The 60,948-nt window shown below is 38.7% G+C and overlaps 1 protein-coding gene across 2 annotated transcripts; it reads left to right on the plus strand.

The window, feature by feature from the left end:
* The first annotated feature begins 29,269 nt into the window (after positions 1-29,269).
* LOC125155553 (complement factor H-related protein 5-like) lies at positions 29,270-60,338 on the plus strand. 2 transcript variants are annotated; one of them, XM_047840987.1, is made up of 10 exons: positions 29,270-29,327; positions 32,612-32,806; positions 33,958-34,134; positions 42,452-42,628; positions 43,716-43,898; positions 44,020-44,199; positions 48,627-48,803; positions 55,947-56,129; positions 58,639-58,821; positions 60,142-60,338. In XM_047840987.1, exons 1-10 carry the CDS (start codon positions 29,270-29,272, stop codon positions 60,336-60,338), a joined length of 1,710 nt encoding a protein of 569 aa, XP_047696943.1. The 2 variants fall into 2 exon arrangements, with proteins under 2 accessions (XP_047696943.1, XP_047696944.1); XM_047840988.1 differs by lacking the exons at positions 42,452-42,628; positions 43,716-43,898; positions 44,020-44,199; positions 48,627-48,803; positions 55,947-56,129.
* Positions 60,339-60,948: the final 610 nt, after the last annotated feature.

The following is a 60,948-nucleotide window of genomic DNA, read 5'->3' on the forward strand; positions in this document are numbered from 1 at the left end:
CGCCTCACTTATATCAATGGACACATCATCTAGACTGAAAATCAACAAGGGAATAGTGGCTTTGAGTTACATATTGGACAAGATAGATCTAACATATATTCAGAATATCCAATACTAGAAGAGCAGCATACACATTCTTTTCAAGTGTACATGGAACATTCTCTAGAACAGATCACATAATAGGGCACAAAACAATTCTCAACAAATTCAAAAATATCGAAGTCATACCATGCATCTTTTCTGACCACAACACTATGAAATTAGAAATCAATCACAAGTGGGATGCCTGGGTGGCTCAGTCAGTTAAGCATCAGATTTCAGCTCAGATCTTGAGGTTCATGAGTTCAAGCTCTGTGCCAACACCTCAGAACCTGGAGACTGATTTGGATTCTGTGTCTCACTCTGTCTCTGCTCCTGCCCCCGCCTCTCTTTCTCAAAAATAAACAAACATTAGAAAAAACAAAAAGAAATCAACCACAAGAAAAAAATCTGGAAAGAATGAAAATACCTGGAGATTAAATAACATGCTACTAAACAATGAATATATCAACCAAGAAATCCAAGTGGAGATCAAAAAATACATGGATACAAATGAAAATTAAAACACAGTGGTCCAAAATTTGGGGATGCAGCAAAAGCAGTTCTAAGAGGGAAGTTTATAGCAATAACAGGCCTGCATCAAATCAAGAAAAATCTCAAATAAAAAACCAAACTTTATACCGAAAGGAGCTAGAAAAAGAACAACAACAACAATAAGAATCCTAAAATCAGCAGGAGAAAGGAAATAATAAAGATCAGAGCAGAAATAAAATAGAAACTAAAAAACCAGAAAAGGTTAATGAAACCAGGAGTTGGTTTCAAACTCAAATTTTGTTGAAAACACCAACAAAATGGATAAATCTATAGCCAAGACTCAAAAGAAAAAAAAAAGGACTTGAATAAACAAAATCACCAATGAAAGAGGAGAAATAACAACCAACATCACAGAAATACAATTGTCAAAAAATATTATGAAAAAGTATATGCCAACAAATTAGACGTCCTAGAAGAAATGGATAAATTCCTAGAAACATGAATTACAAAAATTGAAGTAGGAAAATATAAAACATTTGGATAGACTGATTATCAGCAAGGAGATTGAATCAGTAATCAAAAAACTTCCAACAAACAAAAGTCCAGGACCAGATGGTTTCACAGGTGAATCCTACAAAACATATAAGGAAGACTTAATACCTGTTCTACTCAAACTATTCCCCAAAACAGAAGGAAACTTCAAAATTCATTCTGAGGTCAGCATTACCCTGATACCAAAACCAGATCAAGACACCACAAAAAAGGAAAACTATAGGCCAAGATCTCTGATGAACTTAGATGCAAAAATCCTAACAAAATACTAGCAAACAGGGGCACCTGGGTGGCTCAGTTGGTTAAGTGTCTGACCAGCTCAGATCATGATCTCATGGTTCTTGTGTTCAAGCTCCGCATCAGGCTCTGCACTGATAGTTCAGAGCCTGCTTTGGATTCTCTCTCTCTCTCTCTCTCTCTCTCTGCCTCCCCCCTGCACATATTCTCATTCTCTCTCTTTCTCTCTTCTCTCTCTCTCTCTCTCTCTTTTCTCTCTCTCTCATAAATAAACAAACATTAAAAAAATACTAGCAAACAGAATCCAACAATACATTTAAAAAATCATTCACAATGATAAAGTGGGATTTATTCCCGGACGCAGGGATGGTTTAATATTTGCAAGACAGTAGGGGTGCCTGGTTGGCTCAGTCAGTTGAGCATCTGACTCTTGGTTTTAGCTCAGTTTATGATCTCACAGTTTATGATTTGGAACCCTGCATCAGGCTCCACACTGACAACTCAGAGCCTGCTTGAGACCCTCTCTCTCTGCCCTCCCCTGCTCTTTCTCTCTCAAAATAAACAAACAAACCTAAAAAATTGAAAAAAAAATATTTGCAAATCAACATGATACATCACATCAATAAGAGAAAGAATAAAAACCCATATGGTCATCTCAATATGCAGAAAAATCATTCGACAAAGTACACCATCCATTCATTATAAAAGCCCTTGACAAAGTGGGTTTAGAGGGGACATACCTCAACATAATAACGGTCATCTATGAAAAACCCACAGTGAACATACTTAATGGGGAAAAATTGAGAGCTTTCCTCTGAAGGTCAGGAATAAGACAAGGATGGTCTCACCATTTTTATTCAACATACTACTGGAAATCCTAGTTACAGCAATTAAACAAGAAATAAAAGTCATCTAAATTGGTAAGGAAGAAGTAAAACTTTCACTATTTGCAGATGACAAGATACTGTATATAGAAAAGCCAAAAGATTTTATCAAAAAACTACTAGAATAAATGAACCCCATAAAGTTATAGAATACAAAAATCAATGTGCAGAAATCTGTTGTGTTTCTATACACTACTAATGAAGCAGCATAAGGAGAAATTAAGAAAAAAAAATCTCATTTACAATTGTACCAAAAATAATCTGGTACCTAGGAATAAACCTAACCAAAAATAAAAAGACCTGTGCTCCTAACTATAAAACAGTGATGAAATTAAGATGACACAAAGAAATGTAAAAATATTCCATTTTCATGGATTGGAAGAATAAATATTGTTAAAATGTCTATACTCCCCAAAGCAATCTACACATTCAATACAATCCTTATCAAAATACCAACAGCATTTTTCACAGAACCAGAGTAAACAATCCTAAAATTTTTATGGAACCAAAAAAGACCCTGCATAGCCAAATTAATTTTGAAAAAGAAAAGCAAAGCTGGAGATATCATAATTCCAGACTTCATGTTATATTACAAGGCTATAGTAATCAACCAGTATGGTACTGGCATAAAAATAGAAACACAGATCAATGGAACAGGATAGAAAATCCATAAATAAATATACAAATATATATTAATCTTTGACAAAGGAGGCAAGAATATGCAATAGGAAAAAGTCTCTTCAACAAATGGTGTTGGAAAAACTGGACATCTACAAGCAGAAGAATGAAACTGAACCACTTTCTTACACCATACACAAAGATAATCTTAAAATGGGTTAAGGACCTAAATGTGAGACCTGAAACCATAAAAATCCTAGAAGAAAGCACAGGCAGTAATTTCTCTGACACTGGTCAAAACGACATATTTCTAGATATGTCCCCTGAGGCAAAGGAAACAAAAGCAAAAATAAACCACTGGCACTACATCAAAATAAAAAAGCTTTTAGAGAGCAAAGGAAACAATCAACAAAACTAAAAGATAACTTACTGAATGGGACAAGATATTTACAAATGACATATCTATAAAGGGTTAATATTCCAAATATATAAAGAAGTCATGGACATGGACAGAAGACATGAATGGACATTTCTCCAAAGAAGACATCCAGATGGCTCACAGACACATGCAAAGATGCTCAACATCACTCATCATCAGGGAAATGCCGATCAAAACTACAATGAGATATCACTTCACACCTGCCAGAATGGCTATGATAAAAAACACAGGGAACAACAAGTGTTGGCAAGGATGTGGAGAAAAAAGAACATTTGTGCCCTGTTGGTGGGAATGCAAACTGGTACAGTCACTGGGGAAAACAGTGTTTAGTTTCCTCAAAAAGTTAAAAATAGAACTATCATATGACCCAGTAATTGCACTTCTGGGTATTTACCCAAATAATACAAAACACCAATTTAAAAAGATACATGCACCCCTATTTTATTGCAGCATTATTTACAATAGCCCAATTCTGGAAGCAGCCCAAGTGTCCAACAATAGATACATGGATAAAGAAAAGGTGTACATACACACACACACACACACACACACACACACACACTCTGGAATATTATTCAGCCATAAAAAAGGATGAAAGTTTGCCATTTGCAATAACATGGATGGATCTAGAGATTATAATATTAGGTTAAATAAATCAGTCAGAGAAAGACAAATACCATATGATTTCACTCATTTGTGGAATTTAAGAAACAAAACAAAGAATATACTTATCATGATGAGCACAGACTGATGTATGGTATTTTTGAATCATTATATTGTACACCTGAAACTAATATTGTACTGTATATTAACTGTATTGGAATTAAAATTAAAAAAAAAAACAACTCAGGAAGAAAAAAGACTAAATTGACAAAATTTGTACAGACCCTCCAAATCTTTTGCCTAAAAGCACTGATGTTGGTTTTTCTAACTCAAATCTACTCCCTTTGATTTTTATCCTTTGAGATAATCACAGGGCATCCAATGCATTTGGCCTCTGCCACCTTTGACCCACAGCTGATAAAAGGAAATATACTTCAATATTGTAAAGGCCTAGTTGCTTCTATTAAAAACAATTATGCTTTGGTAGGACAATCTTTTCACCATGCACTCCAGGAAGATGAAGATCTTAAGCATCATACCTTGCAACCTGGAGATTTTGTCTATTGGAAAAGACACTTCTAGAAAAACTCTCTTCAGCCTCAGTGGAAGGGCCCTTATCAGGTACTACTAAACAACCTTTATATTGCCAAAGTCCAGGGAATATACTCGTTTATTCATGTGACTCATCTAAAGAAAGCACCAAACCCTGGCTGGACCTGCAAAACCATCTGGTGACTAAGATTTCCTGGAATTGAAGCAGATGACATTTGATGAGACAGCTTTCTTGAGATGCCTGGACCAGGTCTGTATACATTTTTTTTTCCTTTTCCTGCTGTTGCTTCTTACATCACTTTGTGGAAAGAAAATGCCCTTATCTGCATTTATCAATCTTTTATAAAAGGGGGAAAATCTCTTTTGATTATGGCCTTTTTGAGAACAGCCTCATTATCATCTCATTATTAACTTTTCTGAAGGGTTAGAAGGTTCAGAATTCCTAAAAGTCTTTCTTTCATGTAAACTATTATGTTGTATTCTAATCCAAATTCATGGTTTCCAAATTTATAACTTTACAGACTGTATTACTGGATAATATTTGTTTTCACAACGGCTCTTTTGAGGGGCTCCTGGGTGGCTCAGTTGGTTAAGTGTCTGACTTCAGCTCAGGTCATGATCTCAAGGTTTGTGAGTTTGAGCCCTGCATCAGGGTCTGTGCTGACAGCTCAGAGCCTGGAGCCTGCTTCAAATGCTGTGTCTCCCTCTCTCTCTGTTCTTTCCCTGCTCACACGGGGTCGGGATGGGGGTCTCAGTCTCTCTCTCTCTCTCTCTCTCTCTCAAAAATAAAGATCACACTATCTCTCTCTCATCATCAAAAATAAAGTTAAAAAAACCCACAGTTCTTGGAGAGGACAATATTTTTAATACATCTGAAGCTTTGCTGACTGTTCTTGCAAAAAGTTAATTAACTATTGCTTTGTTTATACCTGCAATGCATCTTCCCAAATGTACCTGGTTATTTCTTTCACTCTTTTGCTTCATAGCCACTTTTAAAAGGGACTTCTAGGAGACATATATGACTCTAGGTTTGTGTCTGTGGGAAGAATTTTTCTTTCCTAAGTTGGAATAAGTGCCAATAAATATTTTTAGTTGGTTGCTATTAGACCTACGGTCTTGGTTTAGAACCAACATACAGTTTGGAATTGTCCTGATACTTTTGATTCTGTCGTTGTTGTTTATCAATTTTTAAGATGTATCCACTAAGGTGATGCTGGCTTAGTGCTTCAAGATGATCTCCAATTCAATTGCTGGGTCACAGGATAGTTCCATTTTTAACTTTTTTTTTTTTAATTTTTTTTTCAACGTTTTATTTATTTTTGGGACAGAGAGAGACAGAGCATGAACGGGGGAGGGGCAGAGAGAGAGGGAGACACAGAATCGGAAACAGGCTCCAGGCTCTGAGCCATCAGCTCAGAGCCCGACGCGGGGCTCGAACTCACGGACCACGAGATCGTGACCTGGCTGAAGTCGGACGCTTAACCGACTGCGCCACCTAGGCGCCCCCATTTTTAACTTTTTGAGGAACCTCCATACTGTTTTCCAAAGTGGCTGCACCAGTCTGCATTTCCTCCAACAGTACAAAAGGGTTCCCCTTTCTCCACATCCTTGCCAACATCTGTTGTTTCCTGAATCACTAAATTCTACTCCTGAAATCAATACTACACCATACATCTAAGTGTATTTTAATCTAAATTAAAAAAAAAAGAAAAATAAAAAAAATATGATCTCCAAAGCTTACAACCTTGAGAAGATATAGACTTCAGATGGGAAGTGCCTGAGAGATTCCCCTAACCCTCCTTGTTACTCAAATGTGGCCTTCAGTGGTTTCCAACAGCTATGCCCTTCTTCTCCAATGTCATGACAACCAGGAAAGGTCCTTCCTGACACTGAAGGACAAAACCACTATCTATGAAGAACCTGACTCTTCATCAGTGAGACTTTGGAAGAAAGATCTTGGTTAGAAGGGGGAAATGTAAAAATTAGTAAAGGGAAGCCTTACTAAAATGGAGCTAGGAGGAGCTCTCATGCCTATCGCTCCTTGTCAATTGCAAATCCAATGAGAAGAGATGGACCTTGCACATGGATATATTTTACTACCCTGGGAAGAGGAAGAAAGAATTTCCTCCTCCTCTGGCGACAGCCCAGCCGATAAGAGTTAGTCATAATTCAGCCAATGAGAAGACACTAGGCTTCAAACTTCCAGTTTACTATAATGGAATTTTGCTTCTAACAGCCTTCTCAGCTTTTCCTTTCTTCTATAAAGGGTACACTTCTCCCTTGTTCACCAGACTTATCTATGGTTTTGCAGTAGCTTGCTTGTCCTGGATTGCAATTCTCTGCTATTCCCAAATAAACCCATCTTTTGCTGGTAAAATAACTGTTAGTTTTGTTTTTATTTTTTTATTTTTATTTTTTAAGGCATTATTTTTATTTTTACGTATTTATTTTTTAATACGAAATTTATTGTCAAATTGGTTTCCATACAACACCCAGTGCTCATCCCAACGGGTGCCCTCCTCAATACTCATCACCCACCCTCCTCTCCCTCCCATCCCCCATCAACCCTCAGATTTTTCTCAGTTTTTGAGAGTCTCTTATGGTTTGGCTCCCTCCCTCTCGAACTTTTTTTTTCCTTCCCCTCCCCCATGGCCTTCTGTTAAGTTTCTCAGGATCCACGTAAGAGTGAAAACTTGTTTTTAAAGTTACCATTATTGAATATTTTCCCAGATCACATGAGCCTGAAATTCATTTGGATTAGTGTTTATGTTATTTTTGAGAATTTTAGAAACAAATTTACATAAACGCTTAATTCTGTTTAGCCAATTAAATAGAGCTCTTTTCAAATTAATTTTGGCAATACCATCTGAAGGTCAAAAAAACCTTATCTGTAATATACATAATACACATACATATAGATGAACATAGAGATCTGTTCAGCTGTTTTCTCTGTGAAGGGCGTTTTGTGAATGGCCACTAATCTTTCTAATTCCTTTCTGAATTTGGTCTGATGTTCTGAAAGTGGAGATAAAAGGACTTTTTAACTGAAAAAACATATGTTTCTGATAAGAGGATATAAATTTCTTTTTGGTGAAGGGTCAAGGATACATCTACAAAGGACATTGCGTAAGAATGCCTGAAGCTGGTAGGGCTCGATTACAAAGTCCTATAAAGTAGGAGTAAAGTGAGGCTTACTGCTAGCTTTGGGAGCTTGTGTTAAATTCATTTCCTAGCTTTCAGCATTTACATGAGTAACCTGTATACTTTGAACCAAGAGACTAGGCCAGAGTGCTTTCTGTAAGTCATGTAGGGAAAGGAAAGTTAAAACAGGCCTATGTGGCCAGATTTTGATAAGGGGAATTAGCTGGATGTGGCCATGAACCTTTGTCTTAAGTCTACTTTCTGTTCTTTCATCTTCTCAAAGGGTGTTCCTAAAGCTAGCTGTTACACTAAGACAATTGAGACAATTGAGACAAATAAGACAATTGAGAACTCCCTACAAAGAATTTGTTTCCTTTCAATCATAACCAACTTAAAGGATTCATTTTCTGGCCACTGATGATTAGGATCATCTTAATAGTGACTCAAACCAAAAAGCCTTTTTATGGAAAAACTGAAGCAAATTCATGTCTATACATTAATAATAAAACAGCAGAAAAAGAAATTAAGAAAAAAGTCCCATTTACAATTGTACCAAAAATAATGAAATACATAGGAATAAACTTAACCAAGGAGGTGAAAGACCTATACTCAAAACTATAAAGCACTGATGAAGGAAATTGAAGATGACACAAAGAAATGGAACAATATTCCATGCTTATGGATTTGAAGGACAAGTATTGTTAAAATGTCTATACTACCTAGGGGCGCCTGGGTGGCGCAGTCAGTTAAGCGTCCGACTTCAGCCAGGTCACGATCTTGCGGTCCGTGAGTTCGAGCCCTGCGTCAGGCTCTGGGCTGTTGGCTTGGAGCCTGGAGCCTGTTTCCGATTCTGTGTCTCCCTCTCTCTCTGCCCCTCCCCCGTTCATGCTCTGTCTCTCTCTGTCCCAAAAATAAATAAACGTTGAAAAAAAAAATTAAAAAAAAAATGTCTATACTACCTAAGGCAATATACACATTCAGTGTAATTCCTATCAAACTACCAACAGCATTTTTCACAGAGTTAGGAGCAAACAATTCTAAAATTGATATAGAACCACAAAAGACTCAAATAGCTGAAGCAATCTTGATCCAGATTTCAAGTTGTATTGTAAAATTGTAGTAGTCAAAACAGTACGCTATTGGCACAAAAATACACATAGGTCAATAGAACAGAATAGAAAGCCCTGAAATAAATTCACAATTGTATGGTCAAGTAATCTTTGTCAAAAGAGGCAAAAATATGCAATAGGAAAAATTATCTTCAAAAATGGTGTTAGTAAAGCTGGGCAACTACAAGCAAAAGAATGAAACTGGACCACTAACACCACACACAAACTCAAAATGGAGTAAGGACCTAAATGTGAGACCTGAAACCATAAAAATTCTAGATAAAAATCCTAGGCAGTGATTTCTCTGACATTGGTCATAGCAACAGGTTTCTAGATATGTCCCTTGAGGCAAGGGGCATAAAAGGAAAAATAAACTACCGGGAGTACATAAAAATAAAAAGTCTTCTGGACAATAAAGGAGACAATCAACAAAACTAAAAGACAGCATACTGAATGTAACAAGATGCTTGCTAATGACATATCTAATAAAGGGTATCCAAAATATGTAAAGAACTAATACAACTCAACACCAAAAAAAAAAAAAAAATAAGAATCCAATTAATAATGGGCAGAAAACATGTACAGATATATCTCCAAAGAAGACATCCAGATGGCCAACAGACATGTGAGAAGATGCTCAACATCAGTCATCATCAGGGAAATGCAAATCCAAACTACAATGAGATATCACCTCATACCTGTCAGAATGGCTAAAATTACAAACACAAGAAACAACAAATGTTGGCAAGGATGCAGAGAAAAAGAAACCCTCGTGTACTGTTGGTGGGAATGCAAACTGGTGTAGCTGCTGTGGAAGAGTATGGAAGTTCCTTTAAAAGTTAAAAATAGAACTGCCCTAAGATCCAGTAATCTCACTGCTGAGTATTTACCCAAAGATTATGAAAATACTAATTTGAAGGGACATATGCATCCCTATTTTACTGCAGCATTCTTTACAGTAGCCAAGATATGGAAGGAGCCCAAGTATCCATCAATAGATGAATGGATAAAGAAGCTGTGGTACACACACACAGTGGATTATTATTCAGCCATAAACATGATGAAATCTTGCTATTTGCAACATGGATGGGTCTAGGTAGTAAAATGCTATGCGAAATAAGTCAGAGGAAGACTGATATCATATGATTTCACTCATATGTGGAATTTAAGAAACAAAACAAATGAGCAAAGAAAGAGAGAGAGAAACCAAAAACAGACTCTTAACTATTGAGAACTGATGGTTACCAGAAGGGAAGTGGGTGGGTGAAATGGGCGAAAAAGGTGAAGCAGGTTAAGAGTACACACATCTCTTGATGGGCACTGAGTAATATATGGAATTGTTAAATCACTATATTATACACCTAAAACTAATATAACATTGTATACCTACACTGGAATTAAAATTTTAACTAATTAATTAAAAAAGACCGGGACCACTCTCCAGGTTTAGACCATGGACACAAGAAACGTCCCCAGAGAGGGCACAGATAATACAGCACCCATGATCCAAAAGTTTACGCCCAGAAATAGGCTAAGAAAGCAAAGATCTTCATTCCACAGGCAGTGAGACCAAAACATTGAATTAACAAGTGCTTGACTGTTATTCTCTAAGGAAACTCTAGTTAGCCTTATTGATTTATGAGCTTGTTTTGCAGAAGTTGACTGACCACCAGCAAGACTAGCTGAGACTGGAGCAAACCAGGAAGAATTCTTGCAGTTGCACAACATGGACCAAGAGTGAGTGAAAATAACCTCAGATCTCCCCCATCATTACCCTTACCCCACCATTTAATGAACATGTGTCCCATGAAAGTATAGGATTCCTGAATTTCCATAGTCAGAAAGGAGGACACCTCCCTTCCCTTTTTCCCTATATCTGATCAGCACATTCCATCCACACAATATACCTTGTGATATCCTGACCCCTTATCCTGAAATACATCCAATTGCAATCCTTTGGGGAGGCAGATCTGAGAAAATTTCTCCCATCTCCTTGCTTGGTGCCCTGCAATAAAACCCTTTTTCTCTACCACAAAACCAACATCAGTGTTTGACTTGCTGAGCACTGGGTAATGGGCTCTTGTCTGGTAACAAAATTGGTGATCATGAAGGGACTCTCAGTCCTCTCCAGACACCTGCCTGTGGTTTGCCACCTCTTGCTTGTCTGGGATTCTGTGAAGGGGCCTAGTCGCTGCTTAGATATCTAGGGATTCCCCCAGAGTGGGATGATGCCAGCCTTCAGCACTTTAGTTTCATTTTTGAGGTGGAAAAACAGGACTTGATTTGGAAAAAGTCTGTTGTTGAATACTTTATGTGTGACAGCACAAGTTTTTCCTCTCTTCTCCTTGATCCTTATTTAGGGGCCTTGATAGACTTCCACAAGGAAGCTTTGACTTCTGAAAGGAAGCCTTGGTTGGGGGAAATCCTGACACTCAAGGAAAAGTTAAGGATCCCACCCAAAGAAGTTCTTGTTTCCTTGTTTCTTGAATGCTTGATCATGCGTATCTAGCTTTGCTATCATTGTATGGGCAATATCTTGGTTAGGATAAAGGAAGTAAATTAAAACCCAAGCAGGGGTGATAGTAATTTGATCCCTTCATGCAGTCCTTTAGCATGCATACTTAAAAACTGGGCAGGGGCACCTGGGTGGCTCAGTCGGTTAAGCATCCGACTTTGGCTCAGGTTGTGATCAGGTCATGATCCCACGGTTCATGGGTTTGAGCCCTGCATTGGACCCTGTGCTGACAGCTCAGGGCCTGGAGCCTGCTAAGGATTCTGTGTCTCCTTCTCTCTTTGCCATTCCCCCACTCATGCTGTGTCTCTCTCAGTATCAAACATAAATAAATATTAAAAAAAATATTTTAGAAACTGGGCAACTTGTAGTTATCCCATGAAAAAGGTGGTGATATTTTTCTGTAATACTGCTTGGCCACAAGGCTCCCTGGACTCAGGAGAAAGGTGGCCTAGAAATGGGTTTTTGAATTATAAAACTATACTCCAGTTAGAATCGTTATGTAAGAGAGAGGATAAGTGAGATGGATGAAATTCTGTATGTACAATCTTTCATGCTGTTGTATGAGAACAAGCTGGTACAGAAGAAATACAAGATTATGGAACAACCAACCCCCAAAGGGCATTGTTTTATCAGAGTCTAATGATCAAGAGGATCACCTCTCAACTAATACAGCTGAATTCACCAAAGGCTCCAGTTCCACCTCCATATGGAGGTACAGCAGGGGCTCCAGCTACACAAGCCTCAGAGCCATGGGCTCTTAGGGTCCCAGGCTCATGAGGAGTCAGAACAAAAAGGAATAGTCTCTCCTTCTCATACCCAGCAGGGCAGGGAGCAAAATTTGGCCAGGGAACCATTCAAATTTAGGCAGGGCAATTCCCTTTAAGGCAAGTGTCCACTGGGGAAATAAATAATGGTGACCAACTTGGTGAAATGATTTGGGCACATTCCCTTTTTCTAATTTCAACTTGTTTAATTGGAAAAATAATATGCCAACACATAAAGATGACCCAAAAAGAATGAAAAACTTGTTCTCCCAATTTTGCCACCCATAACCTCATCTGTGCAAATGTACATAGTTTACTGATCATTCTCCTTATGCCAGAAGAGTGGAGAATGATGTTAAAAGAAGCTGATAAGCTTCATGCTGAGGCTCTAGCCAATCCGATAAGGGCTGCAGTTACCATGGTGGTGCTGGCTGCTGACCCCAACTGAGATGCAAATGATAGGGGGAATTATGCCAGTGTCATAGGTATTCAAAAGAAACTAAGAGGTTGGAAGGGGCCATAGAAATGTCTATGTCACAATTGGTTGAAATTGCCTTTATGGTCTTTAACAGCAAAGATCAAGAACAGGAGAAAAAGTAACAGTGCAAGATGGAACAAGTGAACTTGCTTGCTACTGCCCTCACGCAGGATAGACAAAGAAAAGGTAACGAAGCCAAGGTAAGAATTCCTGACAATCAGAATCAGAAAGGACGCTTCACAGTAGAGCCTTGGAAGTGTGCCTATTGTAAACAAGAAAACCATTGGAAAAGAATTGCCCCTACATTAAATAAACTACTGGGGGATCTCATTACTCTTGAAATATCCCAGCTTACTAAGACTGATCAAGAGTGACAAAGCTCACACTCTATTACAATCCACAGGCTCCATTAACCTTTCTCACAAGGATCCCTGGACACAAATGAAAGTGAAAAAATGGATGATTAACACAGACACCACCTATTCTGTATTAAATACTCACTTAATAAAATTATGCTTTATGAAAGTAATGGGAGTCAGGAGAGGCTTTGTAAAGACTCTTCTTTCAACCCCTAGTTTGTCAGATTGAAAAAACTTATTTGAAATATAGTTTTTTGTATGTGCCTGAGTGTCCCTCTCCACTATTCAGAAGGGACTTGCTGAATAAGCTCAATGCTCAAGTCACTTTTTTGTCTGGGTGAATAGATATTAAAGTACCAGCAGAGCAGCTTGCGAATTCCAGGCAATATTACAATGAGGAGAGTAACAGCCTATGGATATGTCAGAAGAGATTCTACAAGAGGTAAACCCCAACATTTGGGCAGATGGGAGGACCGGATGGGCAAAAATCTTTTTTTTTTTTTTTTACATTTATTTATTTTTGAGAGAGAGAGAGACAGAGTGTGAGCAGGGGAGGGGCAGAGAGAGAGGAAGACGCAGAATCCAAAGCAGACTCCAGGCTCCAAGCTGTCAGCACAGAGCCCAACGTGGGGCTCGAACCCACAAACTGTGAGATCATGACCTGAGCCAAAGTTGGGTGCTTAACCTACTGAGCCACCCAGAGGCCCCTGGGCAAAAATCTTAACACCTATCCAGGTGAGGCTTTGCCCTAAGGCAAAGATTCCAAACCTAAAACAGTGTTCCCTAAGGGAACGTTCTAAATGAGGTTTTTAGCCTCTGGTGATTGCCTTTGGAATAAGACTAATTCAGCCCTGTCACTCACCTCCTAACACTCCAATCTTGCTGGTTCAGAAGACTGCACAAAAGAATATCGCTCTGAGGTTCAAGACCTCAGAGCAACTAGACAAATAATGGAATATAGCCACTTGGTGGTACCTAATCCTTAAACCTTGCTTATCACCTTGTCTGAAGATTTTCACTGGTTCACCATGCTCAAGGATGGGTTTTTCTATGTGCCTCTAAGTCCAGAATCTCGAGATCTATTTGCCTTTGAATGGGAAGATTTGGACACTAAGATTAAGGAGCAATGTTCCTGGATGGTACTCCCCCAAGGATTTAAGAAGGTCCCCACCATTATTGGTAAGGTTCTAGCTAAAGATCTGTGAGAACTTCAGCCCACAGAGGGTGCCTTGCTTTAATATGTGGAAGACATTTTGATAGCTGGTAAGACCAGAGACTAAAGACTATTTCAACTCAGAACTTTCTGGCTGACTGAGGATAAGATGTCCAAGAAAGAGGACGAGTTTCTCAACAAGTAAAATATTTTCTGCTTGAATGGCTTCAGGGGCACAGAAGTTTGCTCCCTGATAGGGAAGAGGCATTAATCAGGGTTGCCATGCTGACTACCTGGAGGCAACTGTGGAGATTTTTAGGTATGGCAGAATTCTGCCGTATCTAGATTCCCAACTTTGGATTCAGAGCTAAGCCTTTCAATGAAGCCCTCAACTGAGGAGACGATGAACTCCATAATTGGACAGGAGAATGTCACCAGCCATTCCAAGTCATTAAAAAAGTTGTTCATGGCACCAGCACTGGGACTTCCAGATATAAGAAAGCCTTTAGACTTGTCCATTCATGAAAGATAGAGGGTGAGTCTTGGAGTGTTAACACAGACTCTGGGTAACATGAGAAGACCAGTTGCCTATTTTTCAAAAAAATTGGATATAGTGACAGTGGGGCTGGCATATGTATGAGCCATGGCAGCAACTTGTGATCTTTTCCAGGAAGCAGAAAAATTTACCCTGAGACAACCTACCACAGTACATACTTCCCACTGTGTTCTTCCTTTGCTGGAACAAAAAGGATATTGGCTCATGTCTGGTAGATTGGGAAAATATCAAGCAATATTATTGGACAATCCTAATGTTATTCTAAAATCTGTCTCAACTTTAAATCCAGCCATGTTACTTCCAACCAGTAATGATGAACACATACACACCTGTATTCAAGTAATTGAGCAAGTTTATTCTAGCCCCCCTGATTTGACAGATATACCTCTTAAGGATCCAAACTTGGAAACATTGATCATTTCCAGGATTAACTTTATGGACCACAGTAAGCAGAAGGCTAGCCCATCAACAAACCTTGGAAGCCAAAGCCTTTTTTCCAGGTACCTTCATGCAAAAGGATTTAATATCCTCATCCAAGCTTTATATCTAGGAAAAAAGAACATATTGATTGTACATAGTGATTCTAAATATGCCTTTTCCACAGTACATGCTCATGGGAATATTTGGAAGGAAAGGGGACTTTTCACCTTGGGGAGGGGCAGGGACATCCTAAGGAAATTTTGGATTTACTTGAGGCAGTAATGAACCCAAAGAAGTAGTTATATAGTCCCTTGTCCAAGATGCCAAAAATCAGAGTGCTTGATTGCACAAGGAAATAATCAGGCAGATCAGGCTGCCAACTTAGCAGTGAGAATTAAAATTCCAATGTCTCAAATAACCTTCATTCTGGACATGGATGCAACACACAGTTATCTCAAATATTCCCCCTGAAGTTCTTGACAGAGCTAATGAATAGGGATCTAATTGGGGATCTGCATTTTTTTTTCAGGGTATTGACTACAAATACACCAAAGAAGACTGGATTTACAACAAACAAGGAATTGTGCTGAGCCCCAAACACCTTATAGAATAAATAATTTATTTTTTTAACATATATTTATGTATAAAAGAGTGTGAGTCGGTCAGGGGCAGATAGAGGGAGACACAGAATCCAAAGCAGGTTCCAGGCTCTGAGCTGTCAGCACAGAGCCCAACGTGGGGCTTGAACTCATGAACCGCAAGATCATGACCTGAGCCAAAGTCAGATGCTTTACCAACTGAGTCACCCAGGTGACCCTTTATTGAAGACATTATTAGCCACATTCTTTAGGGTACCCATTATGGAAGCGATGCTAACTTCCATTGGATAGAAAGGTACACTCTAGGATGCAATATACAAAGGATTATTCAGAAAGTAATACAAAAATAAAGGATTTATGCAAAACAAACAAACAAACAAAACAAAGACTAGCCCCCATCTGGACTTAGGGAGTTCAAACTCAAGGGAACAGGGCTGGAGAAACTGGCAAATAGACTTTAAGGTGATAACCAAAGACTACCAGTAACTTTAAATACTTAGTATTTATAGATACTTTTTTTTAATATATGAAATTTATTGTCAAACTGGTTTCCATACAACACCCAGTGCTCATCCCAACAGGTGCCCTCCTCAGTACCCATCACCCACCCTCCCCTATTTATAGATACTTTTACTGGATGAGTAAAAGCTTTTCCTTGCCATCAAAAAAAGTCTCAGAAGTAGTTAAAGCCTTATAAAAAGAAATTATTCTAAGGTTTGAGTTGCCTTTTTCCTTCCAGATTGATAACAGAGGAGCCTTTGTGGCCAAAGTTACTCAAGAAGTCTCTGGGCCTCCAGGTATTCACTGGAGATCACGTGCTTCTTTGAGATCACAACTGAAAGACTAAAAACAATAAACCATACCTTTGGAAGAAAAAAAAACATTAGCAAAAATCTCTCAGGAAACTAACCTGACTTGGGACAAAGCCTTATTGGTGGCTCTGCTTAGGATAAGGGTGGCTCCTAGAAGCAGGTTCCCATTGAGCCCTTATGGAATAATGTATATGAGACCTAGACCTTTCCTCTGTTCTGAATATCATTTAGGAGATCTGGAGGGAACTGGGGTAAGAGAACTTGACACTGTAGAATATGTGCAATCTCTCGGTGCAAATTTCACACCATTTCATGTTTGCTTCCAGGGAAGGATGTATCCTACAGATGTGCCATTGTACCATTTGAGTCCTGGTGACTGGTTGCTGTTCAAATCCTAGAAAAACAAACACCCTGAAGAATAGCTTAAGCCATGGTGGGTGGGACCATATGAGGTCTTATTGGTTACTCACTCTTCTATCAAGTTAAAAGGTGTCAAGCTATGGATTCATCATTCCTGTGTGAAGCTGGTACCAAAACAGCTGATCCAATCACTGTGACTTACTTATCAGAACAAGACTGGAGACAGGAATTTTTCAAGTCAAAAGCATAAAAGCCAGGATGGCCCTAACCTTGGATGGTGGCACATCCCAAGCACAGACTTCACTCAGTCACTTTCAGAACGGGAATTTGCCAACTATTCTTGGGAGCCTTGACAGATTATAAGTTGTTATTCAGCAGACAATCAGACTAACAGAGGAATATGACTACTGCCAATTGTTGGTTTTTCTCTGTAGTTGTCATCTCTTGCTTGGAAAGATAATTCCATGGTTAGAATTTTGCAGACTTAAGCTTCTCCTGGTAACTTGTCTGATTGCTGGATATGTCACCTGAAGCCCTTCTCCATAAATGATCATGCTGACCCCATAGTTATGCTTATAACCAATTTCTGAAATATGCCTAACTTCATGGCATTCTATGGAGAGAACCCTATGGACTTAACCTCTTGGGTCAGAATAGTTAACAGAGGGTCATATGTCCCCTGTTTCTTTTTAACTCCTCCTAGAGATCCTCCTATAATGACCTTTAGTAGCTCATGCAATGGCACTGGAACCCATGGTCATAAAAATCAGACATTTGCTAACAGACAGGTGGTAACTAATGGTCTATTTAACACAAATTTACATTTTTCGGGCCCAGTATCTCTCTCTTTAGTTCAGCAGAGGTGTACTAATTATATTCTTCTTTTCTCCTATGTGCAAATTAAAAGTTATAAAATAATGCATATCTTAACAGAATCCCTTACCCTTTATAGGCATATAGTATAAATTTCATGATTCCAGTGATGCTCAGCATTGTAACAATTCTTTAAAAAACATTTTCCAGAACTAGAACTAGAGGGTAGGTCCATATTAGACAGTGACTCACTCAATTTGCGGAAAAGTGCAAGGTTACCTATCAGAGTATCAGGAAGATGGAACAGGCTATTTCTTTGGAAGAACTTTACTATCATGGGGAAGTGGCAACCCGTGAACATATGACTAGAAACCCATCTATAATTTGGAAATGTTAGCCAATAAAACTGCTTTAGTTATAGCAGCTCAACAGAAGTATCTGGAATCTTTAGCAGAAGTAGTCTTGGACAAAAGGATAGCTTTAGATTATATTTTGGCTGAGCAAGAGGGAATCTGTATGGTGGCAAACATGTCTCTGTGTCTATACTAATACTCCCTATAAAGTAGAGGCTCACCTAAACAAAATTAGACAACAGGCTGCCTGGCTTCAAGAGATTTCAGAAGATATTCTGGGATCAGACTGGTTTTCAGGTTTATTTTCATGGATCCTCCAAGGCATTGGTTAATAGTATAAGGACTAATAAAAATGGACATGTTCATATTCATCATACTAATTACTAGATTTGGAATGACAAAATGTGTGCACAGTGTTACTCTAAGATGGTCAAAGAAGGAACTCATATCCTGGTCATGCAAAATGTACATACAAAGCTGGAAACAAGAAAATACTTCCAACTAGGTACAAAAGAATTTCATTCCTCAAACCCCAAACTGTGCCTCTAAAATCAGCAGGAAGTAGCCAGAGTGATCATCATCTCTGTCATCCCTCAAGACTGTGGAATGATCAAATGATAGAGAAGACTAAAACCAATATGCTGAGTTAAAAAATGCTTGGCTCTTCCACTCTAAGGACACACTGGTTAACCTGATTGATTTATGAGCTTGTTTTGCAGAAGCTGACTGACTACCAGCAAGACTAGCTGAGACTGGAGCAAACCAGGAGGAATTCTTGCAGTTACACAGAAGAGACCAAGAGTAAATTAAAGTAACCTCTTTGATGACACACTCTGAGATCTCTCTCACTTGTCATGCTTATCCTGCCATTTAAGGAACATACGTCCCATGAAAAGACATGATTCCTGAATTTCCATCTCAGAAAGGAAGACATCTCCCATTTCCCCTATAACCAATCAGCATATTCCATTCAACCTACATACCCTGTGACATCCTGACCCCTTATCCTTAAATACATTCAACTGTAACCCTTCAGGGAGGCATATTTGAGAATTTTTTTTCCCTATTTCCTTGCTTGGAATCCTGCAATGAAACCCTTTTTCTCTACCACAAAACCAGCATCAGTATTTGGCTTGTGCATTGGATAATGGATCCTTGTCCAATAATAGCAATGATGGTGTGGTGAAGACAGTGTCTCTGGTCTCCCACGAAAATGTAAGAGGTCTCCAGTCTCAGACCCCCTCATCTATGTCACCAGGCAGGTACTACTGGAATGGAACTTTTCCAGGGATAAGAAGCAACAAAGGGTAGGATGATGAAGGTCCCTTATGGGCTGTAACATTCTATGACAAACTCCCCTGAAAGCTGGCTTTGCCAGACAGAGAGTCCTGCTTATAACCTTGTGTTCCAGAGCCCCAGTCCATTAGACTGACCACCAAGGTACATCCAAGTAAATGCACCCTCGGGAAGGTAGAGACAAAGAGAATATTCTTGTGGGTCATGAAGCTGAGTTTTTAGGACATAGCACAGGATGAAAGGCAAAACTTCATCTGGTTGTTACAAAGAAAACCCACAGCAAAGTTTGTCCAAACAGACATGAGTCCGAGGAGAAGACTATTCTATCAAAATTACTAGAGTTACCAAGTCCAAGCAACCAGTTCCACAAATATTTTCTAGAGTTAATCTAAATGTAGAAAGAGAGAGAAAAAGGCCTCTAACTTGTTTCAAATACATTAGCCCCCCCCCCCCCCCCCCCCAAGCAGAGAGCCAGAGGCCGATGTGGCAAAAATTCCTACCTACTTCCAGTGTTTGTTGGGTGTCTCAGGATCTCTCAGCTGCAGTTGTGTTCAGCCAGGGAAGTTTATCCTGCCGATTTCACCAAGTGTTGTGGAGGCAAAATATTCCTGTACTCTTCAAGATTCTTCTAGTTGGCTTAAGAGTTAAACTGACATGAGATAGATTAATAGGAGAGAAAAAGCAAAGTTTAATTTCATGTGCACAGAGGCCCAATATTAAAATTGAGACTCAAATGACTAAGGCAGGCAGCTGTTATATTTTTTAGAAAAAGAAGCGATAAATCTGTGAGGAATTGACAGGACAAAGAAAACTTGTTTGAGAGCTTCAGTTAGTAAGGGATTTTATTTTATTTTTTTTAATTTTTTTTTATGTTTATTTATTTCTGAGACAGAGAGAGTCAGAGCATGAGTGGAGGAGGGGCAGAGAGAGAGGGAGACACAGAATCAGAAGCAGGGTCCAGGCTCTGAGCTGTCAGCACAGAGCTCAACGTGGGGCTCTAACTCACAAACTGTGAGATCATGACCTGAGCTGAAGTCGGTGTCTCAACCGACTGAGCCACCCAGGCGCCCCAGTTAGTAAGGGATTTTAAACAGAATTTGGGCAGTGGTAGTAAATTGGTAAAAGTAAAATGCTTGTTTATACAGCCTTCTTGACTCTGAGTTCCTGAACTCTGGTGATCGGATGCCTCTTTACCTCCTGGTACAAGATGTCTCCTCTTTATTTACGAGATATTTTCCCTGCCTTCAGGAGACAAAGGAGGGGGGAAGTCTAAGTGCTTTCCTTGTACTGTTGCTTATATAACTTTAATTCAAAATTGTTAATATGCCTAAGTGGCCCATTTTGGGTGGCATGCCTTGGCTCCCATATGTGCATTTGGGTTGGTTAGGGCTTGGAATAAAAAAAGATGCCATGGAAGGCCAAGAGACTGCTCTTGAGACTTGGATTCTCCATACATTGCAGATTCTAGGTTTCTGGCTTTCCAAATCTACATGGCCAAGAAATGCGCAGTATGTACCCCAATATCTGACTTTTGGCAGCCAAGGACCTTCAGGCATGTGAAATTGGGCTGATACACATCTACTGGCAGAGCCTCCAGGGTAAATGGAGCCCAGTCCTGAAATCTTTTTAGGTGTCACCTTTAAACTTGAAATGGTACCCATTTGACCACCTGCCTGGTGGGTCCTGGACTTCTGTAGCCACTAAGACTGCCAAGTCTCTCTTATTAAAGGATAGTCCTGCCAGCCTGCCCAGCAACACCCTGGCAAGGCAGTCCAGCTTCCTCCTGATCTGCCTTCAGGGGAAATGAGTGCATTTGTATAGGTTAAGGCTTGAAATAAGGCAGAGGACTTGTAACTCCAAGAGCCTGATTCTGTAACAGATCTTTGGCTACCCTGGCCTATGCATACTGCGCATGCACAGAACATACCTTTAAGCTGGCCTTGGGCAGACCTGGCCCTCCAAGCCTGTGGAACTCTAGCCAGGCCAACAACCACCTGCATAGCCTCTGGCATGGAGAGAGCCCACCTTTTGAAAAATGTTCTGAAGTTGGCAAATGGGCACCAGTCAGTCCCCATGTGGACTTGTTGCCTGATGGGGCCCAGGTCTGCTTTAGGAATCAAGACTCCCAGGTGTCTCCTAATGGAAGATACCTTGTCCTGTACACCCTGCCCCTCCATGGCAATGCAGTTGAGAAACTTCCAGTTCTGTCTTGAGGGGGAATATAATGGATAGGTATTGCCATGGCAGTCCAGTGGCCTTGAGCCTGCTCGCCCCTTGGGTGAGACAGGTATTGCAAGTACTCATGCATCTTGTCCCTAAGAACCACTCTTCTATTCCAGCCTCCCAAGACCAGTGCCCTGTTCTAGGTCCCTGGCTACCCCGAACTGTGCCACCTGTGCAGTTCATCCCCCTGAGACAGCTGGGAACCTCGAAGGAGTGGTCGTGGTGTCAGACACCAGTACCTACATAGGCTAGGATGTGGGGCGTGTCCACCACCAAATATCACTGGCGGGGGGGGGGGGGGGGGGGGGAGGGGCGGGGGCTGCAGCTGCAAATTGGCCATTATCAGTATCCATTTAGACATTTTGCCTGAAGGGGTTGTGGGCTTCTTCACAACCAGGATTCCCATGTGCCTTTTATTAAATACCCCAGTGAGAAAGCCTAGCCCTGCCCAGTCAAGGCAGACCAGTTGCCTTCAAAGGAAATGCGTATTTGCATAGGTTACAGTTTGAACTGAGGCAGATGCCTTTTGTCCACACCATCTTATTCCTTGACATGGTCTACCTGGATCTATACCCTCTTCCAAGTTCCTGGTTACCTTGAACCTCTTTGACCATGCACGGGTGGTTTATGTCCCTTCAGCTGGCCTGAGGCAGCAGGGGGGGGAAGGGGGGGGTTCCAGGCTGGTGGAGAGGGCTCAGCCCCAACATCACATGGAGGCAGAAGCTGCAAATTGGCCACTATCAGTCTTGACGTAAACTTGCTGCCTGTAGGGATCCCAGGGTTTGCCATCAACCAGGACTCCCAGGTGTCTCTTATTAGAGGATAGATACCCAAGCTGGTCTGCTCAGCCTGCCCTAACAAAGGAGGGCAGTATCCTTCAGATTTATCTTCAGGGGGAATATGCACATTTGTGTAAGGTAGGGCTTGGAATTAGGCAGGTGATAGGGACACCCAAGAGCTCACTCTTGAAACCAGGCCTCTTGAGCACTTGCCCTGTTGCAGGTCCCTGGCTTCCCTGATTTGTGTGACTTGAGCATGTGCAGTATGCACTCAGTTTGGAGGCACCACACGCCCTCTGAGCCTCTGAAGCTGGGACCAGTATCCAACCATCTGCATAGCCTCCAGGACAAAGGAGCATACCCCTGAAAATCTGTCTAAAGCAACAGTTTTTAGATTGGTCATGGCCCCCATTTGGACTGGCTGCCTGATGGGGTATCTGGCTTCTCCAACAATCAAGGCTCTTAAATGTCTCTTGTTGGAGGGTATACTGGCCATCAGGCCCAGTCCAGTCAAGGCCAACCAGATTTCTCCAGTTCTGTCTTCCAGGGGAATGTGCACATTTGTGTAGGTTAAAATCTTGGAAACAGGAACACACCAGCTACTTCCAATAGACTGCTTTGGTGCCTCAACAGTGGGTGGGGGGGGGACTAATCCCACCTCCTGAAAATTGCCCTGAGACAGCTGTAGAAATGGGCAACAGTCATTTCACAGGTTGACTTACTGTGTGCTGAAGTCCTGAGCTTCTGCGTCAATCAAGGTTCCCAGGTGTCTCTTACTGCAGGATACTGCTGTCATCCCATTGATCTAGTCCTGGCAAGGGGAGTCCGGACCACTTAAAGTCTGCCTTCACAGGGAATATGCACCTTTGTATATCAATCACAATTATGTAGGCTGGGGCTTGGACTTAGCCAGATTATTTTTAGCCCCAAGAGTCTTTTCCTGTGAACCCTACCTCTCATGAAGCTTGGTCTGTTTCAGGTCTCTGGTTACCTTGATGTGCACAGCTCATACATGCTCGGTACACAATCTTTAAGCTGGCCTCTGGTACACTTGATACTCCAAGCCTGTGAAATCCAGCCAGACCCCAACAATTTCTGTAGCCTCTGGTGTGGAGGGAGCCCAGCTTTCAAACACTGCACTGAGCTAATAGCTACAAAAGGCTGACAGACGTCCCCGTGTGGACTTGCTGCCGGAGGTGGTCCCAGGCTTCACCCACGATTGTTCCCAGCCAGGTGTCTCTTACTGGAGGGTACCTGGCCATCCTGCTTGGCCCCTCCCTGGCAAGGCCATCCAGATTTCTCCAGCTCTGCCTTCAGGGGGAGTATGCACATTTGTGTGGGTTAAAGTATGGGAAGAGTCAGATGCCAGGTACTTCCAATAGCCTGCTCTTGTGACCCAGCCCCACAAGGCACTTGCACTGTTCCAGATCCCTGACTACCCTGACCTGTGCATGCACAATACGTACTCTATCACTGCCGTTTGACTACGGCAATGAGCAACAATCAATCCCCATGAAGACTTACTGTCTCCTCAGGTCTGGGCCTCTGGATCAATCACAGTTCCCAGGTGTCTGTTATTGGGGGATACTCCAGATTACTCAAGGACTTTCTTCAGTGAGAATATGCACAATTATGTAGGTTAGGGCGTGGAAGTAGGCAGATACTTTGTAACTCCAAGAGCCTGCATCTCCATTTGCTTGCCCTCTTCCAGATACCCTGGCTCCCCAGACCTACACCACCCATGCAGGTACATACATTCCCTGTAAGCCAGTCTTGGGCAGACCGAGCCCTCAGAGCCTGTGAAACACTGACTAGACCCCAACCACCTTCATAGCTGCCAGCGAGAGGGGGCCCACCTTATAAAAATTGCTCCTATTTGACAGCTTCTACTAGGAGAGTCTCCATGTGGACTTACTTCTTGATGGGGTCTTGAGCTTCTTTAGGAACCAGGACCCCTCAGTGTCTCCACATGTCAGATACCCTCTCCTGTGGGCCTGACCCTTGGCTAGCAAGGCAGTTGAAAAACCTCCAAGTCCGCCCTATTCCAGATCCCAGGCCAATTTAACCTGGGAGACCCACGCATGCGCTGTCTGCACACGACCAGCTGGTCCTGGGCTGCAGGGGGCACTCCAGGCTTGCGGAACTCCAGCCTGACCCCAACCACCTGAATGACATCAGCGGGGAGTAAGCTCCACCCCCTGAAAAATCTTTCTGAGGCAGTAGCTTAAAACTGAAGACAATCTGTCCCCATTTGCATTGACTTCTTGATGGGATATCAGGCTTCTCTAGTCATCAGGGCTGTCAGGTGTCTCTTGCTGGAGGGAACTCCAGCCATCTAGCCCAGCCCTGCCCGGTCAAGCCCAACTTTACTTTTGCAGCTCTGTCTTCAGGGGGAATATATGCATCTGTGGAGGTTAAGCCTTGGAATTAGGCAGGTGCCATGTACCCTAATAGCCTCCTTCTGACCATCTTGACCTGCATGGCCTGTACATGTATGGTCCATACCTTGTCAGCTGGCCCTTGGCCTTTGGGGCCCTCCAGGCCTGTGAAGCTCAAGCCTGTCCTCAAACACCTTCTAGCTTGTAGGGTAGAGAGAGCCTGAAGCCTCCTTCTGAGGCTTCAGCTTAAACTACTGACTGTCAGCCCCCATTTGGAGTGGCTACCCAATGGGATTTCAGGCTTCTCCAGCAATCAAGGATCCCAAGTGTTGCTTATTACAGGGTTTCTCAGCCATCTCTTTTTGCCTCACTGAGGCAAGGCAGTCCAGATTCTTCTAGCTCTGCCTTTAGCAGGAATATGTGTCTTTTTGCATGCTAAGCCTTGGAATTAGGCAGATGGCAGGTATCCCAAATGCCCCCTTTTGTGACCCAACCTTAGCCAACATTGTCCAGTTCCAGGTCCCTGGTTACTGTAGCTACTTTGACTAATAGGGCCTATGCTTGACTTGTCCATACTCTGTCAACTGGTTCCTGGCTGTTGGACACTCTATGCCTGTGAAAGTCAAGCTGGTCCCCAAATACCTGCTGACCTGTAGGGTGGAGAGAGCCCACCCCCACTAAAATCATTCTGAGGCTCCAGCTTAAACTAGAGGCATTCCCCATTTGGACTGGTACCTGATAGGGTTATTGGTTTCTCCAGCAATCAGTGATTCCATGAATCTGTTACTGGAGGAAGCATGGCATCTATATGATCCATTCAGGGCAAGGCAATCCAGATTACTTTAGCTAAGACCTCCGAGGGAATATTTACATTTATGTAGGTTGGAGGCTTAGAATTAGGCAGATTCCTTATACCCCAAGAGCATGCTTCTGGGACCTGATATCTCTGGATGCTTGACCTCTTTTCTAGGTCCCTGGCTACCCCTTACCTGGGAGACCTGCATATGGGCAGTATGTGCCCCAAAGTCTGGCTTTGGGCAGACCCTGCTCTCCAGGCCTGTGAAATACAGACCAGGCCTCAAACATCAGCATAGCCTCTGGTGTGGAAGGAGCCCACCTTTTGAAAATTGCTCTGAGCCAATAGGTGCAAAAGGGTGACAGTCAGTTACCACGTAGATTTGCCGCCTGCTGGGCTCCAGGGCTTCTCTAGGAATCAGGACTCCCTGTGCCTCCATATGGCAGATACCCTGTCCTGCCAGGCAGGTCACTTCCTAGTAAGGTAGTCGATAAACCTCCAGTTCTGTTTTTGGGGGGAGGGGGAGGAATATTCCATAATGTGCAGGTAGGCTTTGCTCATTAGGCTGATACCTTGTACACCTAATAGCCCTCTCCTGTGATGAGCCTCCCCCAACATTGCCCTGTTTCAGGTTTCTGGCTAGCCTGAACTGCCACGCCTGCTCATGTGTTCTCTGTATCCTGTCACCTGGCCTTGGGCTGCAGGGGCACTCCAGGCCTGTGGAGCTCTGGGTGACCCCAGCTACCTGAATGTCCCCTGAGTAGAAGGAGCCCGCTCCTAGAAAGTCTTTCTGAGGCAACAGCTTTAATCTGGCAACAGTGCCCTCATTTGGACTGGCTGCCCGACGGAGCCCTGATGTTCGTCAGTAATCAGGGGGCCCCCAGGTGTCTCTTATTGGAGGTACCATGGTCAGCACTCCTAGCCCCACTCTGCCAATGCAACCCAGATTCCTCCGGTTCTGCCCCTAATGGGAATATGCATATTTGTGTAGATTAAGCCTTGGAATTAGGTAGATGCTTTGTAACCCCAGTAGCTTCATCTATGGACGGATTATGCCGTCACTGCCTGTCCCAGGTCTCTGGCTTCCCTGGTCTATATAGCTCCTATAGGTGCAGTACATACCCTGAATTCTGCCCCTGGGTGACTGAGGCTCTCCAGGCCTGTGGAGCTAGGGTTTATCCCCAACAACCTCAAAAGAGGAGCAATCAAGTCTCTCAGTTATCTCTTATTGGAGGACACCCTGGCCATCCCACCAGGCCTTGTCCTGGCAAGGCAGTCCAGATTCTTCCAGTTCTGTCTTCTGGAGGAGTATGCGCATTTGTATAGGTTAAAGCTTTGGAATTATACAGATGCCAGGTTCCCCCCATAGGCTGTTCTGTGACCCAGACTCTCCCAATATTTGGCTTATTCCAGGTCCTGGCTACATTGACCTGCAAGGCTTAAGTATGGGCAGTATGTACTTCAAAACCCACCCTTGGGCAGCTGTCCTTGGTCCCCCCAGCCCCAAGCCTGTGTGGCTAAGGTCCATCCCTGACCACCTGCGTAACCTCAAGGGTGGAAAACCCCACCCCTTGAAAATTGTCCTGAGGGGTCTGTTAAAATGGATGATAGTCCCCACGTATATTTATTATCTGCTGTTGTCCCTGGCTTTAGCAGGTATCGCACTTCCTAGATGTCTCTTATTAGAAGATAACCCAGCCAGCCCGCCAGACCCATCCCTGGAAAGGTGGTCCAGATTCCTCCAGCTCTGCCTTCAGTGAAAATATAGTACATTTGTGTAGGTTAGGGCATGGAATTGGGCAATGCCTTGTAACCCCAAGAGTTTCCATGACCTGACCTCTCCTGATGTTTCCAGGTCTCTGGCTACCTTGACCTAAGAGGCCTGCATATTTTTCATTCAATAAGTCATTGTCATAATACTTGTGTTTAATTTCTTAGACATGGTTCCTTTTGTTCTTTGAACATGTTGATAATGGCTGTTTGACATCTTCATCTGCTTATTCCAAAATCTAGACCCACTCAAAGAAAGTTTCTATTGCCCTTTTCCCTCTTGTGTTCAGGATACACTTCCCTATCTCCTTCCATGTCTCTTCATATTGTTGTTGTTAAAAACTGGATATTTTAGATAACATATTGTAGAATTCTGAATCCTCTCCAACCAAGGACTGTTGCTATTGCTAACTTGTTTATTTGTTAAGTAGCCCAGACTAATTCTGTGGAGCTTGATCGTTGCAGCGTACAGATTTTGATGTCATTGCTCAGGTTTTATTTCTTCTTATTTTTTAGTCTGACTTCCTAGGAGTCATTTCTGAGTCAGCATAACTTAATTAAATCAACTTCTCATTGGTCAGAAGTTATGCTTAAACACACTGGCCCACTACACATCCTACCTTTTGTCTCTGAAACTGTGTGTGGTTTGGGAAATGTTTTCAAAGTTCAGGGAGTATAAAAGTCGGCTCCACATTTAACCAGTGACTAGTAGCTCGCAGGGCTCTCTCTGGTTTGTCTGATTGGGCACAGTCTTTATATGTCCAGTGATTTCTGGACCACCAGCAATAAGTGTCATCTTAGTGTAGCCCTTTTTGGCTGTCTTTTGCTTCCAAAGCAAAATTTCTGTTAAATTTCTGGCTGGCCTGCCATTTTGTTTCTTGCCCCAACAGTATCTGTTACTGTTGTAACAGACACAACAGTATCATGGGGAGATACCAGCCTTCCTAGATTGTTTCCCACTGTAATCTCTATTGTATTCAACAGTGTCATTGCATGTGGATTTTTTTCCAAGATCTGCCATAAAGTCATTCCGCCCTAACAGGGCAGCATAGCAGCCAGTTCACAATGCCTGCCTTGCCCATCCCAGGTCATACTTCTGAGCCACAGAATTGGGCAGGAATCAGAGAAGGATGGGAGCAGCCACTCTATTTTAGTGAGATTTACAGAGATTTTCTTTAATCAATATTTCTCAACAGTATGCTCTTTAGCCAATTTACAGAAACTCTGCATGGTTATTTTTGGTACATAATTTTGCCCAGTTTTATTTCTGCCTTTTGGAGATGGAGTCTACCAAACTTGTGTCATAGCCATTCTTTTTTTTTTTTTTTATTTTTTTTAAAAATTTTTTTTTCCAACGTTTTTATTTATTTTTGGGACAGAGAGAGACAGAGCATGAACGGGGGAGGGGCAGAGAGAGAGGGAGACACAGAATCGGAAACAGGCTCCAGGCTCCGAGCCATCAGCCCAGAGCCTGACGCGGGGCTCGAACTCACAGACCGCGAGATCGTGACCTGGCTGAAGTCGGACGCTTAACCGACTGCGCCACCCAGGCGCCCCGTGTCATAGCCATTCTTGAAGTCCCACCTAAATGAGTTTGAAATATACTGTGTCCAAAAATCTCAGGAAGCATTATTTGGCAAAATTATTCTTGACTACCCTGAAAAAATACTAAGAGGGAACCTAATTCTTAATGCCAGTGTGAAGAAGAATTCATAATCACTGAAGATTGACATGATATTAAAATGAGGACAGATGACCTACACTTGGTCGCTTTCTGAAACAGCTGACCTCCTGGCCAGAAAGAAGATAAGAAAGGGCTTTACTTTTCCTCCTCAGTGGTCCATGTCTGAATGCTTCAAACTTAGAAAATTAGGAACCGCAAGAAGGAAGTTGCACAGCTATTATTGTGCTCAGATAAATATCAAGTGTTGACTTTAAAGTATTAATGTGAAAACATTAGTTATCTCACACCACCCTCTGCGAACTTTGATATTTACTGAAAGTATTTCACTGCCCTGGCTTCCCGGCAGTGCACTGAAATTCGAAGTTTGCCTATAACCACAAATGAAAGCAGGATTTGGAGTGATACCACCATTGCAGGACCGTTTCTAAATATATGCGATTGGGCTAACCTAGCATGCTGCTTTTAATTAATGCCATTCTAATCTTATGGATTTCTACTGTTGAGGGGCAAGGTAAGTTGAAAACATGAAAACAGATCTAAATATTTTGTTCTTGTCTCAAATGTGTGTGTTGTATGTGTGTGCGTGTGCGTGTGTGTGTGTGTGTGTGTGTGTATGTTTTAAAATGAATAATTATGTAAGAACATTTTAAATAAAGGATCATATTTGAATCTATTTCATCAATATTTTCTAATACGAAATTAAGAAAAAAAATCAAATGAAATGAATCTTCTCTGTTCTCGAAGCTCCAAAGTGTGAATAGCTACCAAATACAACATTTGGGGAAGAATTCTATGATGAGAAAGCTTCAGGTAATGAAGTTGAAAAGGTCACGTATCAGTGTAATTCTCCATAAACTCTGCAATGCCACTGACTAGAGAAAGCATCCCCAGAAAAATTGGACACCTTCAAAATGTTTGCATTTTCACAGATTTGTTAATTTAAGATTTAAATATCATTAAATCAGGAACTTCCTTTTTCAATCTAATTATCATCAATAAAGAAAAATCTTTTTTAGTAAAACAGTACAGTATATCCTAATTTTTGTGTGTAATAAACTGGTGAAATGTCCATGAGTTCTTTGCTTTTTCTGAGCTCTTTAGCAAATTTGAAAGTGAAAGGAAATTGTGCATCGTTTTTTATTAAAACTATAAGCCACGTCTTAAAATATGTTGAAAGCTGTCTCATCTTATTTCACGCTGAAATAAAAACCATCATATCCGAATAACTGCAAACGAAACCTCTAACAATGCCCAGGACAGCTGATTAGACCATGTGTGGAAGTGGAGTTTCAATCCTGTGTCTTGTTTGATTTCCAGCAGGGCTTTCTTTTGCTATTTTGTTGCTTGCTAAATTTTGCATACAATGGAAGTTCTTTGGGGAAGTTTCTCTTTAGTCCTCACATAAGAGAAAAATAGGAACAGTAAAAATGCTTTACTTTGAAGATGCACCTTCATGGGGTGCCTGGGTGACTCAGTTGGGTAAGCATCCATCGTTTGATCTTGGCTCAGGTCATGATCTCACAGTTCATGGGATCAAGCCCTGGGTCCAGCTCTGCCCTGACAGCATGGCGTCTACTTGGGATTCTCTAGGTCCTGTCTCCCTGTCTCTCTGCTCTTCCCCCATGTGCGCGCTCTTTCTCTCTTTCAAAAATAAATAAACACAAAAAAAGAGATCCACCTTCATAAAAGTTATAAAACCCTATTTCTATGGATTTGAAACTTTAATTTGTTACTACATTTAGCATTGAGATGTACTCACAGGAGAACAGTTAGCTGATGGGGGTAAAAGTACTTTTTCTCCAATAGCAGTCTTAGTTGCTTAGTCTCAACTAAAAATACCAAATTCCCTGTGCACCTTGGTGGCTCGGTTGTCTGACTTAGGCTTAGGTCATCATCTCCCGGTTCATGGGTTCTAGGCCAACATCGGGCTTTCTGATGTCAGCATGGAGTCCACTTGGGATCCTCTGTCCCCCTTTTCTCTCCCCCCTCTCCTGCTTATGCTCTCTCAAAAATAAACATTACAAATAATAACAAAAAATTTTAAAAATACAAATTCTCTGTTTAGACTATGCAGCAGCCTCTGCATATATATATATATATATATATACATGTACATATATATGTATATGTGTATACATGTATATGTGTATGTGTGTATACATGTATATGTACATATATATGTACATGAGTATATATATATACAGTTTATATATATATATAAAACGGTGTGTCTGGTATATATTGTTTTAAAAATCTGTTAGATATGACAGGGATTTCTAAATGGGGAAAAAGCAGAGGAAAATAAGTATAAAATGTGAGACTAATATGTAGAATTTTTACAACCCCTAACCCAGAAGAAGATCTTCATCTTCAGTCTAGTCTTCCAGAGAACCTTCAGGGAAGCTCTATCCCAAAGCTGTGTAGATGTTAAATGACCTGTCAGTTTGTATTGCATTTACGTTTAGGTGCCTGTTGAGAAACTGGCCCCAAAGCAAAGGCACCATATCAAGGTAACACTTTTATAAAAACTCTGCATGCTTTCAATAGTGAAATATTTACCGAGCAATATATTATGCTGCAGGCTGCGGTAAAGCTCCAAAGAAAATGAACGCTCCGTGCCTGTCTACACCTTCCAGTGTGCTCAGAGGAAAGCAAAACACACAAATAAGTAAACAGAGAGCAAAACTATGTGTGTGTGTGTGTGTGTGTGTATGCAATATATATATATATGTGATATGTGTATGTATATATATAAGGGAGTGTATTTCATAGGAAACATCATAAGCTTTTATCCGAAAGCTTAGACAAGAGATATTATCTCCTACTTTTGGTGACTGGATAAGGGAGGCCTGCCAGGAGAAGTTAACTTTCGGAGCTAGCACATCGCTGTGCGCACAAAGAGTATTTTCTTAATGTAGAATGAGCATTGAAGGGTAGGTAGAATAGGGACAATTGGAAGATGAGAGTGAAGTCCCTCTGGATGGCAAAGTATATGTAGGTAGAAATGCATGGAAAGCAAATGCTGTAATTTGAGGGGAGGGCAAAGCAGATCTGAAAAAGAATTCTGGAAGGTGCGGATGTCAGTGTTATGGGGCAGGGTGGGGGTGTCTCTTCCTCCATATCTTTTCCCAAACTACCAGAGGATGACAAATGTCCAATTGTAAACCGTCAGATAAGAAACTCCAGGTTTTGCAGGCTAAAGGCCACAGGCATCCCCCGTGTCAAATATCGTGTGACAGGGAAAGTCACCCCTAGATAAATGCCAAAAAGGAATTTTCCCAATTAACTGGTTTGGGAGCAGAATTTCTGGAAGTTGTTTCCTTTTTTTGCATAAGGGGAAAACAAAACTGCTTCATCCTCAAGCACCAGGGAAAACCAGAGGACACAGAGACTTCAGGCAGAGATTCCCCCGGGTATCATCAGCGTAGAGAAAGGAATGGACGGCTGAGCCCCCAGACCACTAGCACCTTGTGGGGACAGGTCACAACTGCTGCTGACCCCCCCTCTGCCGTGTTCCTAAACCGTGGGGGATTTGCTTCTAGAAGTTACTGCAAAAGAGATTTTATTCCCCCTGACTCCAAAACATAAACTGCATTGACAATGGCCTTTTCAAATACTCTTGTACTCTTAATTAGGGATCATTTTTTGTTCTCAACTAATTAGTACACTGGAAGGCACATAAGATAAAGGAATTTGAGCTAGAAGAAAGAAAAAAAAATCAATGAGATGATTAAAATATGACTTAATGATTCACTGATGTAGGTTAATTCCTCAGTTTTGTTTTATTTTTCCCAGTGGGACATTGTGATTTTCCAAGAATCAACCATGGAATTCTTTATGATGACAAGAAAGATCCGCCCTTTTCCTCAGTTCCTATTGGGAAAACTTTTTATTATTCTTGTGAATATAGTTTTGTGTCTCCTTCAAAATCCTTTTGGAATCGCATAACATGCAGGGAGGAAGGATGGTCGCCAACACCCAGGTGCCTCAGTGAGTACATGCCCTGATCAGTAGATGTGAATGTGTCATTCAGTCAATAGAGAAGATATTCCCGAAGGGATGTTGGGCTCTTGGGGCTCTTGGTGGACAATCACGGGGATCAGGACTAGAGAAGCCAGCGAAGATAAGAAATGTAGCCCTTTCTTGAAAAGCCTTTTATGAAAACGAAATGAAGAATAAATGTGTGAACTTCCTTATATTACCTAGAAGTGCTTTACACATTTTAATTTTAAAAACTGATGATTTATATGTTTAACTACTAACGTGCAGTTCCTAATATTTGGTATCAGCCTGGTCATACTTTTCCTTTAAAACAAGTCTTTCTAGGGGCGCCTGGGTGGCTCAGTTGTTTGTCCGACTTCAGCTTAGGTCATGATCCCACGGTTCATGGGTTCGAGCCCTGCATCGAGCTCTGTGCTGACAGCTCAGAGCCTGGAGCCTGCTTCAGATTCTGTGTCTCCCTCTCTCTCTGCCCCTCCCCCACTCACATTCTGTCTCTCTCTATCAAAAAAATGAATAAACGTTAAAAAAAATTTAAAACAAGTCTTTCTACATACTCATTCTGTTTTGAAACTTACTATTTGCAACAATTTGAAACTTACTATTCCTGCAATGCAAAGATTGCATAAGTGTAAATATTTTCACTTTTATATTTTCCATAAATCCCTTCTTTTGTTCTTACAATGATATCTTTCAATGAACGTGAAGAGCAGACTCTGGAGAGAATAGATATATTAAGCAAAGAACAATGGGAGGCAGAACATATGAACCAACAAAGGAGACAGTAATGGTCTTTCTCCTTCTATAAGAAACATTTAGGAAAATTGAGAGAGAAATGGGTATATTAAAATCTTGTTTTGTACCTGGAAAAGTGTATAAAAACAAAATATTTTTAAATAAAAACCACAGAACAAAATGAAATGTTAATTTACTTCCAAATATGGAATATATGACTATATTTCATATAGTAAACATCATATATAGTAGTATGATCTAAATTCTTTTGAAATTTTGTTTTTATATGTGATTTCAGTTTTGAGAGTTTGACATTCTTTTTAAAACATTGCAAAACACAAATTTAGTTTGCTCTTTTTTTTTTTAACACTTCCACTTTGTACATTAAACAATTTTTTGGTCCTTAGGACTGTGTTTCTTTCCTTTTGTGGAAAATGGTCATTCTGCATCTTCAGGACAAACACATTTGGAAGGGGACACTGTACAAATTGTCTGTGACGTCGGCTACAGCCTTCCTGGTAATACTGACATCATTACATGTTTGGAAGATGGATGGTCTTCTCCCCCCAAATGCAGTTCCACCGGTAAGTAAAATACTGTTGTTTCACATCCTGACATGTGATGCGATTTTTTAAAAAAATTTTTTTTTCAATGTTTTTATTCATTTTTGGGACAGAGAGAGACAGAGCATGAACGGGGGAGGGGCAGAGAGAGAGGGAGACACAGAATCGGAAACAGGCTCCAGGCTCCGAGCCATCAGCCCAGAGCCTGACGCGGGGCTCAAACTCATGGACCGCGAGATCGTGACCTGGCTGAAGTTGGACGCTTAACCGACTGCGCCACCCAGGCGCCCCGTGATGCGATTTTTTAAAAGAAATATATCCAAATAATAAATAATAAATAAATAAAATAAATATATCTATTGTCAGAAGCTAAATGTAGATTTCACCTTTTGCTTTTATCATTATGCATTTGTTTTTCAGTTCCAACTGTGTCTGATAGATGTACAGATAGCAAAGTTTGCCTGCCTACACAAATCTAATGCATGCAATAAGTAAAATTATTAGACAACACACTTTGAAGGCTGTACCTTTAGGTTAAAGTAACACCCTTTTATTGTTTCCATGAAAATTATCACATTAGTTGAAAATGAACTTAATTTAAAACCCGAGTATTGGGGCGCCTGGGTGGCTAAGTCGGTTGGGTATCCGACTTCGGCTCAGGTCATGATCTCACAGCTTGTGAGTTCGAGCCCTGCATCGGGCTCTGTGCTGACAGTCCAGAGCCTGGAGCTTTCTTCAGATTCTGTGTCTCCCTCTCTCTCTGCCCCTCCCCTGCTCAGGTTCTACCTCTGTCCTTCAAAAATAAATAAACATTAAAAATAATTAAAAAAAAAGAACTCGAGTATTAAGCTGAAAAGAGAGTATTTAAGTGAAAATATGTCCAATACTAGTTAAAAATGTCCTATGACTAAGATAGATTTTTATAGTTATTTTCTGTGTGTATACTAAACTCCTATGCTGAATTCAATAAACTGTCAATTTTCATGTTTAAAATATTTTGCACCTGTAAGCGTTAGGTTTATTTACGAGTGCCTTGGAATTTGGGAAACAATTCCTTTGGAAACTATAATATGATGGGATCTCCCAGATTTGGGTGAATGCTTGTAATTCTTCATCTTTAAGAGTCCCTGGCAATCACACTTAAGCCAGCTCATGGAATTCTATCCTGTTTGCACAGCTTAGTACACAACCAAAGACTCAAGAACACTCTTAAGAAAACATCTCTGGCTCTTTCTCATCATAATACGCTCTCTCTGTTCCTCTGCCCTGTAAATTCTAGCCACCATGGTCTCCGAAACTGTGATCTTGCTCTTCCCGCTGGACTCTGTATAGCTTCTCCTTCCCTGCAACACAGTCTGGAAAGTGCTACCAGAAAGCTGAAACAACCACAGATCAAACTTTGGGGTTTGGGTGGTTTTTTGTCCCCCTTTTCTTGATTATTATGGACTTGCACCATCCAGTTTCCAGTTTTTTAGAGAGAGGTTTTATATAGTTTTCTAATGTTTTCCCAGTTGGAGGCTATGCTGACACCAGCTACTCCATCTTCTCAGGAAATGAAGTCTTCTGATTGGCTTTTTTTTTTTAAATGTGATTCTGCAACTTCAATATTTAAATTCTTCTAGAAAATAGAGTCTTTTTAAAGTGGCTTGAATTACAATACTCACTCGGTTACGTGTTGTAAGTTAGGCCACGACCTCTTTCAATTATGAGGGGCTGGCACATGACTAATATTTGCAAAAAAATAACAAAAGAACACATTTATTGACTTCCTACCTGAAGTGTCCAGTGGTTGAACAGGGCTCATAATTTAGAAGGCTTCAGTTATGGTATAAATACTTCATTGTCATCTCATCTCGAGCACCAGCTCTCTTCCTTTTCGTGAGATGATGGCAATCATCAGCCCAGCAATTGTATTTTAGAAGCCTGACAACTCAATTTGACAACTCAACTCAGTAGTAACCCACTCAAGCTGGTTGCTGTGTACATTTTGTGAGCCTTTGAAAAATTCTGTGTATCCAAGGTAGGGTGTTGGATCAAGAACACCGTGGAGAAAGTCAGGGGCAGCTGGGTGGCTCAGTTGGTTAAGCAACTGACTTTGGCTCAGGTCACGATACCACCAATTTGTGCTGTCAGCACAGAGCCTGCTTCGGATCCTCTGCTCCCCTCTCCGTCTCCCTCAAAAAATAAATAAACATGAAAAAAAAAAAGAGAGAGAACACTGTGGAGAGTCAACAATGTTTCAGAACAACTGGACTCCAGCATGGGTTCTGAGAAAAATTACCTCTGGGTCCATGAGTAAATGATTACCTATTTGAGCTAAGATTACTGATCTACAAAGTGAGTATGCTGAACTATCTGGGTAACAATGATTAATGATTTTTCTTTAAATCCCTAAATTATTTCCACCGTGGTGGAAGCTCTTATTTTCTACCAACTATGTTAATTTATTGACAAATATTTAGTGAGGAATGGCTTTTAAAAAGAATTAGAGTAGCAAGGGGAGAAATAAAGAATGGATAATGAAATGGTGGAAAGAAATACAAAAAGATGAAAAAATAGATGAGAGGAATGCAGGAAAAGAATAGAGAAAAATAAATATCTAGAACAAGAGTTCTAAACTTTCTCTGGAGCATGCACACTTTTTGTTCCCCCAAAGACGCTGTGGAAATGCTGATAAAATCATTAATCGTTTCGTAAATCAATCATGATATGCATGTGCATTTAAATTTCGTATCCAATGTTACTAACATTGTAAATCATATGCTTTAAAGATATATTGGCTTTACTCTTAATGCTACAGTCTTAAAAAGGTTTTGTTTTTGTTTTTGTTTTTTTGTTTGTTTTTGTTTTTTGTTTTTTTTTGAGAGAGAGAGAGAGAATGAAAGAAAGAGAGGGAGCGTGTACGCACATGCGAAAGGGGTAGGGGCAGAGGGAGACAGAATCTTAAGCAGGCACCATGCCCAGCACAGAGCCAGATGAGGGGCTTAATCTCACAACTGAGAGATCATAACCTGGGCTGAAATCAAGAGTTGGTTGCTTAACTAACTGTGCCACCCAGGCGCCCTCACTAATATTTTTTTTAATATAGCAAGTAAATTTTCAGGGAAGTCTGTCTTATATCAAACTCCTTTCAAGTACCACCATGATTTTCTTACAGGAGCAAACTGTGATTTTATTTTCCTAGCATAGCAAGGTCTCCACCAGGACAGGTAGTCAACACAAAACAATATTAGCCTGTGTTCCAATATAGGTGTCTGCATACAGTTCCTTAAGTTGCATAAATGATATCCCCTAAAGTTGTATAGATCAAAATATGTACAAAACCTTATTGCAGTCCTGATACAATAAACTATCTATTTACTTATATCTATCTATCTACCTATCATCTATCATCATCATCTATCTACCTCTATTATCTATCTGCCTATTTACGTATGTTACCATATACATACATATCTACATATATATAATATAGAGAGAGACATTGATTTCTCTCTTACAGTGACTTTTATAGGTTCAGGCAAACAAAAATTATTTTATGAATTGTTTCTAATATACATATCAATGTTACCGAGTAGTAAATTCACATTAACAGGATTACATTTAAGATTTTCTATACTTTGTTGCATCCTCTTTTGACTATAATTTATTACATTACTTGATAAAACAAATTGTTGATGCTTGTTTTTATCATCAGATCCCAATACTATGTTTGAACAGTTTTGTTTTGGCCGTTTTTTGAATTTTAACTGCACAAAAACGGCTCGGAAGTATGCTATACGCTTTAAACATTATGCTTTGATTCTCAGTTATTAAAGATGGAGAGAGCACTGTATCTGCTCTACCAGCCACTCATATACTTCTTTTTTATTTTTTGATACACGGCTATATTTAATTAAAAAATGTATTTGGGAAAAACCTTTCAAAAATGAATAAGGTCTAAAATTCTGAAGTTTCTGCTATTCTAGTGAAAGTCCTACAGGCTTCAGGGATCAAAATGATTTTTAGCATGGCTACCACACTCTAGGTCAGAGGTCGTTTGTGCACATATGTGATAATACACTTACAGGCTACAGTTCAGCTGATAGAGTAAAGGCAAACTTTAAAGCCAATTTATTTAACAGAACTGCCAGAAATTGGTGCTTCAGTGTGTCATGCTATAAGGTTCCTGTGGCTGCTGTAGCAAACTGGCACAAACATGATGGCTTAAACAACACAGGTCTGTTCTCTTTCAGTTCTGGAGGCTAAGACATCCAAAATCAGTTTCTCTAGGTTAAATCCAAAGTGTAGGCGGGGCTGATTCCTTCCAGTGCTCTAGCAAGGAAACTGTTTACATACTTTTTCCAGCTGCCAGAGGCCCCTTGGTTTGGGGCCCCTTCCTCCCCCATCAAAGCCAGCAGTTTGGCTCTTTTAAATAGTTTTCTCCCTGTTCCTCTCCTTTTGTGGTCACATCATTTTCTGCCTGACTTCGACTTTTCTTGCATGCCTTTTTTAAGGATCACTCTGATCAAATCAGGCACACCTGGATAATCCAGGCTAATCTCCCCATCTCCAGATCCTTAACTTGACCACACTGGCAAAAATTCTTTTGCTGTGTGAGGTAACATTCACAGGTTCTGCGGATTAGAACGTGGACATCTTTGAGGGGGTATTATTTAGCCCACCACAGTCATTTACAGTAAAAACGAGCATATCGATTCATGGAACACTACTACTTAACTAAAGGAATAAACAGTCTACCCAAAAACCTCTGACCTCACATGAGTTATACATGGACTCCTTTTTGTATTCTCATTGCACTGTTTCCATATCCCAATCCTCTAGAGCCAATTGTTTTACTATTTATTATTTACTATTTGGTTTTCCAGTTACGAATTCCGTGCCATTTTTGGTCTGATGCAGGACCTGGTCTGATACTCCCAAGTTAAATGAATTCTGCCTACCAGTAACCCCAAACCAGTGTGAAACCTAATGCAGGGGTCTGATTTATTGCAAATCACCCATAACACTTTATAGGAAATTACTAGATTACTGAATTGGATTTCTCTTGGGCATGCCAAAACTCTACTGACAAGAATTCTTTGCTCTCGTTTTTTTAAAAAACAATACATCTATTTATAATCTACCTTATTGTATATAAAACTTAATATACTTTACATTGTTTCCTAGAATGTTTTATTTGAGGATTTATGGCTAATTTATTTTTATTTTATTTTATTTTTTTATTTTAGAGGGAGAGAGAGCATGAACAGGGGAGACAGACAGAGGGAGAAAGAGAGAAAATCTTAAGCAGACTCCATGTTCAGTGTGGAGCCCTATGTGGGTCTCAATCCCACAGCCCTGGGATCATGACCTGAGAAACCAAGAGTTCGGTGCTCAACCGAGTCACCCAGGCGCCCACACTTATTTTCAATAAACTAAAAGTGTGGACTGAAAGAATAATTCTGGGTTGTAGTTTCCCTGGCATAACCCTTATTTTCTTTCCTCCTAATGGCCATATTTATTAACTTATCATGACAATATTTACTAAACTAACACTGATCTTTTCAGTGTGGTTTTTTTCATAAAAATATTTAAAATCAGATATTGTAGTTGACAGTGGTTTTTGTCTGAATCAGAATATGCTTATCCATTTTTATAAAAATTTATTTATTTTTTTGCTTAGAGGAAAAAATATATATATTAAAAATTTCTTCATGGCCCCTGGGTGGCTCAGTTGGCTACGCATCTGACTTTTGTTCTTGGGTCAGGTCATGATCTCATGGTTCTGGAGTTTGAGCCCCGCATTGGGTTCTGTGCTAATGGTGGAGTGCTTGTTTGGGATTCTCTCTCTCCCTCTCCCTCTGCCCCTCCCCGACTCATGCTCTCTCTTTTGCTCTCTTTCTCTCTCTCGCTCTTAAAATAAGTAAATAAACTTAGAAAATAAAAACAGATTGGAAGCACCATAGATTTCATGGTATGTAGTGAATATGTCTGGTGTCATTTGCCCACATGCTATCGTAAGTACTTTTTTATCCAGGAAATAGAAGCAATTCTGAATATATTTCTTTTCACTAGACTCTTTTGAAAGATATTTCCTAATGGACAATAATCTAAATTTAAGGTGTCTCCATATAGCTTTAAAAGACCAACATTAAATGTTGATATAATAACAGATCTTTGAAAAGCACTTAGCCCATCCAAAATAAGATTGTTTATATGCCATGTACATTATAATATTTATGACCAAAATTAAAGCTATTTTCAAGGTACCTTGAATTAAAACGGCCTCATAATTCAAAACTAAGCAAATATTACCAAATTTATAGTTGGTTATACATGCTGCAGCCACTTTAGACACTTTATTCCTTGACTTTCATCCTCTTCCGTGTCATTGGATTATTAACTCATAGTTTATAGCCAGAGACTTGGTGTTTTTGTTTATTTTAGAGCAGTTTTGGGTTTCATGACAAAATTGAGGGGGAGGTATAGAGATTTCTCTATACTACTTGTGCCACACATGCAAGATAATCTGTCTCATTTTCAACTTGACAGGCCAGGGTGCTATTGACAATCGACACATCACAATTACCCAAAGTCCATAGCTTACGTTATAGTTCATTCTTGGTGTTGCACAAAGTCTTTGATTCAAATGCAGCCCAGAATGCCTCAGGTCATGCCAAATCATGCGCCTTTTAAATATGGTTGTACATTTTTTCCCATATGTATTAGTTTTCTACTGCTGCTGTAACAAATTACCATAAACCTAATTACTTAAAACAATACAGACTTATTATCTTACATTTCTAGAGGTGAAAAGTCCTGAAATCAAGATACTGAATCATGTTTCCTTCCGGAAGTCCTAGGAAAGGATCGATCTCTTTGCCTTTTACAGCTTCTAGAAGCCCTTTGCGTTTCTTGGCTCATGGCCCTTCGTCATATCACTTCAACCTCTGCTTCTGTTGTCATGTTGCCTACTTTGATTCTGACACCTCTGCTCCCTTTTGTAAGAATCCTTGTGATTACATTGGGTCCACTACCACACAGATAATTCAAAATAAGCTCTCCATCTCAAGTCCTTTAATTTAATCATTTCTGTAAAGTCTGTTTTTCCAAGGAAAGGTAACATATTTGCAGGTTTCAGGGATTAGGACGTGGACGTTTTGGGGAGGCCATTATTCTGTCTACAACACTGTGTGATAATTACACTTAAATAAAGCAGCTAGAAAATCCTACATCAGCCAAGATAAATTATTTTCAATAGCTTTTTTTTTTTTTTTTTTGCAATTGGATAAGAAAGGGAATGTAAACAACCAGTAAGTAAAGAACTGTCATGCAAAATTATTGGAATAAAACACAGAGATGCATGGGTACAAATTTTACTAAAGCTGAGTGAGTCACATTCCAGGGGGTTTGTACAAACTGTTATTAAACTATTAAATTGCCGATAACAATGTATAAAACTGGCTAGTTTAAATAGTATTTCTGAGATTTAATTAGAAAATATTTCATCATATTTTTGTGCTTGATTTGAGAGTATTTGTCTTGAATGTCATTTGTATTTTTACATGTGAATTTCAATATCTAATTTTATAAATGAACCACGAATGCAGGTTAGAAGAGAAAAATACACATACATATTCATATATATATCCATTTTTACCTGAACCAGAAGGCATTCATAATGCATTGGTATTTAGAAAGTTATTATAGATGTGGTTTAGAAAGATATTAGAGATTTGGTTGGGTATAATGGAAAGATTCAGAACACCTAGAAGCAACTTAGCCATGTTGTTTAGCCATTTTTTTCAAAGGGTCCATATACTACATACAGCTCCCCATTCATAAAATCAGGAATGTTTTTGTTTTTTAATGTTCCCTCCTACTTAAAATGTACTAGATGTGTCTTCTTTGGGCCATTCCAGTTATTAACTTTTTAAACATATGTATCATTTAGTTAAATAGGCTGCATTTTAATTTTTATTACCTGAAAGAATGATTTTCATGTGATCTGAGTGTGAAAACTATTCATATGCTATTTTATAGACAAATAAAAGTTATTAAAATTATCTTTAATTCAATAAGTGAAATAATTTATAAGTAACTGCTCAAACCTTATTTATTATGGTCCTGAGGAGATTGTCATACAAAATTTTACTTTGCTGTTCAAAATGTTAATTTCTTAAAAGGGGCTTACACATATTTATTGGGTGTAAATAGTTAGCTTATTTTTTGAAGGTAAGAATATAAGCATCTCTGCGTATGAAGTCCCCCTAATCTTATTTTTGTATTGCACATATTAAATTTAATTTCACAATGATTATTTCACACATATTTATTTACTTTTATTTTTTTTTAGATATAGAATGTCTTGTTCCATTTTTAGAAGCTAACATACATGTTTATCCAAAACAAGAAAAATACACACCTGGAGATGTGTTGCAATTTTCCTGCAGACAAGGACTCGTAAGAGTTGGACCAGATTCAGTTCAATGCTATCATTTTGGATGGTCACCTAATTTTCCAACATGTAAAGGTCAATATTTATTTTAGAGCTGATGAAACAACTTATAAAATTTTATATTAATGTCTATGTATTTTATCAGATCTTATATCTATAATCTGACAAACTGCAAAAAAATGGCAAAAGTAGCATTTTAATTGAGAAGAAGAAGGGATGCTGGGTCATAGATTAGTTATGTTTCCTTTATCAAGGGGTAATTCTACCTCTGTGCTTTGAAATATGTAATGGAGTTTTATAGATCAAAATATAGTCACCGGTACTGAGAAATGTTAGGGATTTTTCCCCAAACTCAATTTAAAAAAAGAATACTTTAAAAAATATTGTGTGGGCCTTGTTATATTTTATTAAGTAATTAAGAAGTAATCAAATAAACATATGGATTATTCAATATAAAAGAATTATGATTTTTTACTTGCTTCAGATGACATTACTTTTTCAAAATTTTGGATAGTTATTTTATATATTTAAAGATATTAATTAATAAAAACAATAATTGCATATGTATATCATATCACATATTTGACAACTACTTACTTTTATATGATATCCAGATCATTGAACTACTTTAAAATCTTCAAGGGTACAATTAATATCTTGGTTATAATAACCTGCACAATATGGGGGGGGTAGGCGCAATCAGGATATTTGCATATAGAAAGAAGATAAGATTGCCCTAAAAATTGTTAACTTAAAGAAATGCAATAAGATGTTTTGTATATGCTGGTCAGTGTTCTTATTTCTTAGGTATTCTGAAGAATTTAGAAGTCAAATCTTACTATGTCCATCATTTACTTTAAATTACTTTACAAAAAAATTAATCGGGCAAAATGTAACATTCATATATATATCTCGGTGATCGGTATATGTGTTCATTGTGCATCTTTCTTTGCTCAGAATTATTTATAAAAAAGGCATCAATATTTGAGAAAAAGAATAGACTTTACACAATACACTATGTGCACTATAAAAAGCAAACCTGAAGAAAATAGGAATGTAGCATAAATGTAATTTAGTTCTAGGTCAACCAAAATAGTAACTCCACGTTTTGCCAGATTTATAAGACTATTTAAGCATTATTTAAACAATTTCTTTATGATAGAGCAAGTACAGTCATGTGGTCAACCCCCTCAACTCCCCAATGGTAAAACAAAACAGATAAGGAAAGAAGAATATGAACACGGTGAAATGGTGGAGTATGATTGCAATCCCGCTTTTCTAATGATGGGGCCTAAGAACGTACAGTGCATCGATGGAGAATGGACAAATCTGCCTACTTGTTTTGGTAAATAGATGTTAGTGTTTAAACACAACAGTTTAAACTTTGCACTTTTCATATGTATATATTTACATGTATATATTTGAAATATTTTAAAGTAAGCAGATCTTTTATTACATTTTCTTAGAACACGTGAAAACATGTGGATATGTACCTCACCTCAAGAATGGCTATGCCCAGCCCTCAGTCCCTCCCTATCGACCTGGTGTTTCTGTGGAACTGCACTGCAGAAATGCATATACAATGGTTGGAAATAATGTAATTACTTGTATTGATGGAATGTGGACTGAACTTCCCAAGTGTGTTGGTGAGAATGCATTTCTTAAGTTTGTATTTGATTGTTTATAATTTTTTAAGTCAATAAATATAGTCACACCAGCACATGCTGGTGCCCATCAGGTATTAAACAGGATATAAGATACTTACTAAGTTGTTTGCTCCTAATTACTTAAGAAAGTGAATTTGGAAAGATTTTCTTTGACCTATGAACACTGTGAAAAATTACTGAGATGCTAAGAGCTCTGTGAACCAGGAGAGTTGGGGACTTCTGCTTCGGAGTAGCATCAGATTGCTTTTCCTAGGTATCTACTGCTGGATCCTATCTTCACCATGTGATGGAGCTATGCAAAATGGATTTTCCTTAGCTTCTGGATAAGCCATGTTCTTTTAAATCTCTGTGCCTTTCCTCATTCGTGCCTTTGCTCTCTTCCTGAAATGTCTTTCTCCGCTGTAATCATATGCAAAACTATTCACCTTTAAGAGTCAACTCAAAATTCACTCACCTCTGTAACCTCTCCTGGTTTATTTTCCAGTACCCATATGCTCATCTCAAAATTCTAGTAGAATGATATAGCCTCTCCACTGTGTTGTCTGTACATTTATCATTGTCATGTACCTAATAGATACTTGTCTTCCCTTTAGATTATAAAGTGGCAGAATATCAGGGCTCATCTGTATGGACCCAATCTCTAATTCACTGCCTGAGTAATCATTCGCTTAGGTTTGCATAAAGTATTTTATGCAATACTTTATTACTTTATTTGCATAAAGTGTTAAGATTCTGTGTCAGTAACTCATTTCATAATTATTTTTGGTTGTTATCCCACAAGTTCCTCCTCTGGGGCACGGTGCACTTGGTATCAGCTCTCTTTTTTGTCTCACATACCCGCACTCTACCTTCTGTTGGTCTAGACTTTGTCATACACGTAGGAAGTCTATATAGACGCTGCTTGACATTTTAATTGAATTAATGTCTCAAAACTTGTCCTCATCTCTCCTCCTAGGGGTTCTAGATGAGAAGGCATAGCCAAGGTACTTTGATTCAATTTTTGGTTAAAGTTGAAAAAAATGGGGAAAAAAAGAATGCTGTAAAACATCTGTGTTACACTATTCACAATTGATATTTTTGACATTATTTGCTTTAAATATTTTGTAATAGAATAAATCATTGAAACGAAAACATGAAAGAAAAACGCGAGTATCCATTATCTTATCATCCTCCCAAGGGAAATTCCAATCAAGCAGAAAGTAGAATTTGTACTTTCCATTCTACTTTTTGATATATGTGTGTGTGTGTGTGTGTGTGTTGGAGGAAATTTTTGTGTTTTTTCCCCTAAGCTTATGCAAAATTATTGTCTACCTGCAAAGTGCTTTTTTCTTCAACATTGTAATTTTACTGTGTTGTAATCTACCTTGAGAACGTACCTTGCTTTATCACTTCATTACCCTATTGGAAATGGAAATTGTTTTTTTTTTTTTGGTCCTGGTATAAAAGACATGCTTCAGTGTTTCCTAAAACATACATCTGCAAGTGGAATTGGTATTGGATTGTAGATACTTTTGATTTTACAAGGTACTGCCAGATATATACGGAGACCTTACTCCTCTTGCCCTCACTTGATATTTTAATATTTTTGAACTGGCACCAAGACGGTGGGTCAAAATCATTTCTCGCATTTAATTTCATTTGTCTGACTGATAGTAATATTGAGTGTAAATTCAAGTATTTGTCGGTAGCTAGATTTTCTCTTACGTGCAATGAACATTTTTCTTTAACTTTGTGTTTTCTTTCTCCTTTTAAGATTTGAGTTCTGCATTAAATATTCTAATTACATTGCAAACGTTTTAAAGTTTTAAAGTTTTTTTTGCTTTATTTTCTCTATGATGCCTTTTTCATTGGAGGGTTTAGTTTAAACTCAATTGTCAATCTTTCTTTTTTCGACTGTTTGCATGTTTGTGTGTATCTTGTTTAGGAATCCCTCATTTTTTAGGTGCATAAATATATTCCCTTTTATTCTAAGGATTAAAATCTCATTACTAAGATTTATTTTTTTAATTTATTTGTTATATTTATGTTGTATTAGAGTACTTTTGTTTTGTGTCGATGTGGAAAACTATGTCAATACTAAGTGAATTGTGTGTTCTATTTTCTACTAATATTTATTTCCCCCATGCCATTTACTAGTACCCTATTTATATCTATTTCTAGATTATCTATTCTGTTCCCTTAACCTGTTTTTTTATAGTAATATGGAAAAAATCATTATTATTATTACAGCAATCTTTTTTACTTATAATCATTGCAACTATTCTTTAAAATGCCCGAATCTTTCTGTTTTATTTTATTTTTAATTTTTTTAATGTTTATTTTTGAGAGAGAGAGAGAGAGAGTATGAGCAGGGGAGGGGCAGAGAGAGGGGGAGACATAGAATCCGAAGCAGGCTCCAGGCTCCGGGCTGTCAGCACAGAATCTGATGCGGGGCTCGATCTCACAAACCATAAGATCATGACCTGAGCTGAAGTCAGACGCTCAACTGACTGAGCCACCCAGGCGCCCCTCTATCTGTATTTTAAAACTAAATTCTTTGATAATTCTCGTTCAATTTTGTTTGGGATTACATGAAATTTGTAAATTTGGCCAGAATTGCAATTTTATTTATTATTGATTCTTCCTCCCATGAATATAATGCATCAATCTATTTAGTCAGGTCTTATATTAAAATTTATATATAATAATATACATTTCTCATTAAAATTATTTCTAAATAAGCTTTTCCCTAAGTTCTTTGGGATTCTATTGATAAAATAAATGAGATCTTTTATTAATTTATATATTTGAAGAGTTATACTTTCTATATACAGGATTATATTTTATTTTGTATATTGGTTTTGTTTCCAGCAATCTTGCTAAATTCCCATATTAGTTCTAATAATGAATTTGGATATTTTATTTTTATAAATAATCACAACTTAATCTCTTTTATTTTATTTCTTTAGTTCATGAAACTATCTCTACATGGTCCAGAAACAACCACCAAAATAACAACCATGTAGCCTGAGTTCTATTTATGTCTGGGATATTTGGATTCTCCTCTTTGAGAAAGAGTTGAAGGCAGGACCTAGGAACTAGGCCTGATTCTTACTCTTCCTGTGCCTCTAAATCTTTTAACTCTATTCCAGATTTTCTGATCAGCTTGTCCATTTTCTTCCGCAGAAGTAGTGAAATCTATTTCAGGTTTTTCTATCAATCCATCAGGCTGTGTGCTGTGCTCTCTCAACTGCATTTAAGCAGTCTTGGGCTCTCAGCCATAATGTATAAGTATGTGCAAGTTTTGTCCTGATACCCTCAGATACTGTTCTCCTTCGTCCTATCTCCAGCAATCTCAAAATATGAAAGCCTTTCATTCTGAGCTTTAAAAACTGGCACTCTCTGTTGCTGTTCTTCAAGATTCTAAAGTGGAAAACCCAGACCCACTCTCTTCCCTCATTTCCTAGACTTTTGGATTATCAAGTGACCTACCCACTTCTGGTGATGAAAACTGTCGCTGTTGTGCTTCTTTAAGCCTGGCAGACACCTTGGCCACTGGCAATTCATGATGACCTACAGGGAGGGAATGTTTTCCAGCCCCGAGAGACTAGGCTCTGTTATAAAAAGGTGTAAATTGTATTTGCTCATGGTCAACAATTATTATATGAGGGAAATACAGATACCCAATCCCTAGCATCACATAGGGGAGATTTAGAACATGGATTAAAAAACACTTGGAAGAAAAGCAGTAGCAGAGCAATTCATGTCTCATTATGCCATCCTTGGACACCCTAAGGAAAGATTCTGTGATGAGCTACATATTTATGGACAAAAGGGAAGAATCGTAACAATAAAAACTATGTAGACAAGCATGTGGCCCATTGTGAATGCATGTTCTAAGGCTCAATAGTGTTGTTATCAGGGGGTTCTTCCTGTGAGCATACTCTGAGTTCTTGGGTCAGGGTCTTTACTGAGCTTCTGAAATGTGGGAGTAATTGAACCTCGAGGGAAATCCAGACTTATCTCTCCTAGTACTGTACTTCCCACAGATATGTGGTTATTTAGTGGGAAACAATCAGATACAACTATCTTTTCATGGCCTTTAAAAACTAGGCTGAAGTTTCATAAGGACTGTTCTCCAGTCAAAACCCTGGACCAGACTAATCCATCTTGCATTCCCATTTCCTAAGCAACTTTGACATATTTTTCTGTCATTCAAAATGGAACACAGCTTTTCATTTTGTTTCTCATTTTTTCAACAGCCAGTATAGCCTACACAATGAAATTAAGAGTAGTTTTATGTGATATGGCCTAAAGGCATCAAATATGATTTCATCATACCGCTAATATTTCAGATATTTTACTGAAATAATTGCTAGTTTCTGTTCAATATTCTGCTCATGTATCCATATTTTCCTTTTGAATAGCAACCGACCAACTTAAGAGTTGCAAAATACCAAATTTTTATCGAAGAAAACTGATAAGTCCGTGGATGCCTGAATATAATCATAATGCCAGAATAAATTACAGATGTTTGGGGAAGAGTGCACAGATGCAAATATCCTGCATAAATGGAAACTGGTATCCTGAACCAAACTGCAGAGGTAAGATTTGTTTTAGAGATATTTTTGTAAGAGAAAAAAACCCAGATTTTGTAGAACTTATTTCATCTTTATCAGAAAATTTCTCTTGTAATTAGCATGTTTTTAAATTAAATTGTTTGTTGCATCACATAAATTTTTAAGTTGATGGTGAAAATAGAAACTACTCACAACACTATTTTCAAATACTGTCACTTAAGAGCCCTTGACTTCTGGTAAAGGTGATGAAGTAAACCCATTTTTACTCTATTACAATCTCTTGAATGATAAAGGAAAAAAAAAAAAAGAACGGTAAAAATAGAACAAAAACTCAATCTTCAATGATATTGGGAAACAACTAAAACCCAAATGACACACTGTGAAGGTTAAACTAACAGACATGACAAAGTCTGGACCAAAAGTAGAAATTAGTCTGGGAAAAAAAATGATCAAGGAATTATTTTCCTAATATTAAATCTCACATTCTTCAAAGGCTTGTTTTCAAATTATTTAATTTGAGCAACAGGATTATAAATTACAAACAATTATAAAGTGGGCACCATATTAAATTAAAATAAACCAGGCATAGAAAAGATATAATGCTTACAGAGAAATAACAAGATAGAGAAAACAGAGTAGACTTCAGACTTCTCACCAGCAATAATATAAGAAGCCAGGATAAAATGGAGCAATATCTTCAAAGTTCTTAGAAAAAGTAATCGGTGGGGCGCCTGGGTGGCTCAGTTGGTTAAGCATCCGAATTCGGCTCAGGTCACGATCTCACTGTCCATGAGTTCGAGCCCCGCGTCGGGCTCTGTGCTGACTGCTCAGAGCCCGGAGCCTGTTTCAGATTCTGTGTCTCGCTCTCTCTCTGACCCTCCCCCGTTCATGCTCTGTCTCTCTCTAGCTCAAAAATAAATAAACGTTAAAAAAAATTAAAAAAAAAAAAAAAGAAAAAGTAATTGGCAACCAGTGTTTTCCATACCCAAAGTATTTATTGATGATTAAAAAATAAATACATGTTTAAACACAGGAAAGATGAAGGGAATTTACCACTCAAAATCATCCTTTGAAATAAATCATATGAAATATATATCAGCAAGATGAAATATTAATTCTTAACAAAAGAATGTGGTATTATCAGAAATTGTGAGGGTAAAAAGTAAAATATATTAAATTTAAAGAAGTAATAATTTCAAGAAGCTAGGGTAACTGTATTTTGTTTAAAACAACTAAAATGTTTTTATTTTTGTTAAATTTCTTTATTCAATATATTTTTATTTTTATGTAAGGAAGTGAAGTATTGCTCTGAGTGTTTCAACCATTTTAAAGCCTTTTCTGTGCCCATGTAATGTTTAAATTAATCTGTTATTGTGCATTAAATAATTCTCATAAGTTTCAAATATTAATAACCTATAGATTACTTTTTATAACCACAAAGAAATAATATTTAAAAGTAATAATAATATCTATCTACTTCCTTACCCTTCATTTTGTGAAATAATTCACTTCCAAATAAGCTAATAACATAGTGTTTACACTAAGAACTATAATTCTCAGAGCATATAGTAAAACCCCTTAGAGGCAACCTAACTAAAATTTAGAGTGAAATGTATAGCCTTAAAATAATAAGTTTGGATCTAGTATCTATCATCTATCTATCTATCTATCTATCATCTATCTTTCATCTATTATCTATCTCCCCTAGGCTAGGAAAAGTAAACTCCAGATATTAGGAGGCAAAATAATAAATGTAAAAGAAGATATGAATGAAATAGAATATTTTACTTACAGCTGATCTGGGAAATAACAATAATTTTATAAAGGTTAATGAGCAGACCTAGCTAATCAATTCTACTCTAGTCAAGAAGAATGGTGGGTAGGTCCAAATAAACATTTCTATAAGCCAAAATTAGATGAATATACAAATATAGGAAAAATAATATAAGAATACAGTTTTGAAAATAAAGGAGTTAAAAACATTAATTGAAAAGGAAAATACCATGAAAAGGGCATTTACAGATCTTAGGAGAATGCTGTTTCTGGAGATTTCCCTTAACCTAAGGTAGTTGTCTTGACAAAGTTCTAGCAATCCTGGATTTCAAGTCCATTTTTCCGTTGGAGTTATTTCACTCCCCACAGTTGACTTTTCATGGAAAGCCCTTTTAAGACAACCCACAGCTAGCCTTTACCTGTGGTTTCCATCCTAGCCATTGAGATTTGGAAATGGAAAATATCACCAGTGCAGGCATGCCTTTAGGTGTTACCAGACAGACTACTTCAGTTATTCTCAAATTTCAAGTGTGAGTCAGAAACTGTTCTTTGTACCATTAATTCCCTGGGAAAAGCAGTTGTATAGAAGCTTCCTACTTTCACTTGGCCTAAGCGGAATGTGATTTTACCCTTCTCTCTCCCATGATATAACATGCAGACAGCACCCTTTAAGGAAACCTTTACTACTGGCTCTTTAAAACTCATCCTTTTAGCCTCTCATGCGTGCAATACCAGTTTAATGGGAGCAGAGCATAATTTATAATCTCTTGGCATGTCTTTAAAAAGTTTTTCATTGGGGTGTCTGGGTGACTCAGTCAATTGAGCATCCCACTCATGATTTCATCTCAGGTCATGATCTCATGGCTTGTGAGACTGAGCCCCACGTCAGGCCCTGTGCTGAAAGCATGGAGCCTGCTTAGGCTTCTCTCTCTCTGCCCCTCCCCTGCTTGCATGCTCTCTCTGTTTCTAAAAAAAAAAAAAAAAAGTTTTTTATCATCTCATTTTAAATCTTGGTATCATTGAATTTGGAAGACCAGGCAAAGGAAAGAAGAATATTCTTATTTTAAAGCTTTGTGTTGCATATACAAACATGTATGGGTCTCAAAACATCATAGTTCATGAAAAAAGCAAGTTGCCTTACGATATGCTATAGTATAGCCCTTATAAATGCTAAAAAATAAATAAATTCACAGACACGAATTTTTCTTGTTTTCCAGATATCAGTAACATTGTCTTCTTCCTTTTCTTAATAAAAGAAACTAGATTCTGCAGCTGTAATAAAGTTCCTCTTGTGGCCTCACTGGTTTCCTCATTTTTCCTTCTACTTAATCACATATGTGTAATTTCTAGTTTTTATTTTCTCTAAACACATACATGTGAATCCACATTTAATATCCACAAGAGGAACTTTACTATAGCTGTAGAATCTAGTTTCTTTTATTAAGAAAAGGAAGAAGACAATGTTACTTATACCCGTAAAACAAGAAAAATCAAGATAAACTATGAAATTATAGGTTTTTTTTTCATTTGAGAGAGAGAGAAAGAAAGCATGTGTGAGTGGGCAGAGGGGCCGGGGGAGGGGGTAGAGAGAGAGAGAAAGAAAGACAGGGAGAGAGAGAGAGAGAGAGAGAGAGAGAGAGAGAAGAGAGAGAGAATCTTAATCAGGCTGGATGCTCAGCGCAGAGCCCAATGCAGGGCTTGATCCTATGACCCTGGGATCATGACCTGAACCCAAATCAAGAGTGACTGAGCCACCTAAGCACCTCTAAAATTATAGTTTTTTTTTCTTTTTAACAGTCTTATCAGAGAGCTAAGAAACCAACGAATTGAAATTCCAGAATATAATATGCCCCTCCAAGGAAAAAACAAGTCACATTGCTGCTTTTATCCTTCCTGGAACAGTGAAAGGATGAGAAAGCCACCAGAAACATAAACATAAATAAAATAGCAGAGGTTTTTTGTGGGTTTTTTTTTTTTTAACATTTATTTACTTTTGAGAGAGAGAGAGAAAGAGAGAAAGAGCACTAGTGGGAGAGGGGCAGAGAGAGAGAGAGGGAGACAATCTGAAGCAGGCTCCAGGCTCTGAGCTGTCAGCACAGAGCCCGTTGCAGGGCTCAAACCCACGAAGCGTAAGATCAATGACCTGAGCCGAAACTGGACGCTTGACCAACTGAGCGACCCAGGCGCCACAAAATAGCAGAGTTTTAAAAGAAAATTTACAAGTGGTATGAAGGCTAGCACAACTGTTAAAATTTCCAGAGTCCTGAAACAAACAACCAAAACATCTGTCAACCTTTTCCAAGTGCCCTGCTAAAGTCTGATGTTAGGGTTAGAAAATAAAAGGAAAGCATCTGGGAAATCTGTCTCCCTCTGATCCTCAATGTTGAGATGATTTCAGAATGCTCACCTCTCTTTTCCTGGAGTTTCCTTTGGAGTCCTGAGTTCCATTTCCATATTATATTTCCTGGTCAGTTCTTCATCTTGGCAAGATCGACACAAAAAATCTTGGGGAAAAGAAAATGGGATTATTGCTTTATTGCTGCTTAAATCCCAGAAGTTTTTTTGTGTAAATTTTTTCACTTCCTGACAACCCCCCTTCTCCTTTCCAGTCTACTCATACCCTTAACTCCATTTGGGGAAAAAATGTAGTTTGGGCCAAATGACAAAAACAAGACGTCCTGCCGCTCTCATTCCCCATGATGCTTTATGTTTGTCTGAGAGAGCCACTCAAGTGACTCTGGAATAAAACATATCTGCCTATATGGAGAAGCAGCAGCATTAAAAATATTACACCTTAATTGTACTTCATTATTAATCCTATTATCATATCATACACATTAATATCTATTCTGTATTGTTGATTTCACATCAGAACCTAATATGTTTGTGTATTAGAGAAGGCGGTATATAATGTACCATTCCTCCATTGCTGGTTGTCAGATTAGTGATAGTTTTAATACTAAAAATTCTATAAAATATACAGAACACATTAACAATGGTATTTAAAATCCCCAAATATTCGATATGGGCTAGATAAAAATCATAAACATTTGATTTATTGCATCAACTTGATTTTCTTAAAGGTTGTACTTATAGATAATAAAATTATATTTCCAGAATGAGGTAGAAAACTGAGGAGGAAGCTTTACTGAAAGCTGAAAGAAGAGTTTAATGACAATTTCGAGAAATGGTGGTAGGTGGCAGGTGGAGATTAGGTGAGGATATTATCAAGTGGCAAATATTTGTCACTCAAATTGCCAGACTTATTTTTTCTTTTTTTATTTTACAGAGAGAGAATGAGAGCAAGCGTGAGTGGGGGAGAGGGACAGAAGGGGAGAGAGAGAGAGAGAAAGAGAATTTTAAGGAGGCTCCACACTCAGTGCAGAGCCCAATGTGGGGCTCAATCCCACGACCCTGCGATCACGACCTGAATCGAAATCAAGAGTTGGACGCTCAACTGACTGAGCCATCCAGGCGCCTGCCAGACTTACTCTTAAGAAACACAACAAAGTCCTTCATTTTACAGACCAGGAATACAAGACCCCAAGAAGTCACTTAGCCAAAATCAAGACTGGAACTCGTTTCTTGGTTCTTATATTAGTGCTGTTTCAACTACACTATATCTATACTAGGTTGAAATTTCTAAAGACAATGTCCATACTTCTGTAAGGAAAGTAAGTTGGACAACTGACATAATCATGCATAATATTTTTACCTAAAATATAATAGCAATGATATTTGAATATTTAACTTGGTTAGTTGGGACTTGGTTTACATTTTTTTAATTATTATTTATATGTTTGAGATTACAGACAATGTCAACCTTCCTGTTTCCCTATATTGGGACTTCTAGGAGGTAAACAGCACATGGTTGCTGATTCCCAAGATTGGCATCACACACCTTGATGCTGGCTCAGTCAAGAGTCTTGATGAAATTCAACAAGTATTCATTCTTGTGACTTTGTATTTAAATAAAAATATTTGCACACCTAAACAGAAATGAATAAATGACACTACAAAATTCTTCAACAAAGGGGAAATGGGACACCCAAAGTAGGAAAACGTCTACGTAACAGAGCAAACTGCCCCATCTATCTATTGAATGTGTCTTATCTTCTTTTCATGTACTTTTCATAGCTTGTCCTCTGGCCTATGAGCCAGACGTCACCAACAGAAAATGTGCAATAACAGTAACATCAGGCTATTCTTTATCTTCTTTTGCAGAGTTAGTTATTGAGCCAAAACGGATAATTAAAGACTGATCCTGTTAAAGGTTGACTAGAATAATGATGACACTGGAATGAAATTCTTTTATGCCATATATTTCTTCAACCAATAAACAAATAGGGCAAGTCCTATAGAGCATAGAAATATGCATGAGTGGTCCCACCTCTCAGAGAACCCTCTGGGTTTTCACAGAAATAGCTTTTGTTTACAGCATTTAAAGTATAGAATTCTAATGTGCCTTCCTTTCATTGAAAAAATAAACCCAATATAAAATTCAGGTTCCAGGTAGTATGTGTGTTTTCACTGAAATTATACTGATCTTAGGTTCTATTCACATAATTTTGGAAATGTTTACTATAAATTATTAGTATATTTTTAAATGTAGTGAAACCAGGAGAGATAAGCTCACTCTTCTATATTGGTTTTAAAAGAAAGTAGTATAGTAGGAGATAAAAAATATGTATTAATGTCTTTGTAATAATTTTGAAGGGAAGTACCACTTTAGCAGCTTCTGTCCTGGGGTGGGGGGTGGGGAATGAACTGAAGGAGAACACTGTATGACTCCAGGTCAGGAGGTGGGACTGTGGCTCAGTTAATGATGTTTTGGCATCCACATTGGCCATTTAAAATTTATCCCTTAGAACACACCAAGCAACCAAAAGTAAGTTAATTTCTACTCAAACAGAAGCATTCTAATTACATTGATCACCAGGCATTGTCATGTTTAGAACAAAAGGCAAATCACGAAAGCTTTTATTGAGATCAAGGGTTAGGTTATTAAGGGAAGTCTTAATTGGTTCTCTCATTACAATTACCAATTTAATTTTTTTGTGTTCACTTGTTTGAATAACATGTACATAACTTATTTGAATCATATAAATTAGCTAGAAAAAACTAAAAGGGTTAATTTGTACAAGAGACAGAATAATGAATAGGAAATAGAAGGAACACCAGAGAAATTTTAGTCTGATCGTTGTACCCCAAAAGTGCTTATTAAACCTTAAACTATGTTAACATAAAGTACATTTGTCACTATAGCATCATGTATATACATAAAAATATACATATACACACAATTGTTATACTGAAATATACTGAAATATTATCTTGTTGAGCTGTTTTCTTTAGAATTTATTAATCAAATAAATTAATTCCAATATTTTTTAGGAAAAGAGACACAACTCTGCCCACCTCCACCTCAGATACCTAATGCTCAGAATATGCTAACCACAGTGAATTATCAGGATGGAGAAAAAGTAGCTATTCTTTGCAAAGAAAATTATCTACTTCACGGAGCAAGAGAAATTGTGTGTAAAAGTGGAAAATGGCAGTCATTACCACAGTGTATTGGTTAGTAGTTTATTTCTAAATAATGTTATTTAAAAAGTATTTACTAATCTTCTTTGCTTTATCTAAAGAAAAGGAAAAAGAATTTATGATTTATGTGTTGCACCGTATTTTGAAGCATTAAATTGTCATCTAGTTACTCAATTCTGTCACTTTTAAAAACTGTTTATGAGGTATTTACAACAGTGACCATATAAGAAAGAAGCTTGAGGTCTTTACTGGATATCCACTTTTATTAAGTGTATTTACTTGGTATGCAGCTTAAGATATAGAATGGGCAATTGGGAGTGGTCAGAGAGCTAGGATGTAAACTTGGTAACTGCTAGTATATAGATGATATCTAAAGCTACAGGACTGGATGGGATCACATGGAGAGTTCAAATGGCTAACAAAGAGAGGAGGTCGAAGGGACAGCCTTGGAGACTCTCCATTATTAGAGATCTGGGAAATGAGGAGTAGCCAGATAGTACCCAGAAAAACTAGGGAAGGCTGATAAAATGATTCTAGGACACAATTACATTGTGTGTGTTGGGGGAGGCGGGGTTCCCCCACATCCAACAAGCAACTCTTAGACACCTGCTAGGTGTCCTACAATTCAACTCAATTCTGACACTATGCAGGGATAGCATCAGATTTCTACAGGTTAAGAACTCAGTCTTAGAAGACTGCTTCTTGTATCCACTTCAGATGCCAGTCACACATCTAGGTTGCCATCTGTGTGTTTCTGACTGACTGGCTATAGCTTGGAGGTTCCCACAACCCCCCTCCTTGTGTTTGATTAATTTGCTAGAGCAGTTTGCAGAACTCAAGAGAAACATTTACTTACTAGATTATGGGTTTATTAAAAAAGTATATAACTCAGGAACAGCCAGACGGAAGAGATGTATAGGACAAGGTATGGGGAAAGGGCACAAAACTTCCATGCCCTTTCCAGCCACCACTTTTCCCACATCTCCATGTATTTACCAACCCAGAAACTCTCAGAACCTCGTCCTTTTGGGGTTTTATGGAGGCTTCATCACATAGGCATGATTGATTAAGCCATTAGCCATTGGTGATTGATTCAACCTCCAGCCCTTATCTCTTCCCCCGTAGATCAGGATGGGAATGAAAGTTCCAACCCCCTCATCACATGGTTAGCCCTCCCAGCAACCAGGTTATCCTCTGGTTACCTATGGGTCTTATAAAAGTCATCTCACGAACATAACAGAAGACACATTTACTTCTCTCATAATTTGTGAAATTCCAAGAGTTTTAGGATCTTTGTGCCAGGAATGGGGAATAATACCAAATATTTACCATAAATCACATTATCAGAGCTGGTATCCCAGAAGCAATATCAAGGACATACTTCAGAAGGACATGTTACACAATGTCATTCAAAAGGTGGGCAAGCATGTCAAAGACTACTTAGAACTGGACGAGATGACTGATAATTGAACAATGGATTTAGGTACCTAAAGTTATTGGTAGCTCTGCTTAGAGGTATTTCAGCACTGGGAAATACCTAATTGCAGTGTGTTCTAGAAAGAATGTGGGCTGATAAAGTAAGATCAGGGATGATAGGAAACAAGTAGATTTGCTCTAAAGGGACGAGAGAAATGAGGCAGTAGCTGGATATGGGATGTGGATAAAGGGAAATTTTACCTTACATTGTGACATTTTCAACACGTTTGCATGTTGATGAATGATTTGGTAGAGAAGGACAAATTGTTAATACAGCCAAAAGGGATGATTCATGGTCTTTGCTGAGTTTAATGGAGAAAGAATCTAGTGCCCACGTGAAAGAGTTCGTCCGAGAAAAATACAGGAAGAGTCACTCAATGAAACAATAAGTAGAAGAAGTTATTCAGGATAAGATTATTTATTTGGCCATTTCATATCTATATCCTTGGTGATATGTAGGAAGATAAATCAGTACAATGGAATGTATCCTAGCCATTCTTAACATGAAGTTGAAATTTTTATTGACAGAAAGATGCCTATGCTATTATTTGGCATTGGAAAATAAATGGAAGGCAGTATGTCAATAATTCATTTCACAGGTACATGCTACTTGCAGAAAGTAACAGTTGTCCCAGAGAATAGACATGGGAAGGGAGTTATTTATTTTTACCTTTCCTCTTTAAATAAAAAAATTTATGAAGGAGGTGGACAGTAGACCAGATAAGATTTACTTATCTGTTCATCACACGTTAAATAAAAACTATTCCTAGTTGCATGCCCTTATAATACATATGTACTCAATACCTAAGTTTATTTGACTTATGGGTGCCCTTATAATACGTGCTCTTATAAGATATATGTACTCAATACTTAAGTGTATTTGACTTATGGGTGAACGGAAGCACTATAATTTTTGGTTATCAGGTTATATTGTAAAAATTATATAATGAGTTATTTGAGCTCGCAGACATCATATTAAACATCGAACATATAATATAATTTATTTATACTAATTTACTTAAACTACATACCGGTTTTCTCTCAACACATAAATGTTATTTTCCAGAGTCTACACAATATTGTGGCTCCCCTCCACCTATTAGCAATGGAGATATCACCTCATTCCCATTAACAGTATATCCTCCAGGATCAAAAGTCCAGTACCATTGCCAGTCTTTCTACGAACTTCGGGGCTCCATAGATGTAACGTGCAGAAATGGACAGTGGTCAGAACCACCAAAATGCATAGGTGAGTTTGTCGTATTCTCCTAGAGTCTGAGATTTGATATTCATAGTAAAGCTCTCATGGACTAATTTCATAGGATGATTTTTACTTCAGTTCAGCTGAAAACCTATCTGACATGGATTCAAGCCACTCAGCGAGTATTTGGTGGAGCTAGGAATCAGACACAGCAATCTGGTTCCAAATTTCATGTATTTAAGCCTGAGGCTATGGTGGCCTCTCCTGTCTACAAAAAAGTCAGGGAGAAAAAAGATCAACCTCACTCTAACAGCAAAAGGACTGTCTATCATATGTCATCAGGAAAATACTTGCTAATGTACCTTAGAATCCTGGACATGGACAAATCTAGGTAGGAAAAGAAGTTCCTTATGGTCACCACTGCCTAGGATGGCTCCTCAAATTTAACCATGTGCTTATTTTTAAAACTCAGAACAATTCCTATATCAGAGATGATGGGCTATAGAGAACATGCTGCTTAGTACTGCTGGGCGTGCTATTTACTCAGGGGAATGTTACCTCTCAAAATGCTAAATTTAAAAATGAATGAGGGGACTTGATCATGGGGGGAAGGTAATACTGCTTTCCTACAGAAATCAATGTTGCATGAAAGTGACAACCCACTGATAATTACTTTGTGGAAAAGGAGCTCTAAATAAGAAATATAATAGCTAATATAATAGCTAGTAGAATTTTTGGTCTTATTGATAAATAATTACCTTCAAGAATATGTTAAGTGAATATTTTAAGAGATGGTTGGTTTTTATATATATTGTGACTTCTTCAGTCCACTTTCTGCACCGTATATCTGATAGACAGAAGTAAACTTATTTTTACTGTAATATTTAGTAAGATGTTAATACATCCGTACGCTCACACTATGCACGTTTTGGAAACAATGTAAAAGAGAATCCTGAGTTGGGAAAGGAGGGTGAATAACACTGACCCTAACAGAACATCTTAATTTAATACTATATGGCATGTGGTTTTTAGGCATGTAAAGCACAGTAATTGAGAGCACAGACTCTGAAGTCAAACTGCCAGGGTCCATATTCTGGTTCAAAATACTCATTAAGTTATGTGACCTTGGAGAAATTACCCAGTCTTTCTGAGCCCCCATCTCCTGTTATGTAGCTCAGGGAAATGATGCACAGTGTTTAGAGATAAGGCAAAGTACTAAGAACAGTACTGGGCAAAACTCAATAAATATTAGCTTTTAATATCCTTTCATAAATTTTATTTAATTCCAAAATATTCTTAAAAGAAATGTCACTACTCTTGGAAAGGGAAAGGTATATTATTAATGATGTATTTTTTTAATTCTTTCAGATGCATGTATAATATCTGAAGATAACATGAACAAATATAACGTACAGTTAAGAGGAAAAGACACCAAAAAACTTTATGTAAAAACAGGGGATTTTGTTGAATTTGAATGTAAATGGCCACATAGAGCAAACACGTCAATACAGTCATTTCGGGCAATCTGTCAGGAAGGGGAAGTTGAATATCCCAGATGTGAATGAAACAAGCATTAATTTCCCTGAATATAAATTTTAAAGTAATATATATATGTTGTAAGTATGCATTATATAGGCAATTCTATAATTAATGTATTTATTCTTTTGAGTGTTGGCTTATCTCAGTTTTATTTTGAACTCTGAATTTTCAGAGATTCACAAATTTATAAACCAAGAGCAACGCTTCACTTATTAGGCGGACCATATTATACCCGGGTCAAATCATAGTGCTGGGTCTTCTGTTCATATATTACCCACAGAAAGTGAGCATGTGCCTCAATTCAGTACTTCGTCCCATCTAACCTCTTCTAATTGTCTAAAATGTATAAGATAACTTCAAGGCTTTCTATCTTTCTATCACATCATAAAATATAAAAACTGTAGGGTGCCTGGGTGGCTCAGTCCGTTAAACATCCGACTTTGGCTCAGGTCATGATCTCACATTTCATTAAGTTCGAGCCCTGCGTCGAGCTCTGTGCTGACAGCTCAGAGCCTGGAGCCTGCTTTGGATTCTGTGTCTCCCTTCTCTCTGCCCCTCCCCTGCTCACTCTCTGTCTCCCTCTTTCTAAAAAATAAATAAACATTAAAAAAAAGTTTCCTAAATACAAAAACTGTC

The sequence above is a fragment of the Prionailurus viverrinus genome, chromosome F1 (assembly GCF_022837055.1).
Source record: "Prionailurus viverrinus isolate Anna chromosome F1, UM_Priviv_1.0, whole genome shotgun sequence".
NCBI classification, from domain to species: domain Eukaryota; kingdom Metazoa; phylum Chordata; class Mammalia; order Carnivora; family Felidae; genus Prionailurus; species Prionailurus viverrinus.

What these genes read in the sequence shown, in the direction of transcription:
- LOC125155553 (XM_047840987.1), top strand. Translation starts at nt 29,270, where the DNA reads ATGCTGCTTTTAATTAATGCCATTCTAATCTTATGGATTTCTACTGTT. An exon ending in AAATCTGCCTACTTGTTTTG is followed by an intron (nt 43,899 to 44,019) that starts GTAAATAGATGT and finishes ACATTTTCTTAG; the next exon opens with AACACGTGAAAACATGTGGA. An exon ending in GTCATTACCACAGTGTATTG is followed by an intron (nt 56,130 to 58,638) that starts GTTAGTAGTTTA and finishes GTTATTTTCCAG; the next exon opens with AGTCTACACAATATTGTGGC.